General features: G+C 37.4%; 2 protein-coding genes, 1 long non-coding RNA gene and 3 other non-coding genes across 10 annotated transcripts in view; 1 reads left to right on the forward strand and 5 right to left on the reverse strand.

Annotated features, from left to right (window-relative positions):
- The first annotated feature begins 11,905 nt into the window (after nt 1-11,905).
- LOC142625001 (uncharacterized) lies at nt 11,906-14,131 on the forward strand. Its single transcript, XM_075798715.1, has 3 exons — nt 11,906-12,208; nt 12,680-13,151; nt 13,347-14,131. The coding sequence occupies exons 1-3, from the start codon at nt 11,906-11,908 to the stop codon at nt 14,129-14,131; spliced, it is 1,560 nt and encodes a 519-aa protein (XP_075654830.1).
- Nucleotides 14,132-33,234: 19,103 nt separating this feature from the next.
- On the reverse strand, nt 33,235-34,980 carry LOC142625002 (uncharacterized). The gene is made up of 2 exons (XM_075798716.1): nt 34,394-34,980; nt 33,235-33,421 (listed from the first exon to the last, which is right to left on the reverse strand). The coding sequence occupies exons 1-2, from the start codon at nt 34,978-34,980 to the stop codon at nt 33,235-33,237; spliced, it is 774 nt and encodes a 257-aa protein (XP_075654831.1).
- A 4,917-nt stretch (nt 34,981-39,897) lies between these two features.
- On the reverse strand, nt 39,898-40,009 carry LOC142626537 (small nucleolar RNA Z152/R70/R12). Its single transcript, XR_012842533.1, has one exon. It is a non-coding gene; the product is annotated as a small nucleolar RNA Z152/R70/R12 (small nucleolar RNA).
- An 88-nt stretch (nt 40,010-40,097) lies between these two features.
- LOC142626536 (small nucleolar RNA R11/Z151) lies at nt 40,098-40,183 on the reverse strand. The gene has a single exon (XR_012842532.1). It is a non-coding gene; the product is annotated as a small nucleolar RNA R11/Z151 (small nucleolar RNA).
- Nucleotides 40,184-40,264: 81 nt separating this feature from the next.
- LOC142626535 (small nucleolar RNA Z157/R69/R10) lies at nt 40,265-40,362 on the reverse strand. The gene has a single exon (XR_012842531.1). It is a non-coding gene; the product is annotated as a small nucleolar RNA Z157/R69/R10 (small nucleolar RNA).
- A 26,889-nt stretch (nt 40,363-67,251) lies between these two features.
- Nucleotides 67,252-72,089, reverse strand: part of LOC142623723 (uncharacterized) — a 12,419-nt gene continuing 7,581 nt past the window's right edge. For 2 of the 5 annotated variants that reach the window (XR_012842199.1, XR_012842196.1), the window contains 3 exons: nt 71,962-72,021; nt 68,873-69,149; nt 67,252-67,668 (listed from right to left, as the gene is read on the reverse strand). This is a non-coding gene — a long non-coding RNA (uncharacterized LOC142623723). Of the gene's footprint in view, nt 67,669-68,872; nt 69,150-69,204; nt 69,252-71,961; nt 72,022-72,089 lie in introns of all 5 variants that reach the window. The other 3 variants (XR_012842200.1, XR_012842198.1, XR_012842197.1) reach the window with 3 other exon arrangements.

Genomic DNA, 72,089 nt, shown 5'->3' on the forward strand with positions numbered 1-72,089 from the left:
TCCTAGGCAAGTCCTGAGCCGAGGACGTTGCTAACGTAGCCAAGGAATCGGCATGAGTGTTCCCACTCCTAGGGATGTCAGCTAAGACAAAGGAGTCAAACTCTGCTTGCTGACGCTTAACCTGGGCCAGATATTCTTGCATTCTTGGGTCTCTAGCCTCCATGGTACCCCTGACCTGGCCGACAACTAACTGAGAGTCCGAGAACACATGGACTTCTTTTCCACCCATCTTACGTACCATCTGCATGCCTACCAAGACTGCTTCATATTCAGCCTCATTGTTAGTAGCCGAGAACGCCAATCTCAAAGATTTTTCGAAGACAATTCTCTCAGAGGACATTAGAACAAGTCCAACACCAAATCCTCTCTGATTAGCCGCCCCATCCACATACACTTTCCAAATCGGAGGCATGGCAGCTGTAATCACACCAACTGATTTTTCATCCATGTGTACTTATTTTAGAGTTTCTTCTAGCAATGGTTCGGTAAACTCTGCCACCAAGTCAGCGAGGACCTGGCCCTTCACCGAGGTGCGAAGTTTGTATTTAACATCAAAAACTCCTAATATGGTTCCCCACTTTGCTACCCTACCAGTGTAGTCGGCGCTGCGTAACACTGCCTTTAGAGGCAATTAGGTTAGAACAACCACAGTATGAGACTGGAAATAATGAGGAAGTTTCCGCGTGGCATGAACTATGGCCAGAAGCGCTTTCTCCAAGAGCAAGTAGCGCACCTCGGCTTCACTCGAAGACTTACTAACATAGTAGACCGGTCTTTGCATCCCACTTTCATTCCTGATAAGGACCAGGCTGACCGCGTGTACGGCCACTGCCAGATAAGCAAATAAGACCTCGTCCGGCTCGGGGCGAGACAAAATGGGTGGCCGAGAAAGATATTGTTTAAGCTGCTGGAAAGCTAACACACAGTCCTCGGTCCATTGAAACCCTTTCCACTTATTCAACAACTGGAAGAAGGGACGGCATAGGTCAGCTGACCGAGAGATAAACCTATTCAACGCGGCGATCATCCCAGTCAATTTCTGGATTTCCTTTGGGTTGCGAGGAGGCTTCAAGTCCTGAATAGCCTTCACCTGTGCTGGGTTTACCTCTATGCCTCTATGAGTGATCATGTACCCCAAAAACTTTCCAGACCCAACGCCGAAAGAACACTTTGAGGCATTAAGGCGCAGCTTGTACTTTCTTAACACCTGAAAGGTGTCAGCCAGGTCTTTCACGTGTGAAGGTATCGTTTTGCTCTTTACCACCATATCGTCTACATACACCTCAATAGTCTTCCCAAACTGTTGTTCGAACATCCTGGTCATCATTCTTTGGTAAGTAGCCCCAGCATTTTTCAGACCAAATGGTATGACCTTATAATGATAATTCCCCGTCGGAGTAATGAAGGCAGTCTTCTCTTGGTCCCCCAATGCCAAAGGAATCTGGTGGTAACCTTGGAAAGCGTCCAAAAAACTCATCCAAGGATGTCCGACAGTGGCATCCACCAGTTGGTTAATACGCGGCATTGGGAACGAATCTTTGGGACAGGCCTTGTTCAGATCAGTAAAGTCCACACATACCCTCCACGTTCCATTCTTCTTTTTAACAACAACTGTATGGGCCAACCACTCGGGGTAGAAAACTTCTTTGATAGCCCCAGCCCTCTTGAGTTTAAGCACCTCTTCCTTCACAGCCTCGGAATGTTCTCTGGAAGAGCGCCGAGGTGGCTGCCTTCTCGAAATAATAGCTGGGTTAACATTTAAATGATGACAAATGAAGCTCGAATCAACGCTTGGAGCTTCATAAGGATCCCACGCAAAAACATCAATATTGTCCTTCAGAAATTCTAACAATTCGATCTTCTCTTGGTGGGGCAAAAGTATGCCGACCTGGAAGAACCTCTCTGGATTATCAGCTACTGGAAACTTCTCTAACTCCTCACAATGTCTCCTCTCCTGTCACCATCCCAGATGATCCAGGAGTTGTTAACTGCTATAAGTCTTTGGTGATTAAAGCCGAAGACTCGGCTTCTGTCTGGTGCAGTACTGCAGCCGATATGCACTGCCTGGCTACCGATTGGCTGCCGAGGATTTCCTCAACACATTCCCCCGAGGGGAATTTAACTTTAACATGTAAGGTAGAGGAGACGGCTCCAAGCGCGTGCAGCCAAGGCCTGGTGAGGATTGCTGTATATGGAGAGTACGCGTCAACCACAATGAAATCCACCTCAACCGTTTCTGAGCCAAATTGAACGGGTAAATGGATCTGTCCCTTCGGCACAACGGCTCTCCCCTCAAAGCTTATAAGCGACGAATCATAAGGAGTAAGATCTTCCAACTTCAACCTTAACTCCTTAAATAGATCAGGGTACATGATATCTGCACCGCTGCCCTGATCTATCATCACCCTTCTCACATCATAGTTCCCTATCCTGAGGGTGACCACAAGAGCATCGTCATGGGGCTGGATAGTCCCTACCTTATCCTCCTCGGAGAAACCTAAGACGGGCAAAGTGCCCTTCAACCTCTTCCGCCTGCTACCCACATCCTCGACCTGAGGATGGGAAACCGCCATCACCCTAGTGGGACCTGAGCCGGTCCTACCAGGTGCAGCGAAGATAACATTGATTGTTCCCAATGCCGGCCGGGACGAATTGTTCCTCTGATTGTTTGAACTTGACTGGCTGCCCTGACCAGTAGGTTGACACAAGTGCTGCTTCAGTTTTCCTTCACTGACAAGCTGCTCCAGATGGTTCCAAAGGGTCCGACAGTTCTCGGTAGTGTGGCCTACATCCTGATGGTACTGGCAAAAGAGGTTCTGATTCCTCTTCGCAGGGTCCCCTGACATCTTACCAGGCCATTTAAAGAAGGGTTCTTTACGAACTTTCTCCAGCAGCTGATGTACTGGTTCCCGGAATATAGTGTTCACGGCCTGAGGTGCTGCCGAGGCGGACTGTCCGACGTAATCTCTCTTTGGCCTGTTATTGTTGTATCTGTCTGACCTGAAATCCCTCCTCTCCTGCGGGATAACCTTCTCCTTTCCCTTTCCTTGCTGTTGGTCTTCCTCCACTCTCTTATACTCGTCAATACGGTCCATGAGGCGACGTACACTGCGAACAGGCTTTTTAGTCAAAGACTTTCTCAGGTCGTGATCAGTAGGAAGGCCTACCTTAAAGGTATTAAGTGCCACCTCATCAAAGTCGCCATCTATTTCATTAAACATCTCCCAGTAACGGTCGGAGTATGCTTTCAACGTCTCCCTTTCCCTCATGGTCATGGACAACAGCGAGTCCAATGGCCGAGGTACTCTGCTACACGTAATGAACCGCGAAGCGAATGCTCTAGTAAGCTCCCCAAACGAACTTATAGACCCCGACTTAAGGCCGTTGAACCACCTCATAGCAACAGGTCCCAGGCTAGAGGGGAAAACTTTACACATCAGGGTCTCGTTGTGAGAGTGCACCGCCATCCTCTGGTTAAAGTGACTCACATGCTCCACCGGATCAGTCCGGCCATTATAGATGGTGAAAGTGGGTTGGGTAAACCTTCTGAGAAGCCTTCCTTTCTCAATCCTCCGTGTAAATGGAGATTTGGAGAGTTGGTGCAACGCCCTACTCATAGCATCGTTGTCTAAGCCTTTAGAATGAGGCTTCTTAAGTCTGCGAGTTGGCTGGTGGTCCTCCTTACCGGAGGATGTTGCACTGGTGGGAGAGCGCGACCTTGAGCCGTAGCCACCTCCCCTATCCTCCTCCGAGAAAGAATTACACGAGGACGGTGAAAACCTACGCTTAGCACGGCGTAACCTTCTCTTCAAACGATTGATTTCCTTCTGCATGGATTTAGAACCCTCATCGTGGGTGGCGCTACCCCCCTCATGAATATGGCTAGTGCCTGGGCATTCTGTATGGACACTTCCCTCACGATCCCTTCGATGTTCAAGACGTTCGAAATGATCTTCAGGCTGTGATTCCTATGACTCTGCATGGTGAGCACTTAAGCCTGCCATAGTATCCCTACCTCTTCTAGACTAGATTTCCCACAGAGGGCGCCAATTGTAGGTGTACAATTGCACTTGGCCCCAAGAACAGTTACAGGCTCAGGCCCAATGAGCCTTAAACAATATGAATTTGTAGAGTGTGGGCTTGAAACCCAGGTTAGAAGTGTCTAAGGATTAAATGACAAGCCAAAGATTGCAAACACTTGAAAACAACAAGGAATATTGTAAATCAACCTGCTCGGACGTAAGCCGAGAGCTGTTCTTATATTCTCTCTTTCTCTTTTTTCTTTTTCTTTTTAGATTACAAAGAAAAGGAGCCCCCTCCATTTCTGTTCTAGGTTGCTCCTTAAATACTCCTCTTTTTGATACTTTGTACACGTGTTGCCCCAACTCCCCCTTAGCCTAGATATTTCTTTTCTCAGTGCCTTTGAATAGTAACCAGAAGTTTCCCTTCCACTGTTCAGGTGTCACTTCCCCATTAATGCGGCCAGGGTGGTAGGTGCAGGGTCTTTAATGTGGAGGTGGCAGCCTTTATCTTTGGTATTTCTCTAACATCGGTGCTTCTAGGACATTCAAGGGTTCACCCCCTTTAACTATTAGCCTTGACCGTGTCATTCCTTAACCTTTACCATGAAGTCCCGGGTTCTCCGGTGTCCGTCCGAAGGGAAATTCACCCTCGGCTGGATTCTCGGATCCTCGGCATATGGGCCGATCCGTAGTACTAACAAATTCTAAACCCAAGAGCAGGTCGGCCTTCCTTAGCATGGCCCAAAGGCCCACATCTCCATCAGGGTCTTTTTACTCCCCACAGTATCAATAAGAACAAAATTATTTTTGTTTAGAATTTTTTAAATGATAGGGTTTTTTATTTTAAATAAATTGGTTAATTGTGCTTAATTTTTGTTTTTAAGTTTTACTATTGGTAATTTTTGTTGTTGAGCTTTTTTTTTCGCTTGTATATTTTGTTTTAGATTTTAGATCTATAAATTTTTTTTATAGTCACTAAAATGAGGAAAATACTAGTGTTACAAACATTTTTTATAATTTATTCATGTAATAAGTGGTTACTAGTAAGTAAAAAAAAAAAGATTTGAGTGGTGGGTCCATGTGCAAAGCAATAATTTGTAAAAATGTTGTAAAAAGGTTTGTGAGTATAGTATTACTCTTAAAAGAATTAATGATATTATTTATGGGAAAAACTGTAATTTTATAGAACAAAATTACTAAAATTAGTACACATATATATAATAAATTTTTTTTTAAAAATTTTGGGGGGCCATTGCCCCCCCCCCCCCCCCCTAATCCAAAGCTAGCAACATCCCTCTCTGTGTGTGTGTGTGTGGGTGTAGATAGATAGATAGATAGATAGATACATGTAATAATGTATATAGATATATACATGCAGTATTATATATAGATACATGTATATAGTTATATTGATATACATAGATCCATCCACATATATATACATATATATATAGATATATACATACATACATATATATATATATGTATGTATGTATGTACATACATATATATGCACTTATACATAGATATATCTATCATGGCTTGTAACAAAATATTACTAAACTGAGTATAGTGGCTCATGTGAACTCATTGGTTGTCCATAGGTGTGATTCAATCATGGGAAACTCCGATTCAAATAATGATGAAAGTGATGTCGAACTCAAGATTACCAAAGCCTACGTTCATCTTTGTATTAAGTATGTTCAAAATACTACATGAAACATCCTATGTGCACTAGTATCTTGAGTGGTAAGTCGTACATTAAAGAAGTACTAAAAGGAAATCCCCAAGTTTGTTATGACATGTTTCACATGGAAGTTCACATTTTCAAGTACTTGTGTAATGAGTTAAAGAGGTTACTCCTATTAGAAGAGGATGCTGGCATTGTGTCAGTAGAGGAGTTAGTTGGGATGTTCTTATACGTTGTTGGGTATAATACTGACTTCAAGCTAACTAACCGCTTTCAATATTCTTTTGAAACCATTCAAAGGCGGTTCTAGCATGTATTGTGAGCTATCCATTCACTGGAATGCCTCATCATTCTACCTAACACTGATGCAGCCAAGCTTCCGCGTTCTCTTCATAGAAATAATAAATATTATTCATAGTGTAAGGTATGATATTACACTGGTAACTTGTTATTAATTCAATGATTGTCTAAATTGGTCAATTTGTTCACATTACCCAATAGAATGTTGGTATAATGCTATAAATATAGAAGATAATGTTTTTTTTTTTGAAATGTGAATTCAATATCTTCTTCATTTTATTCATTGTTATTTATGAAATATTGCTTGTACAATAGGCAGTTCCTAACACACCCTGCAATGCTTTATGTTCAGAGCTAATGAGATTATTTGATTGTTTTGATTCCTATTCATAATGAACATTACTATTTTGTTAACAAAGATGAATGTGGGCCATTGATGGAACGCGTATCAGTGCTTTTGTGCTAACTAGTGGGACCAACACCTTCAAAGATAGAAGGAGTGAGATCTCTCAAAACATGATGTGTGCATGCAATTTTGACATGCGGTTTACGTATGTGCATGCTGGATGAAAAGGGAATGCAAATGATTCAAGAGTTATGCAGGAGACACTTGGACATACCGAGTATCAGTTCCCTTCCACCCATAGGTAATTTATTAATCTCTTTGACAATGGTTTAGGACTTGGGAGTATCACTTGGAAAGTATTTAATAAGAAATTCCTCTAGTTACTTCAATTTGACACGTCATCATCAATGCAGCAGAAAACCCTGTACCATTTATTTTCTAAAATGCCACCCAAAAAAAAAAAACTCATATTTGTTTAGCTTATGAAGATTTGAATGTGTGATATTATTAATTTGTTATTATTACTTAATTGATTGTTGTAATTATACGTTTATTGCTATATTTATGGCTATAATTGTATTTAAATTTTAGATATATGAGTATTGATAACTTGTTGATAAATTAAATGTTGGACACCACACAAATCGAACCCACTCAATAACTTAAATGTTGTTAGTCCAACTCTTTATGCTTAGTTGTCTAAGTAGATGTTTATATTGGAAGGATATGCATTTTTGACCGCCAGTCAGTGCATTGCTCCTTATGCCATCCTCGATTATAATTTTTTTTTTTTTTTTGTGTGTAATATATCTCTCTCATTTTAGCAAAAATAATAGGTAAAGTGAAATGGGTGTCCTGGCCATTTTGTTTTTTTTGCTCAAAGTAAACAACAAAAAAGAAAAGAAGAAGAGAGAAATAAAGAGAATAAGAAAAGTGCCTCAAAGGTGATTACATGATTAAGCTATATGGTACTGCTGGAATATTTGGTATTTGTTGGCGTTAATTATCATATTAGAGGTTCCTAGAGTGAAATCGATTTGGCGGAAAGACATAAGGATTTGATATAGTGAGCTGATTTTGAATCTTAACCCCATAATGAGAAAGGCTGATTAATATATGAGAAGCCAAATGAAGAATTTGAGTCTCTTTGTTTGCGGTGATATGGCTGAAACATTAGTTAAAAAGAGCTATACAAATGCTAGTTTTTGAAATGTACTCACAGACACAGTAACATCTTCTCCTTAATTTTTTTCAGCAAACGTGTATGGTTGAACATAATTCTGTTATGACATATATTATCTATCACTCTCTTCCACTAAACAAAACAAAATTGATTTTGCTGGCCATTGACTGCAGCTTTAAATTTTTGGTCCTAATGCAATTATTTTCTGCTACTTTGTAATAATCTATTCAAAGTCTTTTAGTGTAAGTTTGTGTCACAACATATTATTGATTAATCTGCACCAGTCAAATATGAGTCTTTTGGGTAAATATTGGTAAAAATGAAGTTTTTTGGGGTTATAGTCACTGTTCAAAGTTATTTGGGGAAATGAGGAGAGAGAGTGAATTTCGGCAACAGTGTTGCCGAAATTCGAAGAAAAGTATGAGAGAGAAAATCCAATTTGAGGAGAGAGAAATTTTGAGAATTTCGGCAACAAGAAGAGCCGAAATTCCTTCGCCCACTCGCCCGCTTCACTGAGTGCCCATGCGTGAGTGCTCAAAAGGAAAAAAATAAAAAAGGTTTGCGGCAATCCCATTGCCAAAAATGGAGGGAAAAGAAAAAAAAAATTTGAATTATGGCAATGGGATTGCCGAAATAGGGGGGAAAGAGAAAAAAAAAAAAAAAAAAAAAAAGAATTGTGGCAATGGAATTGCCGAAATAGGGGGAAGAAGGAAGGAAAAAAAAAAAAGAAGAAGAAAGGAAATGTGGCAATGGTATTGCCAAAATAGGGGGAGAGAGGGAAAAAAAAAAAAAAAAAAAAAGGAAATGTGGCAATGGTATTGCCGAAATAGGGGGAAAGAGAAAAAAAAATGTGGCAATGGTAGTGCCGAAATAGTGGGAAAAAAAAAAGGGAAATTTGGCAATGGTATTGCCGAAATAGGGGGAGAAAAAAAAATGTGGCAATGGTAGTGCTGAAATAGTGGGAGAGAAAAAAAAATGTGGCAATGGTAGTGCCGAAATAGTGGGAGAGAGAAAAAAAAAAAGGAAATGTGGCAATGGTATTGCCGAAATAGGGGGAGAGAGAAAAAATAAAAAAAAGGAAATGTGGCAATGGTATTGCCGAAATAGGGGGAGAGAGAAAAAAAAAAAAAAAAAAAAATGGAAATGTGGAAATGGTAGTGCCGAAATAGTGGGAAAAAAAAAAAAAAAAAAAGGAAATGTGGCAATGGTATTGCCGAAATAGGGGGAGAAAAAAAAATGTGGCAATGGTAGTGCCGAAATAGGGGGAGAAAAAAAATGTGGCAATGGTAGTGCCGAAATAGTGGGAGAGAAAAAAAAAAGGAATTGCCGGAGGGGAAAACGACAAACTTAAGTACGCTGAGTGTTTGATTCTTGTCTTGTCCATCTGTTTGAAACAAACTCAAGTACCGTTTGATTATTATTCAAAGTACTTAAATTCTAAAACGTACATGAAAGAAAGTTATAGAAGAGAAAAAATGATTGATGTGTACCATAAATAAAAAATAAAATAAAAACTGAGATTTTTGTAGAGATTCTTTGTAGTGACATTGCCGAAATAAAAGGAAAAAAAAAACGTAAACAACATTTTTATTTTTACAATAAAATATAGGTGGTTAGTTGTTGTTGGTTCAAATTTGAACCTAACGCTAAGATACTTTTTTGCCCTAACAATAACAACTAGTAACAATCTGACACTTATAATTTGTTGTGAAAATATTCACATCTTCCTCTCATTCTTATTTTCTTCCTGAAATGATTCTATTCATCCTTCCCAATAAAACTATATCACGCCTAAAATTTGGTTTCAGAGATTCTTTTTACTTTTTATTCCTCCTCCCTGTAACAAGTCTCCTCATCTTTTTGGCTTTTTGTTTTTTTATGAACTGTGTTGTGACAAGTCTCCTCATCTTTTTGGCTTTTTGTTTTTTTATGAACTGTGTTGTATTTCGTAAATTTTTATTAGTACAATTTAAAGTACATAGATATTCTTATTCAGATTCTTATCCATGCATGGGAGAAATTTATGGAAGAAAAAATGATTGATGTGCACGGTGTAAACAACAAAAAAACTAAAAAACTAAGGATTTTGCAGAGATTCTTTGCAGTGGCATTGTCGAAATAAAAGAAAAAAAAAACGTACACAACATTTTTATTTTTACAATATTTTTACAATAAATCATAGGTAGTTAGTTGTTGTTGGTTCAAATTTGAATCCAACGCTAAGATACTTTTTTGCCCTAACAATAACAACTAGTAACAACCTGACACTTATAATTTGTTGTGAAAATATTCACCTCTTCCTCTCATTCTTATTTTCTGCCTGAAATGATTCCATTCATCCTTCCCAATAAAACCATATCACGCATAAAATTTGGTTTCAGAGATTCTTTTTACTTTTTATTCCTCCTCCCTGTAACAAGTCTCCTCATCTTTTTGGTTTTTTGTTTTTTTATGAACTGTGTTGTGACAAGTCTCCTCATCTTTTTGGCTTTTTGTTTTTTTATGAACTGTGTTGTATTTGGTAAATTTTTATTAGTACAATTTAAAGTACATAGATATTCTTATTCAGATTCTTATCCATGCATGGGAGAAATTTATGGAAGAAAAAATGATTGATGTGCACGGTGTAAACAACAAAAAAACAGAGACACTTTGAGATTTTTTGCAGAGATGGTCCTTGCTGTATTTGGTCAATTTCTATTAGTACAGTTTAAAATTTAAGAATTTAACTTATACGAAACTTGCATCTTATTTAAACAGCACCAATATTACTTTAGTTTTCACGTTTCTTATTTTCCACTCTTTTCCCCCAAAAATTATATCAGCCTTCTTCTTCACTCTTATTCCCCTCATAATTCTATCAACCATTTTCAATTCATGCGTGCCATACATTCTACAAACAATTATAAGGAACAACACTTGCAAATACCTATCTGTGGTTATCATTTTACAAGGTGAGTTACATCTCTTTAAGTAGTTACTTTTCTTTTTATAATATTCATGTTGATATGTTTTAGGAGCATAGCTAAGCATGAAAATTTTATTTTTGTTAAATTATTTGTTCATGAAATCTTGTTTTTGTATTATGTGTTTTGCAACAAGAACTGATTTGTATGATATGTTTTAAATTATGGGTCTTGCCTAAAATTTCATATAGCAAAAATAAATTTTAAAATTGACATAAATTTTTCTTAAAAAAATTCTTACTTTGTTAGCCTAAAATATACATGTATGCTATAAGAAAACCCCCAAAAAAATAAGGTTAGTATATGCCCCTAAATCAAAAATCTAAGTTTTAGTTATAATAATAATAACAAAAATTATACGATATTATAAATATTTATCTATTATCGTAATGATGCATGAGAAATATAATCTGTCTTATTTTAGAAGAAGCAAAATGAAGAGTAACATAAAATAATTTACATAACCATAACAGATCATTCTAAATAATTTTAACTACTATGATAGACAATAATAAATTATCAGTGAACCAATCCTCTTTAATAGAATTCTTTTAACTCTAGCTATTTAAACATTGAATATTTTTAATAGATTACCTTCTTGTATTGCATTTTAATGGTTGTGCAGTGTTAATATATTAATACTACTTTTATGTTTTAGTGTGAATGGCAGAAAAGTTGTTCATTTTTCTCATCCATTCCGGTGGAATAATTAAACATGGCGAAAATGGGGTTTATTACCAAGGGCCACCTCCTTCTATGCTTTCATTAAGCAGGGGTGTGACATTTGAAGATCTATGTGATAGAGTAGCATCCACGCTTCATATAAACAGAGAAGATTCAAAACTTACTATTTCGTATAAATTTCCTTTTCAATGTCATCCACATCCTGTGAATTACCAACAAGTTTTGGTAGAAGATGATAATGGTGTCAATGTAATATTCGATATGTTAGACTGCCAATATGGTTTTGTAGGTGCAGAGTTGTACGTGGGTGTGGAGCCCATAAGAAGCCACCGAGATGTTTTTCCCATTCGATATGGCAACAAAGGACCGAGTGCACCGTTTAGTTATTCATATGGCGGGCACTTTCATGATCCGTATGCCACTCATACTAGTCATTATTCTAAAGATGTGGCTCGTTCCCCAATCAACATTGGTGGTGCTGACTATCATGCTTCATATACCCATGTTGCAACTGAGGACCAACATGCTCCTTATCGGCCAATGAACAACAATGATATTGACTTTGATAACCCAATTGAGCATGTTGCACCAGAGTTTGAAGTTTAGTATGACCAAACTACCACTTAGAGAGCTGCTAATGATCCTAATGATACACACCGCATAGCTGCTACTACTGAAAATGTGGTTCATACATTATTAGAAAGGATGTGGGCCATGGATAGTGATGACCAACTTGGTAACGAAAAGGTCCTTGATGATGTTGGAGATGAACAGGAGCTTCCCAATGAACCTAATCATGAAAGCAGTCCAGCAATGGCATTCCATCAACCTTCATCACTGAACTTTTCACAGAACACATGGGATAATATGATTGATCCAACCCCACCATTTGAAAAGCCCATTCAGAGTACTTGGGAGCCTACCCAAAAGTTTTCTATGGGATTGCTTTTTGCTGATAAGGATGAACTACAAGCTGCTGTTAAACAATATCACATCAAGAGGAACCAAACATTTAGGGTCCGTTTGGATAGAACTTATTGCTGAAAACTGAAAACTGAAAACTGAAAATACTGTAGCAAAATAATTTTTTAATGTGTAAAAAAACACTATTCACTCTTTTTTTACTGTTCATATGCCTTAGTGCACTGTTCATGTCCCATGAACAGTGCACTAAGCGCTGGTCTTAAAAAAAAAAAAAAAAAACGTGGAGGGCTGGACGCAGACCCGCTATCCAAACCCTCTCTTAGTGTAAAAGAGTCAGATCCAGCATATTGGTCTGTACGTTGCAAAAATTGTTCTTGGCATCTTCGAGCATGCTTCCGGGCTACGCATATGTTCTTTGAGGTTAGGAAATACAATGGTCCACACACATGTACGGAGTCCACGCTCACACAAGATCACGAGCAATTAGACATTCATATTATTGAGAAAGAGTTTAGGGATATTGTCAAAGATGATTAAAACATAAGGATTTCTTCGCTTCAACAGAGTCTTTACAATAAGTACGAATACCGGCCTTCTTATTTTAAGGTGTGGGAGGCGAAACAGAAGGCAATTGGTAGAGCATTTGGTGATTGGGACAAATCTTACCAATTATTGCCAAAATGGTTGAAATCTTTGACTGATTCAAACCTGGGTAGCAGGGTTATTTGGAGAACGGTACCTGCTACTGTGCCAGGCTGTGCTATATTCAAAAGAGTGTTCTGGGCTTTTGGTCCATCAATTGAAGGTTTTCAACATTGTAGGCCAGTGATTAGTATAGATGGAACTTTCCTATATGGTAAGTACAGAGGTAAGTTATTGATTGCATCAACTTGGAATGGTGACAATAGACTTTTTCCACTTGCCTTTGCCACTGTGGAGGAGGAATCTGACGATAGCTGGTATTGGTTTTTGCGTTGTATTCAGAATAATGTCACTAATCAAGATCAGTTATGTGTCATATCTGATCGCCACCTTGGTATAATGTCAGCAATACGGGTTATATGTGAATCGACACGTTGGCATCATCATTTTTGCCTTCACCATGTGGCTAGCAATTTCAATCAAAAAATTGGGAATAAAAACTTGAAGGCTATGGTAATGTGGATAGGCATGGAGAATCAGCTACGAAAGTATCAAATAACAAGGGATAGAATTACTTAATTAAATGCAGATGGTGATAAGTATTTAAGGGAATTACCAGTGCAGAAGTGGACATTGGCACACGATGGTGGACGTCGTTATGGGGCAATGACCACAAATTTGTCTGAAAGCTTCAACGGTGTTCTAAAGAGTGCTAGAAATCTGCCCATAACTGCGTTAGTCGAGCTTACATACTACCGTTGTGTAGCCTACTTTGCCGATCAGTATACTAAGGCACGCGCAGAGATTACAGCTAGTGAACGCATTTCAGCCTATGCAAAGAATAAATTCAATAAATGGGAAAGAAAGGCACCAAAGCATTCAGTTATTGTGTTTAGTCATGAGGATGGTCTATTTGAAGTCAGAACACCAATAAACCCTAACTCTGCATATAGGGGTAATCATCGTCATGAGGTAAATTTAAGGGAGAGCACTTGTAGTTGTCAAAAATGGCAGGTTTATAAGATTCCGTGCTCACATGTCATTGCTGTGTGTAAATATCAAGGCATCTCTGCAATGCGATATATCGACCGTTGTTACTGTTTGGAAGAACAAGTTGCTTGCTATGCACCTAGATTTCGCATGGTTCCAGACAGTGTGCATTGGAATGAGCCTGATTTCCCGGTCTTGTATCCTAATGTGAGGTTGCGCCGTGCAAAAGGTCGACCAAGATCAACTCGGCTTCTAAATGAAATGGATTTAGGGACAGAGCATCAACCAAGGCCATTGTGCAGCCTCTATAGGCAAAAAGGCCATAACAGAAGAACATGCCCCACTCGAACTGTGGCTGGCTCCACTAGTGGCCAAACTGAATGACCCAACATAAGTATTCAATCTACTTTAGTAGATTGGTTGGACTATTTTTTTTTTTTTTTTAGGAGTTAGACCATATTGTTAGTTTGTATTATTTGATAGAACAAGTTGGTACTAATTCCATATGCTACAATGTTTTCTATCACTGCAAGTTTGATTGGGGTATATGTTTATTTATTTATTTTTTTTGTGTGTGTGCATGTGTGTGTGTATATATATATATATTGTGTATTATAGTTTAGGGGTTCAATAACACCTTAAAATATATACTTTTTTGGAGTGCTTGGGTCCTTTACCATGTCTGAAAGCTTCAAATAAGGAAATAAATCAAAGGGCCACAATCTAAAGAGGAAAAATCATATTTGAGCACTAATCAGTATTTTAGACACATCTCTCTCCTCAAAAATCCAATTGACTTAAGACTAGATTCACTAGAACCGTGACTTAAATATCTACAACTTTTATGTTTTAGTTTTTTGAAATTCACATTTTTTGAAGGCCGAAATTAACTCACAAATTACTACTGTAAATTTGGACGAAAATTAGATGGTGAAAGTTTTATTTTTCGTTGACACTTTTACAAGGGTTTGGAAGAGAGGTTGTGGATTGGAAAATTATATTAAATAGATGTATGATTAAATTAATTGGGCACTAATTTCAAATACCAAATATGTGTACACATTTCTTATTTTTGCAAAGGCCTTACAGTTAGTAGTATAATGTGATATATATACTATCTAGGCATAATATTTTTTGCTACAATGATGCATAAACAACGATAATACTTTAATATATTTTGTTTAATTGATTAGTGATTTCCACGATGGGGTACATGAAGTTTTTGTTGTGTTCCACGATGTGGAGGATGCCTATTTACTCGTTGAGGGTACCTTCGTGCTTGCATAGGACTATTCCCCATACGCCTTGGCTGTGTTCTAATATCAAAATCTGTTTGATAATTACCACCTTCATCACTTTCATTATCTAATGACACCTCCATCTCTTCTGCATCTTTTGCATCTTCCCCACTATCCTCATTTGAGGCATCTTCCTCGTGTCACATTACGTAAGCCTCTTCCTCAGAATTCGGAGCACATGCCCATGTATTTGGTGGTGTGCAGAAATCACCAACATGAGGGGATGGTTGGGAAGGTTGTTCATAACTAAACTGAGCATCTTGGCCATAATTGTATTGCCCAGAATAGTATGGAGGTGGTGATGGATGATAAGAGGGAGGGGTTGAACTAGGCTGGGGATAGTGGTCATAACTAAACAAACCCTCTAATCCTTGTCCTATGGAAGTGGATAATCCAATCTGTTGATATAAAGACATACAATACTCGTTGACATTAATTGGATTATACTCGTTAAGGGTGGTAGGCTCATTATGGGCAGATGTGGATGGCCCAGCTTGGGTAGAGGTGGATGGTCCAGCTTGGGTAGACTTGGATGGTCCAGCTTCATCATTTCTACGTTGTCTACCATGTCTTCCTTGGTGCCTTTGTCATCGCCCAAAGTGTGTCACCCTCTCAGTAGGGACGGAGGAAATATCTGCTTCCATTAATAACTTCACTCGAGTAAGGCCTTCTACTATTGCCGGAAGGACTTGTTGTGCAGTCAGGTCAACCCTCCCTTGGTTTGCAACAGCTGAAGTTAACATCTTATTAATTTCCGTTTGCTGCCACAAAAAAAGAAAATAAATTATTAGTGCAGTATTATTGAAAATGCTAAAATAATAATTTGTTATCAATATTAGTGCAGTATTAAAAATCCTAAAATAATAACCTGGTACATATGGGCAGCCGCCTCTGGTGTCGTAAATGAGTGGCCATGTTGGTGGTACCATGTTGTGTAGTCCACATCTAGATGAAAATTTTCATCTCCAACTATATTTTGAGCTCGCTGGTTCCAAAGTTGGTAGTAATGTGCATGATGCTTACACCAATCAACACCAGCCTTTCCTCGTCAACTTTACACAATGTATGCATTTATCCAAATTGTCGCAGGCCACTTTGGACATCTTTGCAACAATCCAAATTGTCGCATGACTCTCTCTGGATGGTAAAACTCAACAATTTGGAAACATAGCAATGGCGCTGTTGTAAGCCATATATGTTGTCCTACAAGACACCATGGATGCAGATAATTATCGTATGGTGTCCAAATAACCTGCGATTTCAATTACAATAACTATGTTATAATCGATCAAGACAATAATATAACTAGTAAATTAACCATTGATGCATTGTAACAACATATATTACCTGATCCTTATTATGTGTATCATGATTAGAACGGTACGCAGGTAGAACATGCGTTGGTGTGTGAGTATAAGTTCTCCTAGTATCCCACCTATACACAATTAATGATTGCCACTGATTTTAGGGTTTGGAAGTATCAATGATAAACGCTACAGTATACAATTTTGTATAGAAATAAAAAGTAAATATTATACCTGCAACCGTATGGGTCGTCACCATTTAAATTTATTGGAATTATTGGAATTGGGGTCAGATATGGAAGATGCTCCCATGCCCATAATTGTAATATGAAAATAGGACCTGCAACCTCCGTGGTTTTTTTAATAGAAGCAATACACAACTCTTTATAAAGGAAAGCAAGCGTGGCACTACCCCAGCTATATTGCCCAGCTACACCAAAGTCCGCTAACAGCCTGAGAAAGTAGCAATGCAATTTATTTTGGCTCTTATTTCCAAATAGTAAAGACAAGACCTGGAACATGTATGCCCTAGCATACTGTTGGATTGTTATAGCATTGGCACCCTCTGGTAGGTTCAAGAATGTATTCCTAACCCATGTTACTTTAAGGCTACCATATGTCAATGCAGTTTCAGGTAGTGTCACTCCAAGTAAATTCTGACAAACTGGTCCCCATTCCATATTAGTGGGTCCGCACACCGCATTGCCATCAATAGGCAATCCTGTAATGATTGCTATATCTTGTAGAGCGATCGACATTTCACAATTTGGTAGGTGAAATGTATGAGTTTCAGATTGCCACTGCTCCACCAAAGAAGTGATAAGACTCCAGTCAATATCTATATGTGGTAGGCGGGTAACACGGTATAGTCTACATTGATGCAAATATGGGGTGATACGCTCGCCTAACTGCCGGGGGGGGGGGGGTGCAAACCGTTGGGGTCGCACTCGTAACGTGGAAACCTGATTTTTTTTTAAAAATGTACAATGTTATATTGCTAATGTTGAAATTATTTTCATGTAAATTGAATAATTGTAGATATTATTAGGATATTAATAAATTTGGTTCTTGCAACATACATTGCCTTCCATTGCATCATTAGAGATGTGATATTGTTGTTGGGTTGGCAGAGAATGATCGAATGACCCAGACTCCATTTCAAATATATCCTACATTAAATGCTACAATGAGTTAAACCATATCTGAAGATGCGTTTTCACTGTATCTTTAATATACTGTACTACTGAGATTAAAAAATTACAATATCTGAAAGTACATTTTCTACAAATCATCTATATAAAAAATTACAAACTAAGCAAATAATTTCCAATTAAATTAGGGGCTGAGAAGCTTACTACAATTGTGATACGAAGTGAAGGAATGTAAGAATTATAGAATGATGCTTGCAAGAAAAGAAAGAAAGAAAAAAAAAAACATAATCAGATAATCATAAATATCTTCTAAGAACAAAAGAACAACAATAAAATATAATAACATTAATATAACCATACATAAAACATATAATTTTTCCACGAAACACAAATGTAGGATTTATTGTACTAAATAAAAAAAAATGCACATACATATCTTTATTATAAATCAACAAACATATTATGCAATATATTTTTTTCCAAGTAATGATGTAATAACTGATAATAACAAAGTAAAATTGACTATAAAAAGATTACAATAATACAATTTATTACAATTTTTGTGGTCATATACTACTAATAATAATAACAATAAATAATATTAAATAATTTCAAAATTAACAAAACATATACGTAAATTTAATTAGATAGAGAGTTGAGATACTTACGATAATTGTGATACCAACTGAAAGAGTGAGAATTATAGAGTGATACTTGCAAAAAAGAAAAAGAAAAACACAATTAGATAATAATAAATAAACACAAAATAACAACAATACTAAAAATATTTGTAGTACTAACCATAAAAAATTTATTAATATAAAATTTGAATAAAAACAACAACGACAACAACAACAACAACAACAATCATAATCGCTGAAGCAAAAAGTAAAAAAACTTACATTAACCCAAAACTTACAATTGTGTATGCTGAAGCAAAACTGAAGAAAAACTGAATAATCGGATAGAAGTGTTTTGTGAGAAAACTTCAAGCAGAGATGTAGAAATGTTTTATGAGAAGGAAGGCTTGCCTTTTATTACAAAGATGTGGAATAAAAGACAAAAAAAATTCATTTGTCACGGAGACTAACTGAGTTTCAGTCTTTTTGTTACATCAATCATATTTCTCTTGCAGAAATTATTCTTCAAGTCTTGTTTGATTCTTAGCAAAGAATCTCAGCAATGTTTTATTCAAGTACGAGTCACATCAAAATATTTTTTTTTATATAACTTTCACGTGTTAGAATCTATGTACTTGAAATTGAAGATGTAGATAAGAATCCTTCTATTTCGGCAATGTCATTGCCACAATTGATTTTCCTCTTTTTTTTTTAATAATTTTTTTCACATTTTCAGCAATAGTATTGCCACAATACCCACAATTTTTTTTCCCCTTTCCCCCTATTTCGGCAATCCCATTGCCATAATTCTTTTTTTTTTCCTCTTTCCCCCTATTTCGGCAATACCATTGCCACAATTCCTTTTTTTTTTTTTTTTTTTTCTCTCCCACTATTTCGGCACTACCATTGCCACATTTTTTTTTCCTCCCACTATTTCAGCACTACCATTGCCACATTTCTTTTTTTTCCCCCTATTTCGGCAATACCATTGCCACATTTCCCTTTTTTTTTTTTTTCTCTCCCACTATTTCGGCACTACCATTGCCACATTTCTTTTTTTTTTTTCTCTCTCTCCCCCTATTTCGGCAATACCATTGCCACATTTCCTTTCTTTTTCTTTTTTTTTTTCCTTCCTTCTTCCCCCTATTTCGGCAATTCCATTGCCACAATTTTTTTTTTTTTTTTTTTCTCTTTCCCCCTATTTCGGCAATCCCATTGCCATAATTCAATTTTTTTTTTCTTTTCCCTCCATTTTCGGCAATGGGATTGCCGCAAACCTTTTTTATTTTTTTCCCTTTTGAGCACTCACGCATGGGCACTCAGTGAAGCGGGCAGGCTGGGCAAAAGGAATTTCGGCAATACTGTTGCCGAAATTCTCAAAATTTCTCTCTCCTCAAATTGGATTTTCTCTCTCATACTTTTCTTCGAATTTCGGCAACACTGTTGCCGAAATTCACTCTCTCTCCTCATTTCCCCAAATAACTTTGAACAGTGACTATAATCCCAAAAAACTTCATTTTTATCAATATTTACCCAAAAGACTCAGTCAAATATACCATTTAAAAAGTAAAATTTAGAAAGTAATTTACGTAAGAATCAACGTTATCGTTATTAATGTTCTTACTTGTAAAAGATGTTGCTTCAATAATTACTTTTTTTTTTCAATGTCCAAACTAGTCTAGCTGTATTGTAGGTTCAAAAACCCAAAATGTAGAGTTATAGCTTCTAAATCCCAAAATAAATGTGCGTCAGAGTCTGAAATATGTAGAGAGAGGATATGATCATAAAAGCCCAATCTATGATAAGAAGTAAGAACATATGGATCTTTAAGCTCAATCCAGGAATTAAAGATGCGATTCATAAAAATATTTCGTAAGGTAAAGCAATTTTGATTTGTCAGTCAAGCCACCAGTTTAATGTAGAGAAGAGATGAGCACAAGGATGAAGGAACACTCCGTGAAGTGAAGATATTAGGGCGCGAGGCCAAATTTGCCTTATAAAAATATAAACGAAACCAAACCAATACACGTATATTGAAACTCTTATTTTATATTTTAACGATAAGTATTTAGGCATCGAAGTTTTTATTAAAAATTTCGTACACTACATACCTGTTTGTTTTGTATGTGATGGATACAAATGACAGGTAAGTATGTAAGAGAGCGAAGTTTTGGTGAAAAAATTGATATCTTTAACAAAGTTGATATTTTTATCGAATAATGTACATGATACCACATTCAATATTTTATATTGTGCTTTTTTTTTTTGTCAAGTCTCAAATCTGGCCATGAAGTGTGCCGTATGTTATTCTATGTGTGTTATGCTTATACCATAACTCATTCATGTGGCGAGTTGTAAGTGATCGAAAGGTGATGGTGAGCGATCGAAAGGTAATGGTGAGCGAGTTGTGGTATAACTTGCCACGTGGACGAGTTGTGGTATAACATTTCTTCTCTTTTTTTTTTTGTCCTTTTTTTCTGTTGAATTTGTTGTACTATGCTTGTATAGTATAAACGAAAAGGTCACACACACACACACATACACATATATATATAGAAACTTCGACGTAAGAAAGCCCAAACCAACATATCATAACATACGTTCCGGTAAAATTTCTACATAACAAGAACAATGGGCATGTCTATACTTGTTAGACTTGTTAGTAGTTAACCATGTGAATAGAAGATTTTCCATCACATCTTAAAGTTTAAAGCCTTCTTAAAAAAAATAAAAAAAGGTAGTGCATGTATATGTTCATAAGCAGAGACAAGTATGAAGAACGGGGGCTACAATAAGACTAAGTACATTAACATCTACATATCCAAGTTAGTCCGACTAGTAGCCATAGTGTAGATGTACGTAGCAATAACCGGTATGCAAATTATTATTTTCCTTTTTGAGAATCGGTATACAAATATTGTAAATAACAAGAAACGAGTATAAAACATTTTTGTGGAAGTCTATGGTAATGTTTTTCTCTTTATCTCAATCTCTAAAATAGAGAGCTAATTAATGTCTAGCCCATAATAGCATAATATTAAAAGGCGTAAATTATGACTTGATCTTATAAATTTTAGAAGGGTTATGCTAACGAATGCTCTTATGGTACTGGTTAACAATCTAATTAGAAAGTTTTGACACCACTTTTACGGAAGATGGAAAAAGCGGTTTAAATATTAATTGTTTTTTTTTTTCTTATAAAAACTTTCTTTAAATAAATTATTAACCATTACTCTAAGGGCATTCATTAACAATTCTCACTTTTATATCTAAAAGGAGCGTTCCACCATATAGGGAAACATCTCCAAGAACTTGCTCTCCTGTGGTATATTTTACTCACTCACTTCGCTTAAGTCTTTTTTTTTTTTAGAATTGGTATACAAATATTTTTAGGGTCATGTTAACAAGTGCTCTTAAGATAATTTTTTATAAATCATTATAGAAAAGTTTTAACACAACTTTTGTGGGAAATATAAAAAGTTGTTAGCAACATTAATTGCTTTTATCATTTTCTCATAAAAACATTTTAAAAAATAGTTCATAAACCAATGCTATAGGACATTCATTAATATTTCTCATATATTTAATAACATAAAACAAGTATACAAATATTTGTGGAAGTCTGCGCTAATGATTTTCTGGTCATCTCAATCTCTAAAATAAAGCTTAATGTCTGGCCAATAAGAGTATTTGCTTTCATTTTAAAAAAAATTATCTCATTTTACCATCTCAAATGTTATTTTATCTATTATATCATACCATTTTACAATACACTCAACATCCCAACTTTTATTTTATCATACAACACATTAAAATAATATATCTACATAATAAAATAATATAACCCAATACCCAAATAAAAACCCAAAACCCAATAAAATATTATTTTAAAAAAATACCATCTCAGTACTATCATAAAAGTAATGCAAGATTTATGGGGCTTGATGCTAAATTTTAGCATATTTGGAGTTTAAGCATGCCGGATACTAATACCTAATAATATAATAACAAAATGCGTAAATTATGACTTAATCCCATAAATTCTAGAACACCTTTATATCTAAAGAGTTCCACCATAGAGGGAAGCACCCGAGAACTCGCTCTCTTGCCATATCTTTCACTCACTCACTTGAGTCAAACCAAACCACCACTCCCCACCCACAACAAAAAATAGTAATAAATAAATAAACTCTATTAAAGGTTAATGATTTTTGTAATTCTATATATGTAGTATTTTTCCTTAGATTTTAAACTTGTGTCATTACAGTGATGTAATATGTTATCTAGTTGGGTGCATGATAAACAAGTGTAAGAACTGTCATTTAGGTTTGAAAAAATATTCATATAGTTGGAGATCTCCGAATAAAATGAATAGAGAATAAGAAGAAAATTACATTCCAATTTCTCTTTCCCTTGTTTTGAAAATAGCTGATGTCTTTTTTGTATAAAAAATGATATTTTATAGAAAAATGTTACATAAACCTAAAATTCTTTTGCCCTTCTATTATCAAGTATTAAGTCTACTGTCACGACAATTTTCCCAAATTAGTCCACATCTACCAAAGTCGCAAAATGTAAATAATATATGATAAAATAATATAAGTGGCGAATCAATGAGAACCTAAAAGCCTATTGACGCAAATATTGTAAAATTGCTGTGATGTAGAATTACTCATTTTAAAGAAGGGTGGAGAAACTCTTGCTAGTTTTTGAACCTCAAATAGAATCTCAATTAGTAAAACTTAATTTGTAATGTGCTTTCTAAAAAGTAAATAGAATTATTTTTTAAATAAATATTATGATAGAGAAAATAACATAATTCATATTTTATTTATATTTAAATATGAAAAAAATATACCTCAGTTAAAATTATTTTCTTAGACTTTAAATTGTGTTGGACGTTAGACCTCAAATTGAATTGAGGAGGCCACTCTCAAATCTAACTACGGAGTGTGTCATTAGTTATTTTTTGTAGACATCAAACAACATTCCTTTTTCTTTTTTCTTTTTTTCTTTTCTCATTTTTTTCCCCTGGATGATTATGTTCTGCTAGTGTTTATGTTTATAAAACAAAGATCACATAAAAACTTCAACATTAGAAAGCCCAAACAAACATATCATACCACAGGTTTCAATGAAATTTATACATAACATGAACAAAGTGCATGTCCATGTTCATAAGCAAAGACATGTACGGAGTACATTAAGACATTAACATGAACACATCCAACTAGCTGCAGCAACTGATACATGCATAAACAGTAGTTGGAAGAGAGAGGATATTATCAATCACAGCTCTTATTATTACACATATTAAAACACAAACATGAGCCTAGCTAGCTAGGCGCACTCAGTTGGAGGTTGGAGGCTTGTGTGGTGGTTTGTGGTTGTCCTCCACAGCTGTAGGAGGCTTGTGTGGTGGTTTGTGGTTGTCCTCCACAGTAGTAGGAGGCTTGTGTGGTGGTTTGTGACTGTCCTCCTCTGCTGTAGGAGGCTTGTGTGGTGGTTTGTGGTGATCAGCAAGAGCGTGAGTGGTGAGAAGCACCACTGCGAGAAGCAACAAAAGCAAGTGTTTGGTAGACATTTTGGGCTCCTCAAAGACTTAGAATTATGGTGTAAGAACTTGAGAAATTTGATGGCCTTTTATAATGGGCTTGGGCCTATGTTTTCATGCCACATGGTGTACATCTAGAATTATAGATTTTCCTTGTGATTATTACACGTTGTTATGATAAGAGTCCAATTGGAACCCACTTAGGTTTTTTTTTTTTTTTTTTTTTTTTAAGTAAAGGAACCCACCGATAGATAAGTTGAAAAGTTGGAGTATTAGCTATGGTTGCTACTGGGACAGGTAATTGGCCAAAAGTTATTATCAACTTTGGACATCATTTTTTTGAGAATAACTCAAATTGAAAATTTGGATCCTCAACTGATAGAAAAAAGGCTACTTAATTTGAATTTGTCTATGTTGTTGTTTAAATTTTTTTATTTTTTTTCCTTAAATGAATGAATGAATGAATTTTATTAAACCCAGATAATACACAAAAAGGAATAATGCACAATAAATCGGCAGTACAAACTGCATAAAAACACCAAATCAAGATAGCTAGCGGTTGTAACCAATTTTGTAAATACAATTTGAGCCTTAGTAATTAAAGTACTTTTTTTTTTTTTTTTTTGTAAAATACAAATGGACAAGTATAGATGAATAATTCCCGCCTTATATAATATGATATCGCTTCCTTATTAGTTGTTTTAATTGCATTTTATTTACCAAAAAAAAAAAAGTCTATGAACACAAGCCTCCACACCTTAATTAATTTCCCCATATGCCTTCCTTATCCACTAGCAATTTCCAAGAGACTTTATTATGATTTATATAGAATGTTGAAGTAATAGCATAGCTAAAGAGTTTGAAAAAAAAAAAAAAAACCCGTTTCCATCCAAAAAAAAGTGTTATAACAAAAATTGCCAAAGAGGACCAAAACTCAAATAGAAAATGCTGGATAGAGTTCTGTTGCGCTAAGAATTGAGGACCTGAGGTCCCATCGGAAAGACAAAAAATTAATTGAAACATACAAGAAAACTTAGAACAAAACATGATTACAATTACATAGTTTAGCTAGGTCTACCTCCACAAGAAAAAACAAATATGAATGATTGAGACAAATCTGCCTTGCATACTTTTTAATTCCAAGTAGGGGCGAAACTACAGTAGGGTGGGGGGCATGGCCCCCAAATATTTTAAAACGCCTTGAGATATATAAATATATATATATATATATATATATATATTTATTTATTTATTTATTTATTTATTTATCCTATGAAAATAGTAGAATTTCCTTTCCGTGCAACAGTGGAAGCAATAATATAAATTTAGTAAAAATGCAAAACTGACCTTCTAACTTTCAATATTTTTCATTTTAATCTTTTAACTTTAAATTTTATCATTTTAATCCTCTAACTTTTAATTTTTGTCAATCTAAACTTCTATTAGAACTCAATTAAAATTACCGTTAACTTACTAAAAATGACCGTTTTACCTTGTTCCTCCTCAAACAGACATTTTAATTTCACTGACATTTTTGTATTATAAACAGACATTTTTGTATTATACTATCTTATTCCAAACCGTAATAGCTTACCATTGCTTCGAGACCCACTTACTCTCACTGACAGTACAAACACTCCCAGAAATACAGCAAGCTAAAACCACTCTCTCTTTACTTTCTCACATGCTCTGTTTCTCTCAGAACCAGAACCAGAACCAGAACCAGAGCATGGAGCGCCTAGCTTTCTCTTGCCTCTTCTTGTTCATTTCTCTCCTCGCAGTCGCAGATGCGGGTTCCATAGGAGTGAACTATGGTAGAATCGGCGACGGAGAAGGGAAAGGAGATTGGCGATGGGGAACGGAAAGGCGGCAGGGAATGGGTGAGGAGGATGATGGATGAACGGAACTGGGTCGACGGAGGTGGAGGACTGGCCGGATGGATGAGGAAGACGACGGGTCGCCGGAGGGAGGACAAGCGCGCGCACGCCCATCGTTGATGACTTGATGTGGTTCTCTCTCTGTCTCGGGTCTGATTGGGGTTTTTGGGAGAAACTTTTGTTTTTGAAACTGGGTTTTTGGGAGAGGAAGGTGATGACTTCTAAAGGGTATACACAAGCTCTGGATTTTTTCCAGTCGTCGTTCCCCTTTAATTTTTTATTTTTTTATTTTTACAGATTTTTCTTTTAATTCTGAATTGTAAAAAAAAAAAAAAAAAAATTCCTTTCTCGGTATGTTTAGCGGTAATTTTAACTGAGATCTAACATAAGTTTGGATTGACAAAAATTGAGAGTTAGAATATTAAAATGACAAAACTTAAAATTAGAGGACTTAAATAAAAAATGTTAAAAATTAAAAGTTTAGTTTTGCATTTTTTCCTATAAATTTTTCTGATTTTGGGTCATAAAAAGCGCATTCAAACAAATAAAAAAGATTAAACATCCACGAGAAATAATAATATATAACCTGTTAATTCTATGCCTATATTTGTGGGCAATGCTAACCAAAATATAAACCATTACTAATATTAACCGTAACGATATTAATCAATATTCATAATTTACAAAAACATCACTCACAAGCCTCGCAAATATATATAAACAAAACCTCACAAACACACAATCTCAAAATCCCAATATACCCAATAACTCTCTGGCACTCATAAACACAAAGAAACTCTAATCGACACTCTCTTATGAGCAATCTTTCAACCCAAAAAATATATCAAACTACACATCAAAAAAACTCACTCATACTCTTCTAAAAGCCTTCTCATTTTCCCATATAATAGCATTGCCATAGAGAAAGTGTGGTTTTTTTTTTTCTTCAAAGAGTTTCAAATCTATTGCATTTGCTCTTGATGATCGCTATTTATCATCAAACCAAAATATCAATCGATTTTTTATGTAGGCGAAGATTGGACCTCAAATCTCTTATTTATCCATAAGAAACTTTACCAGTTGAGCTAACGAAATTGTAATATAATAAAGTAATAAATAAAATGGTATTAGTAATGAGTTTATGTAAAAGTGATGTTATTTTAATTACAACTTATTAAATTAATTGAAAACATGTATGAAAAAAAGAAAAAAAAAAAAGCATTCACCTAACTTTGCTCATCACTAATAGGTTCTTCACTTCTTTGATTTGAAGTCATGATTATACTCATTACAAGTAAATAATAATAATAAAAAAATCTATTACATTAGTAGTGGGTAGAAAAAGACTACAGCTTCCAATCACGACTTCGGTTTGGACAAGTACAGTGACTAACTAATTCATTCCCTTGCACACAATTTTTCTTTTAAATGTTAAATAAATTCCATTGCTATGTATGTGGACGGAATCCAGGCTCTAGACTTAGGAGGATGTAGTACTAAAATATAGATTCAGATCCTCTAGAGTTCCTAGGGTACTCTACCAAGTAGAGTTCATTAAATCATAACCACTCTTTAATGATTTAATGGTCTAGATTTTGCTATGTCAGCATTTCATTAACAATCATCTTAATTGTTTTGTTTACAACATTATTTTATTATTTCAAGAATATTATTAATGAAATGCTGACATGACATAATCTAAACCATTAAATCATTAAAGAGTGGTTAGGATTTAATGAACTTTACTGGTAGAGTTCCCTAAGAACTCTAGAGGATCTGAATCCCTAAAATATGGCTAATACTAAAGCAATTAAATCCTAATTCATAAAGAGAAAACAACATAAAATATTAAAATATTTTCTACTTCCTTAACCCATCTGCATCACTATTCCCGTATTTTTTTTCTGTAAGAATAAGAATTTTCAATTCAAGAACATGTTCAAACTTCATACAGATAGTTGTTGCGGAGATAAAGGCAAATGTATCGCTCCCAAGCAACAACAAAGATAGCCAGTGATTTTGTATGAACGTGGCAAAGTTTTAAGGTTTGACACGGAACATTTGTTTAATAAGGCGGCAGTTCTCCATTTCTCACTTTAGATAGCGACCTTGATAGATAGATAGATGACATTACCTTATTATTAATACTTAATAGAGGCAATGTAACAACTACAACGCCATTTCTGTCCTTCAAATGTAATTTAATTTGGAGATTTAGCAAACATATAAAGTATTTCACTTGTAAAAACCAACAATATTAATTCCATATTCTTGTCTGTTAACATCGATCCTTTCCTCCTCCTCTTCGTTTGGGAATGCATGAATACATTTTACACATAAAAATATACATTTAGTTTTACTGTTTTAGAAACTTATCCCATCCTTTTCGCGTAAAGCTCAAACAAATCCATAAACAGGATAAGAGCATGACTCATGAGGGAATCAATGTCTTTCCACGTCCCCCAAGCTGCGCCACATGTGATCCTCAAGTTCCCACTGTCTATTGATACTATAAATTATAACATGAAGTCTACTTCAATTTGAGTTAGAGATCATTTGAGATGAGCCGAAATTTTCAATTTATTTTCAATTTTAGCTTATTTTTGCTACTAATTTTGGGTCTCATTACATTTTTAATACTATTCATAGTTCCTATTAAATAAATAAGTTGATTACAAACCGACACTTAACTACAATTTTTTTTTTTTTTTATCTATCGACAATATAATTGTTTATTTTGTAAACATATGTCATTATATACGCACAACATAATTATCATATTCATATTATCTTATTCATGATTTACAATTTGTATTAAACATTAACATTTTCATATTTTTATTGTAATTTTTGATTTTCTTTTTCTTTATCTGTCAAGATTTTTCTATAATTTTAATTAATAGATTTTATTACCATGCGTGTGTATGTACCTTAGCTTTTAAATAAACAAAATTATTCATTTTTTATGTCTCTATAAGAAAAAGCATCATAAAGTAAATATCATAAGTTAAAATTCTATTGTATCTAAAAAAATATAAGCTTAATAGATGTTAAAAATTAACTAGCTAAACATTTAATATTCTCTCTCTCTCTAGGCGTGCGCGCCATCCACATTTTGGGATAGGAAAAACCTGCATGGGTCGAGTATGTCAAGGTAGGTCAAGTGAGGCAAAACATTTTTGAAATCCCTAATTAATTAGATTTTTGTTTTAACAGGAATAACTTTCCCTCCTTAGAAGGCTCATCATCAACATTATGTTGAAATTTTATAACACCATCAATAAGTTAAATTGACCAAAACTTTTCATTAAAAGTTGATGACATGATACGATAAAATCAAATCTACTCATTTTATAATGCATTTGTCCAATATTCCCAAAACTCGTCACCATGCTAATACTTTTGAACTATAAGTTATAAGTTGTGTAACCGTTCCCAATAACTCAATCAAATATTATCTAACTTCCTCTTAATTAACAAAAAATTTGTATGGATTTTAAGAATCTTACTATGATCTTTCAAAAGAGTAATATTAGAAATACAACACATTTTACAAATTTTTTTATAATTTATTGTGATTAAAACAATATCATTTTTACTTGAATCTACAATTAATATTATTTTTATTAAATTCCAATCAAATAGGAGTCGTAAAAATATTGTCTCTAGACTTACTAATATAATATGAAAATTATAGCTCTACTAAGTTGAGAGGTGGCCAATACAACATGGGTGCAGCTGGGGCAGGTAGGTCGGTATTTGAAAAATGGGTCTTGGCCTTTCCCTCAAAATTCTTGCCGCAGCTGTCCTTTTCCATTTGATTTAGACATAACAATGAATTACGAAATATAAAATGGTACAAGCAGCCGCATCCTGATCGTGGGATTTGAGAACAGGAAACAAGCTCCCTTGTTCTATTTTAATACATATATTATGGACGATACAATTGTCCAACATGCAATAATGCCGATTTAAAAAGACGGGAAGACAAAGACAATCAAAGCGCAATTTTCTTAAGCACGACTACTTTATCTTCTGAGGCACCAAACGAATTTTAAAAGATTTGTTTTAAAGAAAAATTCACAATAACAGGAATTGTCTATAGATGAAGACCTATGCCTAACCTTTCCTGTCAATTTCTTTTTTATTTTTTTAATAATAATTCAATATTTTTGGGCTGGATGGATTTGAACTTGTAGTGTAAACTTAGACAACTAGTTGAGCTACATTTTTATCCTTTAGGCTTTAATAGAAAGATGATAATTTGCAAACAAATTATTTAATTTGTATATCATTCAGATATCATGATTTGAATTTATTTTTAAACTAAAAGCTTTAAATAATTTTTACAAATATAATAAAATGCTTAAATTAACATACTAGTTTGCAATATGATTAAATTTTTGCTGAAAACCTATTTGGATTATTTATTAATAGTTAGCAAAAGTTTTTTTTTTTTTTTTTGAGAATCAAGAAAATTACAGTTTTATAATGTAATATATATATATATAAAAGTCCTTTAGACACAACAACAATTTCACAACATTCTCAAATTATCCAAGCACTTTACACATGCTTTATTTTTGCCAAAAGCTTATTATTATTATTATAAGTCCATTAGACGCAACAACAATTCCACAACATTCTCAAATTATCCAAGCACTTTACACGTGTTTTATTTTTGCCAAAAGCTTATTCAGCTTATTTAATTTATTTACAATTTTTTAAAATTTATTTGGTACATGCCTTTTAAGTCTACAAAACTAATGCAAACACAGCATACCTTTGGTGCGATGGTCACTTCACAAGTATAAGTGCTTGTGGAGTGTAGGAGGCAAGGACCGAGGTTCAAGTCTCTAAGAGGAAGCTTCACACATGTATACACTTAGATTAGGCTAGAGTAGAATTCTATCTTGTATATATACAAAAAAAAAAAAAAACTAATGCAAATAAGCTCTCCCACTAGTACCAAATCAGATTCCAATTGCATATTCCTTGCATTGAACATCCAGATCATTGATTCATCAATGGACTTAGAAATATTCCAATATGCTTTGGAACAGAATCATTTTCATCCGTCTCTACTCTTTACCTATGATTGTGAAACTGGTAAACCAAATCAGTCCAATACTTGGCTTCAGAAGGGACCCTAGTTCCCACTTTTACAACTTCTTCCATTGTCAAACTCAATGCCTACACTGGACTAACCTAAGAAATGCATGTTCGACCAAGGCTTTCTATACAAACGTTGATACTTTGATAGTCCCCATTGGAACAAAAACGAATCATCTATGCCTAGATTTAATAATGTTTTTTTCTTTTTCATATTTGGTAGGTTAGAACGAATGATGCTTGATGATGCCGAAAAAATAACCAATAAGCTGCAAGCACTCCCAAACCGAAACAACACCTGCAAAAAGAAAATAAATGACCTAACAGAGAGCACCGGTGTGGTGCCAGCCAAAAACCCTCCGAAGGTCAAGTTAGAGTCTTTCTCACAACCCTAGAGTGCCAGAGTCAAGTTAATTATGCGTACCTTGATGCAAGGGTTTTTGGGGTATTTATGTTGGTGTAGGGTTATCACTCATGCCTTGGCCAGGAAACCCTTTCCTTTTAGGATAACACTTCTTTCGATTCTACATTTCTTATCGAGTTCTTTTCCATATAGGAGTCTTTTTATTATGGTCAAACGTGTAACGCAAGAACTCCTTGTATTCACGCTTGTGTGGAGATAAAGCAAAGCCATATCAAACTTATCGCGTGATGTAGGTTGATTCCTATTAGGAATCTATGACGCCTAATCAATACTTGACGGAGACCCAATGTTTCCACCGTCCACTACGTGTCTTTGTAGTATTGATCTGTCGACCCACCTCATGTCAACACTACTCCGTCGTGCTTTATTATGAGAGATCCGTCTCATACTTTTATCCTCTTCAGTTGCCCCCTCACTCCTTGAGTCTGTTGCTACGAACTAGACGGACTTATGGAGTGGCAATCTTCATTTTTACATGGCAACCTATTGAGACTTGACGGGCTAGGCTTATTTATGACGAAGGACACATGGCCTTCAATGATTAGATGTTCCCCCTAAGCGAGGTGTCCCTTCATATTTTGTGCCCTTCGTTCTATAAAAGCTTGCATTTTCTTCCTTCATTCTCACCTTCTTATAAAAAATTTGCAATCAGAGCACCGCCGTCATTTATATTGCGCATTTGTATCGTCCTGCTAATATATCTGTCATATCGTATTGCTCTACCCCAATTCGGTATGTGCTCTGAACTTTTTTTTTTTTTTTTGGGAATGTCAAGGGCAAAATTTTAACCGTCGTAACTTGTTTTGTTGAACTGTCGTAATTTGTTTGTGGACATATTTCCTCTTATAAGATTTAACTAGCTTATTCGCTTGCCTTTATCCGTCATGTATTTTTAATTTATTGCTCATATAATAGATAATCTAATCATGTCGTAGGGGTCCCGTCCAATTGTGAATTGTATGTGATTAAGACATCTTTTATCTATGATGTTCGTCCATCTCACAATTTGACTTGTACATTTCATCCTTGAGAGGATGATCCGTCCATTTTTTGGACACTTATCCTTTTGGATGACCCGTCCATTATGTGGATAGTACACTTTTATCCGTATTGGATTATCCGTCCACCATGTGGAATTATGTTTTCATCCTTGTAAATTGATCCGTCCACTATGTGGACTTGATAAGTTTTTATCCATTTTGGATAATCCGTCCACTTTGTGGACTTGGTTGAGATCCGTCCCCTATGTGGACTTGATAAATTTTCATTCATTTTAGATGATCCGTCCACTTTGTGGACTTAGTAGAAATCCGTCCACTTTGTGGACTTAGTAGAAATCCGTCCACTATGTGGACCTGATAAATTTGCATCCATTTTGGATGATCCATCCACTTTGTGGACTTAGTAGAGCTTTGTCCACTATGTGGACCTGATAAATTTTCATCCATTTTGGATGATCCGTCCACTTTTGTGGACTTAGTAGAGATCCGTCCACTACGTGGACTTGATAAATTTTCATCCATTTTGGATAATCTGTCCCCTTTGTGGACTTAGTAGAGATTTGTCCACTATGTGGACTTGATACGTTTTTATCCATTATGGATGATCCGTCCACTTTGTGGACTTAGTAGAGATCCGTCTACTATGTGGACTTGATAAATTTTCATCCATTTTAGATGATTTGTCCACTTTGTGGACTTAGTAGATTTTGAGCAAAACACATTTCATACGTTCTGAATAAAACTCCTTTTATTATAATTTCACTGGGTAGACTATATTGTTCATAGAAAGTAAAAATTTTGATTTTAGTAAGTAGAAACTATGACTATCTAAAAAATAAACTGGAAAAGAGGAGAGAAATGTTGCTTTTTTCTTTGCCCTTTGCCTACTGGTAGTATTTTTTTCAAGTGCTTTGTGTTCCATGGATGGCTCAGCGTTCTTCCATCTAGCGTCTCTAAGTAGTACGTTCCCTTCCTATGCCATGAAATGATCCGGTATGGCCCTTCCCAGTTAGGGCCCAACTTTCCTTGGGAGGCATCCTTTGTAGTGCCAAGTACTTTTCTTAAGACCAGATCTCCCACCTGGATATCCCTGTGCCTAACCTTGGAGTTGTAATGCTTTGCCATCATGTCTTGGTATCGCGCTAATCACTGTGCAGCTGCTGCCCTGACTTCGTTTACGAGGTCAAGTTGTAAACGCAAAGCTTCGTCATTCTTGCTCTCATCGTAGTTTTCCACAGGGTAGCTTGTTAATCCTACCCTTGTCGGTATGAGGGCCTTACTACCATATGCCAATCGAAACGGTGATTCCCCTATCGGTGTTCTCGTTGTTGTCCTGTATGACCATAAAACACTTGGTAATTCGTCTGGCCATATATCCTTTGCCCCCTCGAACCGGGTCTTGATAATCTTCAGCAAGGACCAGTTCATGACTTCAACTTATCCGTTGGCCTGCGGGTGGGCGGGCGATGAGCAGTGATTTTTGATCCTCAGCTGAGAACAAAAGTCTTTAAATGTATTGTTGTTGAATTATTTCCCGTTGTCTGAAACGAGCACCCTCGGAATTCCATACCTGCAAATAATACTTCTCCACACAAAATTACGGATGTTCTTCTCTGTGATAGTAGCTAGAGCCTCTGCTTCCACCCATTTGGTGAAGTATTCAATACCAACCACCAAGAACTTCAGCTGTCTCACCGCTGTTGGGAATGGACCCATGATGTCTAACCCCCATTGTGCAAACGGCCATGGGGCCGTCATAGGGGTAAGTTCTTCCGTTGGTTGCCTTATGAAATTGTCAAATTGTTGACACTTGGCGCAAGCTTTAACATATGTGTGGGCATCCTTCTGCATTGTTGGCCAGTAGTATCCTACTAGGAGTAGCTTGTGCAATAGAGACCTTGATCCAGAATGGTTTCTGCAAACTCCTTCATGGACCTCCCTCATCATTCCTCACGGCTGAGGCACCTTAGAGATGGTCGAGAGAATCCTTTTTTGTATAAGACGTCTTTAATCAAAACGAATCGGGCAGCTTTAACCTTTAACTTCCTTGTCATCGGGTAGCTTTCCTTCCTTGAGATATGCCACTATTGGAGTCGTCCAACAACTCTCATTGTTTACCTCCTGCATGCTAACGTTGTCCAATAATGATGAGAGCTGGACAAAGGACAATACCTGTTTAGGGATGATCATGGGTTCGACCGAAGCTGCCCTTGCGAGACAGTCGGCTTCTTGATTCTCCTCCCTTGGGATTTGAATCACCTTGATTTGGAGGTTATTCGTTCGACCCTTCACTTCCTCAAGATACCTTTTCATCCTTTCATTCTTACAGTAATAGCTCCCGTTAACCTGACTAGTCACGACTTGAGAATCGGAGTAGATGACCACATTCTTAGCTCCTGCCGCTATCGCAAGGTCCAGTCCTGCTACCAAGGCCTCGTATTCTGTCTCGTTGTTGGTAGTAGGGAAGTCTAGACGAGTCATACATTCGATTTTGTCTCCTTCCGGGGTGTGGAGCACAATTCCAACACCTCCATCATACTTATTGGAAGATCCGTTTGTATGAACTCTCCATATGGGCATCTCCTCTACCCCCTGATCCTTTGTGGTAGTGAATTCAGCGACGAAGTCTGCCAATATCTGTCCTTTCACTACTGCCCGTGGTTGATATCGGATATCGAACTCACTCAGCTCGATTATCCATAGCGCCATCCGTCCAGCAGCTTTGGGACTACCCATTGCTCTCCCTAAAGGTTTATCTGTTAGTACGTTTATGGTATGCGCTTGAAAGTATGGTTTGAGCTTCCGAGCTGCGGTCACGATAGCAAATGCGAGTTTTTTCATCTTAGGATACCTTTCTTCTGCTCCTCTCAGTGCCTGGCTTATAAAGTACATGGGATTTTATACCTTTCCTTCTTCTCTAATGAGAGTTGCACTGACAGTGGCTGAGGAGACGGCAAGATACAGGAACAATTCTTCCTCCGGCATAGATGGGCTAAGCAATGGCGGAACGGAGAGATACATCTTTAACTCTTCAAATGCCTTTTGGCACTCGTTTGTCCATTCGAATGCTTTCTTCACTATGCGGAAGAACAGGAGGCATTTGTCCGTTGCTCTTGATACAAACCTGTTCAAAGCTGCTATCTTCCTGGTCAAGCTTTGTACTTCCTTTACCGTCCTTGGAGGGGATAGTTCCATGATCGCCTTTACCTTTTTTGGGTTGACTTCAATGCCCCTCTGTGATACCATAAATCCCAGGAATTTTCCTGCGGTTACTCCGAACGCGCATTTGTTCGGATTTAGCTTCATTTTGTATGACCAAAGAGTATTGAAGGTCTCTTGGAGGTCCCTCAAGTGATCAGATACCTGCACGCTTTTTACCAATATATCATCTACATAAACTGCACGTTTCTGCCAAGTTGGTGCACGAACATCTTGTTCATCAGTCTCTGATATGTGGCTCCTGCGTTTTTAAGCCCAAAGGACATTACCTTGTAGCAAAAAAGCCCCTGACTCATGACGACCGAGGTTTTCTCTTGATCAGCCTCATCCAATTTGATTTGGTTATAGCCGGAGAAGGTATCTATGAAGCTCAAAAGTTCATGTCTTGCGGTGGAGTCCACCAAGGTGTCAATACGCGGGAGTGGGTAACTATCCTTAGGGCAGGCCCTATTCAGATTTGTGAAATCGACACACATTCTCCACTTCCCGTTGGCCTTCTTGACCATTACTACATTTGCCAACCAATCAACGTAGTATACTTCGCGTATGAAGTTTGCTTCTTGTAGCTTCCGTACTTTCTCTACGATGGCTCGGTCTTGTTCGGGGGCGAACACTTGTTTCTTCTGTCGGACAAGGGAGAAAGAGGGTGACACGTTCAAACTGTGAACTATGACTGTTGGTTCCATCCCCGGCATATCCTCGTGACTCCATGCAAAAACATCTTAATTTTCTTTGAGGAATAATGCGAGAGCCTGTCGGACTGTATGGTTGGCCAAGGTGCCGATTCTCATGGTTCGGTCGGGCCTAAAATCATCCAATTGTACTTCTTCTAATTCTTCCACTGTTTCTGCCACCGTCCTCTGTTCCTCGATGCTCATTGCTTGTAGGTGGTCATCTATTTCCATCATGGCAATGTAACATTCCCGTGCAGGCACCTGATTTCCACGCAGCTCTCCAACTCCGTGTTCGGTGGAGAATTTGACCATTAGATGGTAGGTAGAGGTAACTGCCTTCCATGCATTGAGAGTTAGCCTTCCTAAGATGGCGTTATAAGCAGAAGAGCATTCGACCACAAGAAAAGCTACATCCTTGGTTATTTGCTGTGGGTAATCCCCCACCATCATAGACAACGTGACGACGCCCAAAGGGTAGACCCTTGTCCTTCCGAAGCCAACAAAGGGTGCATTTGTTGGGACCAATCGTTCTCTACCAATCTCCATTTGCTGGAACGCGGGGTAGTAGAGGATATCCGCTGAGCTTCCGTTGTCCACCAAGACTTGATGCATGTTGTAGTCCCCTGCCCATATGCTGACGACGAGCGCATCGTCATGGGGGTGGTGAAGGCGTTGTGCATCTTCTTCTAAAAACCCTATGCTGGGGTTATCTCGTTGTGTCACTTTCAGTGAGGAACCTGTCGACTAGACGCTTTGAACCATCCGCAAGTATGTCTTTCTGGCCTTTTTGGACAACCCTACCGAAGTAGTGCCCCCTACAATCATCCGCATATCCCCTATAGGTGGTTTGGGACGCTTGTTCTCCCGTCGAGGATTTTGTTCCTAGAGTTGATCTGTTTTTTCCTTCCTCACGAACCTCTGTAACCTTCCTTGCCTAAAGAGGGCTTCAATTTGTTGTTTTAAATCATAACAGTCCGTTGTATCATGGCCATGATCGCCATGAAAACGGCAGTGTCTGTCTCTTGGCCTGTTGTTCGGATCTCCTTTCAGCTTGTCAGGAAACGTCAGGGTTCCTTCATCTTTGATCTACATTAACACTTGGTCGATTGGGGCTGTGAGGGAGGTGAAGTTCATGAATCTTCCCATAGGCAGTTTGGGTCGTCGATCTTCCCGTCGTTCTTTGGTTCTAGCCATTTTTCGTCCCTTGTCCGATTGTGTATCTTCCTGCCTTTCCCTTTTTCTAGGTTTTTCCTCTTGAGCCAGCAAGGCATCCTCTGCGTTCATATACTTTGTTTCCCTGTAAAACACTTCGGACATGGTCTTTGGGTCATTCTTGTACAGAGAAAACAGGAACTTACCCTTTCGCAGCCCATTCGTGAATGCTACTACAAGTATCTTGTCATCTGCCTCGTCTATCGAAAGGGCTTCCTGTTAAAGCGGGCTATGTATGATTTTAAAGTCTCGTCTTCTCGTTGCCTAATGTTCATCAGACACGCAGTAGACTTCTTATGCCGATGACTCCCGATAAAGTGTGATATGAACTGTGCGCCTAGTTCCTTAAAAGTGCTGATGGAATTAGGTGTCAGCCTATTGTACTAGTCCCTTGTAGGCCCTTTCAACGTGGTGGGAAAAGCCCTATACATGATCTCATCTGGTATGCCCTGTAGATGCATTTAGGTCTTGAAGGACTCCAAGTGATCTAATGGGTCCTTGGATCCATCGTAATTCTCCACCTGAGGCATGCGAAACTTTGGAGGAAGGGGGCATGAACTCACGAGCGCTGTGAAAGGCAAGTCTGTTCATAATCACATCCATACGTTCCCTCATCTCCTGCATCTCAGCTGCTATGTGAGTTGGTAATGTGTCCGAGATGGACGGCTGGTTGGTCTCTTGCCGCTCCGGTCTAGTAGGAGCGTTGCTACCCTTAGGCCCTTCCGCGTTCCTCCCCTCCAGACTAGCACCTTTCTGGTCTTCCTCTGGTGTGCTTTGGTGTGCATTCCTTTGCCGCAGTTGCTCTTCCAAATCATGATTCTGCTTGGTTAGGCGCTCAACCGCCGTCGCGAGTGTTTGGAATTGCCTTTCTAGAGCTGTGGCGTACGGTTCGTCACCTTGATTGTTGGTTGTTGCCATCGATCGAGTGAGTACCATGCAACTTTTTGTCTCAAGAATAGAGCAAAGGCTAAATAATCTAATTTTTCACAGACAGCGCCAACTGATAATGCCAAAAAAATCACCAGTAAGCTGCAAGCACTCCCAAACCGAAACAACACCTGCAAAAAGAAAATAGAGGACCTAACAGAAAGCACCGGTGTGGTGCCGGCCAAAAACCCTCCAAAGGTCAAGTTAGAGTCTTTCTCACAACCCTAGAGTGTTCGAGTCGAGTTAATTATGTGTACCTTGATGCAAGGGTTTTTGGGGTATTTATGTTGGTGTAGGGTTATCACTCATGCCTTGGCCAAGAAACCCTTTCCTTTTAGGATAACATTTCTTTCGATTCTACATTCCTTATCAAGTTCTTTTCCATATAGGAGTCTTTTTATTATGGTCAAACATGTAACGCAAGAACTCCTTGTATTCATGCTTGTGTGGAGATAAAGCAAAGCCATATCAAACTTATCGCATGATGTAGGTTGATTCCCATTAGGAATCTATGACGCCTAATCAGTACTCGACGGAGACCCAATGTTTCCACCGTCCACTATGTGTCCTTGTAGTATTGATCCATCGACCCATCTCATGTCAACACTACTCCGTCGTGCTTTACGAGGAGAGATCCGTCTCATACTTTTATCCTCTTCAATACTACTCACACACATTGTGTACAACAGTTGCACATATCTCGTCCTCCAAGTTTAATTTGAAAAAAACCATGTACTGACTTGACATTTTGATCTGACATCGAATGCAATTGGCATTAATCAGTTGGAAATATTGCTTGAGGGATTTGGATACCATGCAAATATTAAAAGGTGCAAATAACATGTAGTTTAATTGTGAGGTGTAATAGTTTGAAAAGGTTAAAAAGATAAAAGTTAAAAGGTTTAAAAATTACTCCAAGAGCACACATTGATTCACTATTGCATAGTGCAAAGCTCCTAAAAATTGCACTAAATTTGGATCTATGCTAGTGAGTTCCAGTTAACTCAACTAGTAAAGTCTATGATTGTTGAATAAGAGATTTAGGGTTCAATCCCTGCCTACACCAAAAAACCGATTGATATCTTGATCTGATAATAAAGAACTATGGATAATTACAGATTACCCACCTGTGGTTTAGCCCGAATTTAACTTACCCACCCATGGTTTTATTTTTGACACTTTACCCACTTGTGGTTCATTCCGTCTATGTTCTATAACCCACCTCTAATTTTTCCATTACTCTGATTACTCGTTTCATCAAAAAATCAAACAAGAAATTAGATCAAACACTCTTCTCCCACACACTCTCTACGCTTGCTCACCCACTTGGGATCTTAGATGCTACAATGCCACCCACTTAATTTATTAGATAGAGAATCATCTAGGTTTTTATCATGCAAGGAAACTAAATTTCCTAATCTAAAAGCGAAACCTTTCCAGACAATTCCAATAATGCACCTGCTCAAAAAAAAATCTAGAAACACCAAAATTGAAGTAACAACGTGGAATTTCCCAAATCACAAACCCCTTTACAATAAACCCCACAATAATCAAAAACCCCAAACGGAAAAGGAAATTGCATTTCCTAATCTAAAAAAACACAAACACTTTTACATCAAACCCCAGAAAATTCAAACCCTAAAAAAAATAATCAAGAAAAACCCAAACAGAATATTCCCCCCATAATCAAGAAAAACCCAAACAAATTCGATTAAAAACACACACACATATATATAGTACACAATTGCATAAATTGAGCAATGAATTTGTTGGGACTAGAGCTCAATGGAAGGAGAAGTCGTTTTAATAAAATGAGCTCATGGCGAGGCCTTTTGGGTCTCGTCCGCTGCCCAAAACACTATCCAAGTGTTTAATCTCATCATAGCAACCAAGTCCTACAAACCAAATTTAACAATTAAAAGGAAAAAAAAAAGTGAAACTATATAATATTTAAAAGACAACATACATATTATTAGGGGGCTTCAGTATGTGTAACATTTAGATCATCGAGATAAATCTCTCACCGAAATCCGCTAAGATAATGAAGTTATCATCATTAGCCCAATCCAAAAAATCATGCATCTTTTATACACAAATATAATAAAAAAAATTAAAAACCAAAAAATAAAAAGAAATAGAGGAGGTAATGTGCTCAGATAGCCAAGGGTTTGTAATCAGAATATGGGAAGAAGAACCCGGATCAGAAACTCTAGTCCACAAAAAGCCTCATCACCGCACACTTCAAACAAACACAGACAGAGACAGAAAATTAGAGGTGGCTTACCATCACATCTGAATCCAAGTTCTTCAACCTAAACAGAAACAACAAGTGAAGAGATCAATCTTGTTTGTGGGAGAGGAATATTTGATCTGGTTTCTTGTTTGATTTTTTGATGAAACGTGTTAGAGTAACGGAAAAGTTATAGGTGGGTTACGAAGCATAGACGGAATGAACTATGGATGGATAAAGTGTCAAAAATAAAACCACGGGTAGGTAAGTTAAATTCAGGCTAAACCACAGGTGGGTAATCTACAATTATCCCAAAGAACCATTATCAAGAACGGACGTCATAGGTTGAAACTCAAAAAAAAAAATAGATCTATGCCGAAATGTGTTATTTATTGGTCAGTCTGCCAAATAAAATGGATGTGACACTGGTATTTCCAAGCTAAACTTAGTAGGCAGCCGGCGTTGTTTTTACATAGCTTATTTCCCTACCGCATAAGCTAAGAAAAGTTGAAAAACCTTTCTTTCTTTCTCTTTATTTTGCCATTACCCTCAACCAAAGCCAATATAACATTTTTATTTGCTGGGCGAACAAATAGAGGTATTGAAGATGTCCCCAAAGTGTCAGTGCTAAGATTAAACAGCCAGCTTTCACTTGCATATCTCCTTGCAGACTTGCAGTGTGAAGACAGCATTTAAGAAGCCTAAAATATTTTGGTAAGCAAGTTACAGGTTGAGCTCATTCTATTAAAGACATTGCAAATTGCACTATTTAAGTTTAATTGAAATTTATTTCAGTTTTTTAACTTTATTTTCATTCAAATGAGCATTCTAAGTTTCAAATTTATTCAATTCAAGTATTCCATCCAATTTCGTTAATAAATTTTCATTCAAAAAAAAAATTTCTCTGATGAAAAAAATCTATAAAACCAATAAAAAAATATTTTATATATTTTTTGTGTGAATTTTATTTTCAAATTTTTTTATATTTGTTATACTTAAAAACAAATTTTTAATAGAATTGGACGAAAAGTCTGAATTGAATAAATTTAAAACTTAATGAGTCAACTGGACGAAAGTAAAGTTAGAAGACTGAATAAAATTCCAACCAAGGATACAATTTGTATTTTAGCCAATAAAAAACAAACATAGCAAAAACGTGCCTGGGTGGATTTCAGCCAAAGACTAACTCCAGAGGATTTCTCCCCCTTGGCCACCTGTTGGTGTCATAGCTTGAGAAGTGAGAAGATTCGAGTATGTACACGATATTTCAATATAGGTTAAGATAATGACCTTAATAACATATATATAATTAATCTATCTTTACCACTATATCAATGAAGCTCCTTATGTACAGGTTTCATATCAAATTACCAAAACACCCACAATATTTAGTCCCAATTAATAGTAAATTGATAAAAACAATAGTTTCAAATAATGCCAACTCATCCACCAATTCCTTAAGAGAAACTACAGCCCAAAAATTCCTAATATCTACAAATAATCACCAACCCCATATCCACAAGTAATCACCGAAAAACTAAAGGGGGAGCAAGGATGAAATGAGCTAATTAAGGCCCATACAACTAATTTAAACAAGAAAGTGATGATTCTTTTGCTACAGGCTATCTTATCTTGACCTGTCAACAATCCAGTTAGGAGTTTTGATGCATTAACCCATTAACAATATTGTAGTATCTTACCTAACAATTAGCATTCCTGAAGGTATTGACTTCACAATCGCACGTTAGGGTTCATGATCTGGATTAAGAAATAGCATTTGGGTAATCTATCAATACACATATGTTACTTCTTTGTCTCAAATTAAGTCTCAAGTAACATTATATCACAAAGATTTTGGACAACGAAAGATTGATTTAAGATGCCAGTGGCCTCATGGCCTGATATCTAATTCTCATGGGGTTTAGTGCCAAGGGTAAAATCTCCTTCTTAAATACGAGAATCCATATGAATAATATTTTGATTAAATACGAGAATCCAACCCATGCACATAACATAAGATAGCCCTAAAGATCTACAATTTAAGATAGCAAATTAATAGAATCAAAAGAAGAGTGAAATTCTATGTCGCACAAACTTCACTTTTCAAAAATTTTATTTTTAAAAATTGGTCTCACAGCGTTATTCACACATTTAAAAATTATTTTACTACAGTATTTTTAGTTTTTAATTTTCAGCAATAAGTTCTATCCAAACGAACTCTATAACTGCAAAGAGGTTAGTGGTAACGTGCATGCATGGTGACAAAACACACTTTTTCGAAGTACATCTTTTTTAAAATTCGCCCTTATTAAGTACAATTATTTTTTCTTTAAATAATCTTATTTTTAAAAGTCCGAAAAATAAGTTGTACCACTTAGACACTCATTCGTTTCTCCACGTAAGATACCACAAAAATTGGAAGCTAGGTATCCAGGCTTCAAAGAGAAAGGATCTTTTAATATTTGGAAGTGGAAAGTTTACTGTTTGTAAAGCTTCAACTGGACATAGAACTCTAATTTCTGCCTCATATATCGAGGAATTTCACAAGGAAGAAGAAGAAAGTTAAAGCAACACCACAGGCGACACAAGTCTGTCCCAATATAACATTGGAAGAAATATTAGGCAGAGTCATGGCGTTAGCACTTTGTATTACTTAATAAAAAATAATAATTCAGTTAAAATTGATGTTTTAACCTAATAGATACCAAAATATTCAAATATTAACGAAGGTGATGCCTAGTACTAGTGGTATACACATGTTGTGCTTTAAGTCTGGCTACGGGGTGTGCTGTACTTATTCTATGTAGGCATCAATCAACATTCCTTTATCTTTCTTCCTTTCTTTTTACAGATGAATTTTTTATAGTAGTGTTAGTGTAGCATAAAACAAAGATCAAGTAAAAGTCCCAAACAAACATATCTTACCACAGGTTCCAACGAAATTTACACATAACAAAAACAAAGTGCATCACTATATTCATAATAAGTAAAGACAGGTACAGACACGAACAAATCCAACTAGTAGCAACTGGTACATGCATAAGCAGTAGTCGGATGGGAGAGGATATTATCTATCACAGCTCTTATTATTACACATACAATAATACCAACTAGAGCCTAGCTAGCTATAGGCTCGCTCAGTTGGACGTTGGAGGCTTGTGTTTTGGTGGTGGCTTGTAACCCTTGTGAGGCTTGCCATCTAAGTTTGGTTCCAGTGAGGACTCCTGTGCTGGAGGCCTGTGTGGAGGTTTTTTAGGGCCTATTGGTTGTCCCTTGTGTGGGGGTTTTCCGCATCAAGCTCGTCCAATGAGGTAGGTGGCTTGTGTTTTGGTGGTGGCTTGTATCCCTTGTGAGGTTTGCCATCCAAACTTGAATCCAGGGAAGTCTCCTCAGCTGAAGGAGGCTTGTGCGGTGGTTTGTGTGGTGGCTTATGGTGATCAGCCAGAGAGTGAGTAGTGAGAAGCACCACTGCGAGAAGCAACAATACCAAGTGTTTGGTAGACATTTTGGGCTCTTGAAAGACTTAGAATTATGAATATACAAACTTGAGAAATTTGCTGGCCTTTTATAATGGGCTTGGGCCTATGATTGCACGCCACATGGTTTGCATTTGAGGAATTATATATTTTCCTTATGATCACACGTTGTTGCGATAGTGTCCACTTGGAACCCACTCACGTTTTTTGTTTTTTTGAGACCCCACTAATAGTTGAAAAGTTGGACTACTAGCTAAAGGTTTGCAACCGAGACAACCAATTAATTGGTCAAAAGTTAGCATCAACTTTGCACATCATTTATCGGATATAGGGATAATTCAGATTGAAACTTTGGACCCTCAATAGACAGAAAAGAGACAACAACTCAACTTCAATTTGTCTATCTTTTGTCTAAATTGTAGTAACTCTTACAAAATACACACATGTTAAGTAGTCATTTGGTAAAAAATTTCAATTTTAACAAGGAAGTTTTCATTTAAATATAAACCTAAACAAGTGTCTATTTAAGGTATTAACATGTGTACATTTTTTCAAGAGTTACTACAACTTAATTTGCAGCCAATCTTTTTCATTTTATTAAACCAAATGATACATAGAAAAAATTAATACATTGAAACCAGTAGCACAAACGGCATACAAAAACCAAATCAACATAGCTAGCAGTTCTACCCAATTATAAAACACCCAAACATCCTATCTATGCTTCATGCCTCACCCCATTACCTACAAAGACATCCACACCAGCAACTGAGCTTTAGACTCGGATCCTTCATTGATGGCATAATTCTCTGACTCTCTGTCCCTAACAAAAAGTCTGGGATAAAAGGTTGTATTTTATCCCTTGAACCTCACATGAGTACAGATTACAGTGTAACCTCATTATATTATGAATACATTAAATTCACCAATTAAAAATATATTCAATTTGAACCTCACATGAGTACAGTGTAATTTTGTAAAGTACAATTAACAAGTCAAATTGAATTTTTTTTTTTTTTATAATTCAATTGTTGGGTGGGAAGAATTGAACTTTGGAGTTTTTGTAATAATTCAATAGTAGAGGAGAAATGAATTGAACTTAAGATATCTCCGTTTGAAATATTAGAATGTACCAACCAATTAAGTTATAAGGTTCTTAGCAACAACTAAAATTGATTTAAACTATACGTGTGTATAATACAATTAATACATCCGTATAAAAACTAAACCCTCTGCACCTTAATTTCTCCATATGCCTTCCTTACTAGCGATTTCCAATTGACTTTAGTATGATTTGTATAGAATATTGAAGTAACAGCATGGATCAAAAAGGTTATTAAATTAAATGAATAAACATTGCCAAAGAGGAGGAAAACCCAAATAGAAAATGCTGGCTAGAGTTCAGCTGCTATGAATTGAGGATCTGAGGTCACATTGGAAAAACAAAAAATCAATTGAAACAAACAAGAAAACTCATAGAACAAAGCAAGATTACAATTACATAGTTTAGTTAGGTCTACGTCCACAAGTAAACATAAATGAATGAGACCAGCACTACTCTCTCTCTCTCATATTAATAAATAAATTTAAAATGCGCCTTATATACTTGAGTAATTCCAAGATAAAGAAACGTGGTTAGCGTTGAAAAGTTTGTGTCGGGCGCAAAACCAAATCAGGATGATCTAGCAGCCGGACTCAATTCATCAAGCACCAACGACAAGTTCTTTATCTCAAATTAGGATTAAAATAATTTGAACAAATTTATAATTGCTTAATTTTTCTATAATTTTCTTCCTTTCCTAGTTGCCTAAGAAATGGTAAATAGTTCTTGACAGTTAAATAAATAAATAAATATATATATATATAGCATTGCTGGAGGGAAAATGAATATCTATATTGTCGCATGTTGTGATTGTAGTATAATAAAATAATTAATAACGTGGTGTTAGTAATGACTTTATGTATAAATGATGTTACTTTAATTACAACTTACTAAATGACGTTACTTCAACTATAACTTATTAACTTTATAATTAGTTACAAAAAAGTTTATGAAGGAAAAAAAGAGAAAAAAAGCGTTCACCTATACGCTAACGTTCATCAACGATGGGTTCTTCACTTCTTAGATCTGAAGTCACGATTAAACTCTATTATAGTCTAAAAAATATATTATACTAGTAGTAGTGGGCAGAAAAAGACACATTCCAATCTCGATATAGATAAGTACAACTATATCTATAAAAAAAAAATTGCCTTCTACCGACAGAATTTTTTACGGAAACAAAAAAGCCCTCTCAAAAAAACAATGGCTACTAATTTTGTTCATTCTTTTACATAACCGGCCATTTTTCTTCAAGCTTTGGATGAACTTCATTGTTATGTATATGGACGGAATCCGGGCTCTAGAATTAGGAGGATGTCATGTAATGTAAGTAATAATAGTAAAGATATATTTGAAAAGTTTATTTTGGTGGTTTGACACTGTATATATATTTGTGTTTAAGGCGGCAGTTCTCCATTTCTCACTTCGGATAGCGACCTTGATAGATGACATATTACTATACTTCCATGCATACCTGTCTTTCAATATGATTTGTAATACGAATCATATGTAAAAACCAACAACAATATATAGTCAGTAAAGTAAAATATGTACGTACCATATCATATATATTACATATATGTAGTAGTAGTGAACTTCAAGGCAGTACATTTTTGTCATCTCTAATTAGTTAGATACCTATTTTAAGGCTTCCCTTCTTTAATTAGGAGGTTCATCATAAATATTATTCGTTTATTTTAGAATAAATTGATTGAATTTTAACTACATTATCAATAAGTTAAATGGACGAAAACTTTTGCTTAAAACTTGATAATATGATAAAATCTAATCCACTCGTTTTATAATGTATTAGACCAATGTCCCTTAAACATGTCACCATGCTATTACTTTTGAATTATAAGTTGTGAAACCTTTCACAATAACTTAATAAAAAAATCATCTAATTTCTCTAAATTAACCAAAAACTGTATGGATTTTTAAGAACTTTACTATGATATGTGAAAAGAGTAATACTAAATGTTGTAAAATAGTTTATAACTATAGCATTACTCTTTTTCATAAGAATAATACTAGAAATACAAACTATTTTGCAAAAATTTTTACAAACTGCTGATAGGGTGAGTGATTATTAGTAAATGAAAAAGTAATATTAATAGTAGGCCTAGATGAAAATCAATAAAAAGTTGGCTACATCAGCAGTTTGTAAAAATGTTGTAAAATAGTTTATGGCTATAATATTACTCTTTTCATAATTTCTTTTCATAGATCCAATATTTATTAATATGGAAAAAATAACAAATATCCTAAGAGAATTTGTTAATAAAAAATTTTAAGAAAGTTTTTATAGGAAAAAATACAATTAATAATTTGATAGCTTTTTAATTTTCCATAAAAACGCTATAAAATATTTCCTAAAATGATTTATTAACAAGGGTTTTACTAACGTGTGCATATAGGTTATACATTTTAGAAAATTTTTAATGGAAAATGAAAAAGTTACTAATTTTTTTTACAGTTTTTTCAATTGCTCATAAAAATATTTTTAAAAATAGATTATTAATGTGTGCTCTAACCTCTAAGGGCACACATTAAACGAATCCTATTAATATTATAATTTACCCTAAGAGCATCCATTAACATGATCATTATTAATATCACCTTGTTTTTTTAGAAGATTATTAATATCACTTGTATTGCATATATTTCAACCAAAATAGGAGTTGTAAAACTATGGTCTCTATTATTACTCTGAAAAATATATCTACCAAATTGAAAAGTAAGGGTGGGCCAATACAAGAAAGGTGCAACCGGGTAAGGTAAGTTGGTTTTTTTTTTTTTTTTTTTTGGTAAACAGTAAGTTGATATTTGAAAAACGGGTCTTGGCCTTTTCCTTAAAATTCTTGCCGCGGCTATCCTTTTCCATTTGATTTCGACCTTGCTGTGATTAATTTAATGAATGAAAAAGAGAGAACGGACCTTTACTTTAACTTTTTTTTTTTTAAAAACAACTTTTTTTTTTATTAATATATAATCTATACATATGCACTATACAATTAAAAAAATTACAATTACACACATATAAATTCAAATTAATTTCTCTTTCTCTTTTATTTTTTTATGTTAATTTCTTTTGGATATACACATATACTCTTTCTTTTTTTTCTTTTTTTGTTTATTGATTTTTTATGATTTATTTATATTAGACCCTTCATCATTTGCATCTCATTAACTCACCTAGAACAAATAAATAAATAAATAGGACATATAGTACAAAATTAAAGAACAATTAAAATCCAATTTAAAACTTAATTGAATTTTTTCTCAGCTTTACATATTAATATAGATGTGTGTGTATATAATATATATATATATATATATATATATATATATATATATATATATATATATATATGTTAATAACTAGTGCACACACTATTGCACAGTATATATAAAGTTCACTGTGCAATAGATTATGCCCATTTGTGATTATACTCTAGTTATATAATATATTATAAATCCGGTTAAAAACACAAATGTGTGGGGCAAAAGGATCCTGGTGGGAATGTGGGCCTTTTGGGCCTTGTTAAAGAAGGCCGACCTGACCACAGGGTTAGAGATTGTTGGTGCTATGGGTGGCCTATACGCAGAGGATCCTAGGATCCGGCCGAGGATGGTTTTCCCCTCGGGTGACATCAAAGAACACGAGAGACTTCATGGTAAAGATTAGGGAATGATACGGTAAAGACCAACGGTTAAAGGGAGAGAACCCTTGAATGTCCTAGAAGCGCCGATGTTGGAAGAATATCAAAGGTAAAGGCTGCTACCTCCACATTAAAGACCACGCACCTACCACAGCCGCATTAATGAGGAAGTGACACTTAAACGGTGGAAGGGAAACTTCGAGATTCTTGTTCAAAGGCACTAAGAAAAGAAATATCTAGGCTAAGGGAGAAATTGGGGCGACACGTGGATAAAGTATTAAAAAGAGGAGTATTTAAGGAGGGACCGGGAACGAGAAACGGGGACGGAACTTTTGTAACCTAAAAGAAGAAGGAAAAGAGAGAGATATAATATAGGAACGGCTTTCGGCTTACGTCCGAGGAGGTCTATTTACATTACTCCTTTTTGTCTCTACAGTACTTGGAATCTTTAGTTTGTCATTTCATCCCTATACACTTCTAACTTTGGGTTTCAAGCCCACACTCTACAAATTCTTATTGTTTAAGGCTCATTAGGGTCCGAGCCCATAACTATTCTTGGGTCCGAGGTGCAATTGTGCACTTACAATTAGCGCGTCTGTGGGGATCTAGTCTAGAAGTAGTAGGGATATTATGGCGAGCTTAGGCTCTCATCATGCGAGTCACAAGGGTCACAACCGAAGATCATTTCGAACGTCTTGAACAACGTAGGGATCGTGAGGGAAGCGTCCATACGGAATATCCGGGGGCTAGCCATACTCGTGGAGGGGTAGCACTACCCACGATGAGGGCTCTAAATCCATGCGAAGGAAATCAATCGTTTGAAGAGGAAGTTACGCCGTGCTAAACGTAAGGTTTCCCGTCCTCATCTAGTTCTTCCTCGAGAGAAGGATGGGGGACATGGCTACGGTTCAAGGTCATATTCCCCCACCGGGTGCAACATCCTGCGGTGAGGAGAACGACCGGCCAATCCGCGGACGTAAGAAGCTTCGTCCTAGGGGTTTAGGCAACGATACCATGAGTAGGGCGTTGCACCAACTCTCTAAATCTCCGTTTTCACGAAGGATTGAGAGGGGAGGCTCCGGGAGGTTCACCCAGCCCACGTTTACCATCTATAATGGCGGGCCCTGATCCGGTGGAGCACGTGAGTCACTTCAACCAAAGGATGGCGGTGCACTCTCATAACGAGACTTTGATGTGTAAAGTCTTCCCCTCCGGCTTGGGACTGTGGCTATGAGATGGTTCAACGGTCTCAGTCGGGGTGCATGTAGGCTCGTTTGGGGAACTAACTAGGGGCGTTTGCTTCTCGGTTCATTACTTGTAGCGAGTCCCTCGGCCCTTGGACTCGTTGCTATCCATGGTCATGAAGGAAGGGGAGACACGAGAAGCATACTCCGACGGATATTGGGAGATGTTTAATGAAATAGACGGCGACTTTGATGAGGTGGCGCTAAATACCTTTAAGGTAGGCCTCCCTGCGATCACGACCTAAGAAAGTCTTTGACGAAAAAGCCCGTCCGGCGTACGTCGTCTTATGGATCGTATTGATGAATATAAAAGGGTAGAGGAAGACCGACGGGGAAAAGGAAAGGAGAAGGTTATCCGCGGGGAGAGAAGGGATTTCGGGTCGGACGAGATATCACAACAACAAGCCGAGGAGGGATTACTTCGGACAATCGGCTCGGCGGCACCCGAGTGTAAATGCGTATTCGAGAACCGGTGCATCGGTTATTAGAAAAAGTTCGTAAAGAGCCCTTCTTCGGGTGGCCGGCAAAATGGCGGGTGACCTGCGAGAAGAAATCAAAACCTTTTACGTCGGTACCATCGGGATGTGGGCCACACTGCGAGAGCTTGTCGAACCCTGTGGAACCATCTAGAGCGGCTCGTCGGTGAGGGAAAGTTAAAGCGGCACTTGTGTCGGCCAGGGCAAGTCGGTCCAAGTTGGTTCGAGCAACCGCGGAATAGTTCATCTCGGCCGGCATTGGGGACAATTAATGTTATCTTCGCTTGCACACTTTGGTAGGGCAGGCTCGGGTCCTACTAGGGTTATGGCGGTTTCCCATTCGCGAGCCGAGGATGTGGGTAACGGCCGAAGAGATTAAAGAGCACTTTACTGTCTTGGGTTTCTCAGGGAGGATAAAGTAGGGACTATCCGGCCCGTGACGATGCTCTTGTGGTTACCCTCGGGAGAATAGGTAATTATGACGTGAAGAGGGTAATGATAGATCGAAGCGGCGGTGCGAGATATCATGTACCACGATCTATTTAAGGGGTTAAGGTTGGAGTTGGAAGATTTAACTCCTTATGACTCACCTCTTATTAGCTTTGAAGGGAGAGCCGTTTTGCCAAAAGGACGGTCCGTTTACCCGTTCAATCCGGCACGAAACGGTTGAAGTAGATTTCATTGTGGTTGACGCGTACTCTCCATATACTGACCATCCTCGCCGGGCCATGGCTGCACGCCACTGGAGCCGTTCCTCTACCTTGCACGTTAAGAGTTAAATTCCCCTCGGGGGAACATGTTGAGGAAATCCTCGGCGATCGGGTAGTGGCCGAGCAATGCATCTCCGCTTGCGGTACTTCGTCGGTCGGAAGTCGAGTTATCAACCTTGCCCATCCGGGAGTCATAGCAGTAACGGCTCCGGAGGCACTGGAGCGATGACGAGAAGATGAAATTTCATTTGCGAGGAGTTAGAGAAGTTTGTAATAACCGACGATCCGAGAGAGGTTCTTTCAAGTTGGCATACGATTGCCACACCAAGAAAAGATGGAGTTGTTGAAATTTACGAAGGATAATCTAGATGTCTTTGCATGGGACCCCTATGAGGCTCCGAGTGTGGATCCGAACTTTATTTGTCATCATCTAAACGTCGAATCCGGCCATTGTTCGAGGAGGCAGCCACCTCGGCGATCTTCCGAGAACATTCGAGGTTTGAAGGAAGAGGTTCTTAAACTCGAAAAGGCGGGGGCTATCAAAGAAGTTTTCTACACGAATGGTTGGCTCATCTTGTTGTCGTTAAGAAGAAGAACGGCAAGTGGAGAGTATGTGTAGACTTTCTTGATGCGAACAAGGCTGTCCTAAAGATTCATTCTCGATGCCACGGATTGATCAGGCGGTAGATGCTGCGCGTCGGACATCCTCGGATGAGTTTTCTGGACGCTTTTCGGGGGTTACCACCAAATCCTTGGCATTAGAGGATCGGGAAAAGGCTTTCATTACTCCAACGGGGAACTATCATTATAAAGTCATGCCATTTGGGTTAAAAAATGCGGGGCTACTTATCAAAGAATGATGACCCGAATGTTTGAACGACAGCGGGAAAACCATAGAAGTATACGTGGATGACATGGTGGTAAAGAGTAAGACGGTACCTTCGCACATCACAGATTTAATGAGCACCTTCCAAATGCGAGGAAGTATAAGTTGCGCCTTAACGCCTCCAAGTGTTCTTTTGGAGTGGGATACGGAAAGTTCTTAGGATATATGATCACTCATAGGGGCATAGAGGTGAACCCGGTGCGGGTTAGGGCTATTCAAAATTTGCGGCCGCCTCGGAACCCAAAGGAGATTCGAGAAATTGACGGAATGATTGCTTTGCGTTGAACGATTTATTTCTCGGTCGGCGATCGGTGCCGTCCTTTCTTTCGGTTGTTGAACAAGTGGAAAGGGTTCCGATGTGGACCGAGGATTGTGAGTCGGCTTTCCAACGGCTTAAGCAATATCTATCTCGGCCACCCATTTTATCTCGCCACGAGGTGGACGAGGGTTTTATTCGCTTATCTTGCCGTGGCTATTCATGCGGTGAGTCTAGTCCTTATAAGGAATGAAGATGGAGTGCGAGAGGCCGATCTACTATGTTAGTAAGTCCTTGAATGAAGCCGAGGTGCGATGTTGCCCTTAGAAAAAGCACTTTGTAGTCCACGCCACGCGCAAACTTCCTCATTATTTCCAATCTCATCTTGTGGTTGTTTTGACCCGAGTTGCCGCTCGAAGGCTGTGTGTTGCGTAGTGCGATTATTCGGCGAGTGGCAAAATGGGGAACCATTTTGGGAGCCTTTGATGTTAAGTACAAGCCTCGCACCTCGGTGAAAGGTCGGAGTCCTCGGCGATTTGGTGGCGAGTTTCTTTGAGCCATTGTTAGAAGAAACTTCAAAGGTAGCGCACATGGGTGAAAAATCGGTTGGTGTGATCACGGCCGTATCGCCCTCGGCTTGGAAAGTTTATGTGGATGGGGCTGCTAATCATAAAGGGTCTGGCGTTGGACTTGTTCTAATGTCCCACTGAAGGAATTGTCTTTGAAAAATCTTTGAGATTGGCTTTCTCGGCTACTAATAATGAGGCCGAGTATGAAGCCGATCTTGGTAGGCATGCGAATGGTACATAAGATGGGTGGCAAGGAAATCCATGTGTTCTCGGACTCTCAATTAGTGGTCGGCCAAGTCATGGGGACCATGGAGGCTAGAGATTCCGAGAATGCGGGGAATATTTGGCCCGGAGTCGAGCGTCGGCGGCGGGTCGACTCCTTTGCCTTAGTTCATGTCTCTAGGAGTGGAAATACTCATGCGATTCTTTGGCTACGTTGGCAACATCCTCGGCTCAAGGTCTACCAAGGGTTATTCTCGTTGAGGATTTGGTAGAACCTTCTCTTATAGCTGCTAACGCACCTCGCGTCCATCTAATAAGACACGGTCCTAGTTGGATGGATTCGATCATATCTTTTCTCAAAAATGACATCCTTCCGAAGACAAAGTTGAAAGCGGAAAAGGTACGTCGAAAGGCGCCGCGTTTACAGTTGTCCGAGGACCGAAGCTATACAAACGATCCTTTTCGGGACCGTATTTGTTGTGTGTACACCCCGAATCAACGAGAATCATTGCGGAGGAATTGCATGAAGGAATTTGTGGGAGTCATGCGGGGAAGGTCCTTAGCTCATAGAGCCCTTACTCGGGGGTTATTGGTGGCCCAATATGCGAGAGGGAGGCTCGGGACTATGCCGAGAAAGTGTGATCAATGTCGGAGGGTTCGCTCACAATATCCACCAACCTGGAGGGGTTCTTAACCCTCTGTCCCAGCCCTTGGCCTTTCGCACGATGGGGCTGGACATTGTCGGGCCATTCAGAGGCTGTGGCAACAAAAGATGGTTGCTCGTGGGAACGGAACTATTTCACTAAATGGGTTGAAGGCCGAGCCATTAGCCAATATCAGAGATGTTGATTCCAAGAAATTTATATGGAAAAACATTGTTACTAGATTTGGTATACCGCACACTCTTGTCTCGGACAACGGCGTTCAATTTGACGGAACGCCTTTAGGCAATATTGTGGTGACATGGGTATCATAAATAGATATTCTACCCCAGCTTATCCTCGAGGGAATGGGCGAGGCCGAGGCCGTTAACAAAGTCATAGTCAATGGGCTCGAAGAGGTTGGATGATGCGAAAGGCGGATGGGTAGAAGAGCTCCCTCGTGTTACCGTGGACATATCGGACCACACCACGCGGAGTCCACGGCTGGAGAGACACCATTTTCTATGACTTATGGAGCCGAGGCGGTGATACCACTAGAATGCGGTTTTCCTACTCTAAAGACAAGTTCTTTTAGCCCGAGAATAACCGGGGACTTTTGGAGAAAGATCTTGATTTACTTGAGGAACGGCGTGAGGCGGCTATGGTCCAATTGGCTTATTATCGGCCAAAAGCTAAAACGAGGATATGATGCCCACGTGAAGCTAAGGCCACTTGCACCTGGTGATCTTGTATTAAGGAAAGTTGTAGGCACTTCTAAGAACCCGGCATGGGGTAAACTAGGACCTAGCGGGAAGGCCCCTATCGCATTGTTTCAATAGCAGGCATAGGGTCGTATAGGCTAGTGACCTAGATGAACGAGTTGTACCACGTCCATGGAATGTAAATAACCTTAGAAGGTATTATTATTAATCGAATAAGCTTTTGTCAATTAATATTTTAAAGTTATGGCTAGCTCTTATATTTGGAGTTACAATTATTGAGAATCAAACGAAACTTGGTTAAGTGTAGTCCTCGGACCACAAACCTTGTGGAAATTGATGTCTTGTCATTTGTTAAACAGAACCTTAGTTATGCGGGTCTTCGGACCTCCTACTTTGGGAAATTTAACATTTGAAATTACAATTTTTGAGAATCGAAACGAAACTTGGTTAAGTGTAGTCCTCGGACCACAAACCTTGTGGAAATTGATGTCTTGTCATTTGTTAAAACGGAACCTTAGTTATGCGGGTCTTCGGACCTCCTACTTTGGGAAAATTAACATTTGAAGTTACAATTTTTGAGAATCAAACGAAACTTGGTTAAGTGTAGTCCTCGGACCACAAACCTTGTGGAAATTGATGTCTTGTCATTTGTTAAACGAGAACCTTAGTTATGCGGGTCTTCGGACCTCCTACTTTGGGAAATTTAACATTTGAAATTACAATTTTTGAGAATCAAACGAAACTTGGTTAAGTGTAGTCCTCGGACCACAAACCTTGTGAAAATTGATGTCTTGTCATTTGTTAAACGGAGAACCTTAGTTATGCGGGTCTTCGGACCTCACTACTTTGGGAAAATTAACATTTGAAGTTACAATTTTTGAGAATCAAACGAGAGAAACTTGGTTAAGTGTAGTCCTCGGACCACAAACCTTGTGGAAATTGATGTCTTGTCATTTGTTAAACGAACCTTAGTTATGCCGGGTCTTCGGACCTCCTACTTTGGGAAATTTAACATTTGAAATTACAATTTTTGAGAATCGAAACGAAACTTGGTTAAGTGTAGTCCTCGGACCACAAACCTTGTGGAAATTGATGTCTTGTCATTTGTTAAACGAGAACCTTAGTTATGCGGGTCTTCGGACCTCCTACTTTGGGAAATTTAACATTTGAAATTACAATTTTTGAGAATCAAACGAAACTTGGTTAAGTGTAGTCCTCGGACCACAAACCTTGTGGAAATTGATGTCTTGTCATTTGTTAAACGGGGCAACCTTAGTTATGCCGGGTCTTCGGACCTCCTACTTTGGGAAAATTAACATTTGAAGTTACAATTTTTGAGAATCAAACGAAACTTGGTTAAGTGTAGTCCTCGGACCACGAAACCTTGTGGAAATTGATGTCTTGTCATTTGTTAAACGCAGAACCTTAGTTATGCGGGTCTTCGGACCTCCTACTTTGGGAAATTTAACATTTGAAATTACAATTTTTGAGAATCAAAACGAAACTTGGTTAAGTGTAGTCCTCGGACCACAAACCTTGTGGAAATTGATGTCTTGTCATTTGTTAAAACGGAACCTTAGTTATGCGGGTCTTCGGACCTCTGCTTTGGGAAAATTAACATTTGAAGTTACAATTTTTGAGAATCAAACGAAACTTGGTTAAGTGTAGTCCTCGGACCACAAACCTTGTGGAAATTGATGTCTTGTCATTTGTTAAACGGAGAACCTTAGTTATGCCGGGTCTTCGGACCTCCTACTTTGGGAAAATTAACATTTGAAGTTACAATTTTTGAGAATCAAACAGAAACTTGGTTAAGTGTAGTCCTCGGACCACGAAACCTTGTGGAAATTGATGTCTTGTCATTTGTTAAACGAGAACCTTAGTTATGCGGGTCTTCGGACCTCCTACTTTGGGAAAATTAACATTTGAAGTTACAATTTTTGAGAATCAAACGAAACTTGGTTAAGTGTAGTCCTCGGACCACAAACCTTGAGGAAATTGATGTCTTACCATTTACGGTTACAATTTTGAAGAATTAAACGAAAGATTGCTTAAGATTTATCTTCGGACTATGACTTTGATTAAACTTAACACGATTATGCACTGGATGTTAATACCTTACTTGTTTATTAACTCGGATCTTACAACCTACTAAAAACGAGTGTTATGCATTATAAGGGCTTAATTGTTATATGAAGTCCTCTTTCCTTTTTTAATCGAGGTATTATTCAAAGGAATTAACCATGTCACCTTGTATTAAATCTTTAATAATATACGCATGATTATGTGAAAGTTATGACTATGCAATCCTTGGAGTTAGATTTTTATGCTGCGAGAAACTTCGATATGACTTAATGGGAAAACTTTTGTAATAAGTACATAAAGAATAAAGAAAAAAGCAGACACAATCCAAGTGAAAAGCAAAGCGAAATTGTTCTTCATTAATCAAGGTGAATATACATTACAATATATAATTCAAAAACAAAAAAAATGGAAAAAAAGAAGCCCAAAGCTAAGTCCTAAGGCATTGGAGGAGGATCTTGCGAGAAGTACTAGTGCCCTCGGTCTTTCTCAACTCATTTCAAAAGGAGTCATAACTTGCTTTCCTTTATCCGGCTTGTCTTTGGTGGAAGGACGTTGGGTTCCACTATACGGTTCAAGTCCCTCTCGCATCCACCCACTCCTTCCTTTTCTTTATTGGAACCGAAGGTTACGTAGGATCGGGGAATTTGCTGTGGGACCATCGGAGGAGGTAGGACGGGAAGAGTTGTCTCGGGGGTAGGAGTAGCAGCGGGAGCCTCTTCAATCTCCTGTATTTCTAGGGGAAGCCAAACGTTCTCGGACTTCCTCGAATCCGAAGGCGGGAACTCCCCGCTACGTTTAAAGCTCCCCCCATTACTTTTTGACGGTATTCGCGGCATAAAGCCGCGAACTCCTCTGTCATTTGCTCCTCGGTAGTGGCTACCCCTTCATCAAAACTTGCACGCTTCGCAGCTTGAAGAGAGGATTGGAAGGAGCTGGCTTCTTCTTTCATCGGCGCCGGCTTCTTCGGATCCGAGCACTCCTTTTGAGCTTGGGAGAGCTCTTCATCTCTTGCATGAAGGAGCTTGCTTGTCCTTCTATGAGGTCTTCATTGTCTTCAAGTTTGACTCGACCCCATTCTTCTCTCTCCTCGGCTCTGCTACCTCCGAGGTCGGCTTTTCGTTCTCGGCAAGGGCGTGCCCAAGGACTTCTCGGTCTCCACCCTAATTTCGAGCTCGGCCACCGGCTACTTTCCGAGCGTCTTCAATAAACTTTTCAGCTACAAAGACCTCACGAATAGCACTGTAAAAAAGCATGATGGAGTTAGGAATAACAAAAACTAATTTACTTATAAATATTGTTAAAAGGAGAAACACTTACCGGTTGCTAAGTCTCTTTTTAGAGAGAGGAATAGTTGTGGTTGGCCCGTCTTTTCCAAGGTCTCCATGTCCTTGGGCGGCGAGAAGAGGGCGTTCTAGGACCTCGGCCAGGTGGTGGGCGTGGCCTTGTTGAGCTGCCCTTATGCGGGCCCGACGGGGAGATAGGAGCGCCGTCCGGCCTTAGATCGGGGGACCAAGTGGCCGGCGCTCGGTGCACTACGGCCTCGTCCCCGATTTCCCCAAGTGGTGAACGGGCTCTGCCTTGCCTTTGTCCGGCTTACTGGCTGTGGGCCGGTGGGAGTTGTTGGCGTGGTTTCTTGGGGTCTTTAGTAATCGTCCCCTCATTATCTCCCTTCCTCTTCTTCTTGGGATCCTCGGTGGTAGTTTTGGCTCGGCTAGAGGAGGAGGAGGAGGAGGTAAGGGTGGGGGAACTTGGGACGTCCTGTTTTCTTCTTCTCTGCAACTTTGGCGACCACTATTAGTGAGAAGACCCTCCATTCGTCCCATGCCTTCTACGGATTCGTCCTCGGGAAGGGCAACTACAAACCTGCGATTCCGGAGGCCTCGGTGGCTTCTTCCTCCTCGTCGGAAAGTACCACGAACTGGTTTCCGCGAGGTCTCTCGGTGTCTTCAAGATGGACTTGGTCTATCTCGTCGTCAAGAGAGTGTGAAGAAGACACCACCGCTTCTGGAATGACGTTGTTTGTGAGTGTATGGCGAGGGCTGCTATCGGCCGGTTGTACAAAATAGTGTCGGGGAGCGTCGGGAGGTCACGGTCGTCCAAAAAATGGGGCCGAGCTACGTTTATCCTCTTCCGTCTTCGGTCGCCGGCAATAATGGCGTCCTCATCTCTGAAAGTCTTTGGAAAGGGGAGTGTATCCTAGAATGAGATGAGCAGCCGGAGTTGTGAGGTACGCACTAACGAATACCTCGGAGCGAAGTACTCGGTTTAGATCGGCAACGTTACGGTGACTTAGACGAGGACGCACGTGTTGTATACGCAAAAAAGACATCAAACAAACAAACACCGGTCGAGATTCACACAAATATTTAACGAATTTAAGTAAATACAAATACGCATTTCGTGTGTGTGTTAGGAGAAGTTATGTTGTGGGGAGATTAATCCTATGGTGTCGCACCTGGATCCCCCCCACCGGGCAGGGCGATGGAGGCCGGGATCGTGCCGGTTCCCGGACACGATCGGAGTAGTCGTCCTTCATGCCTTTGTTTGATTTGGGCGGACGGAGATTAGCCTAACGGTGCTAGACCGAGATTTCATATAATAGCCTACCTTAGAGAGTTTGTGGGACTCATATAGGAACACGACATCGTGCCATGTGAGGTTTAAACTCATCTTGCTCGTTTAGAGCATCTACACTTTACCTAAAACTCTAAAAACATTTGGAAGGCATTGGTCGGGGCACAACCGGTGGTTGCGAAGATACTCTCGTTACGGGTTTCATTGGTAGGGTCATCCACCCTCTATGAAGGCTATCATAGGAATGATAACCTCTCCCTCTTTCCTAGAACCGACCACGAGCATTGCGGGCGGTATTCTAACCCTGCGTCGGCGGGAATATGGTATTTGGCTCTAAAGCCTTCCATCCGTGACGGTATCAACTAGACACTTGAATCTTCCCATTACGGAGAGACGATAGACTAAACTTTAAAAGGGAGAGTGATTGTATTGGTAAGCAAGGAGGCGTATGTCAGGAGAAAAGGTCGAACTAGAGAGAGCAAGAACTTACAAGGTTGAAGGTACGGGTTTCCACGTTTTTCGCTGGTGAAGAATGATTGTTGTTGTTTTGATGGGATTGATCCACGATGACTTAAATGAAGGCGCGAGGTTCCCGAAGCGTCACGACGTGCGAAAAGGCGGCCTCGAAAATTATGTACGTCCCGCCTAAAATTTCGTGGAGTGAGGAGAACCGTTGGATGCCCATCTCACCGTTGAGCGTGGGAGACAAAGAGTAACTTACGATAATAAATGCGCGCGTTTTCGAAAATGAAACCGCCAAGTGTCATCTTACGGGACGCGAAACGATTTCCACACGTGTCGTCACTTATAAAGTGTGTAGAGCGGTTCTCGTCGGATCAAAACCCTATTTTTCTCCTCGGATGTCGAAAATTAGAGTTTTGAGGGGCTATTGTGTGGGGCAAAAGGATCTGGTGGGAATGTGGGCCTTTTGGGCCTTGTTAAGAAAGGCCGACACGACCACAGGGTTAGAGATTGTTGGTGCTATGGGTCGGCCTATACGCAGGGATCCTAGGATCAGTAGAGGATGGTTTTCCCCTCGGGTGACATCAAAGAACACGAGACTTCATGGTAAAGATTAGGGAATGATACGGTCAAGACCAACGGTTAAAGGAGAGAACCCTTGAATGTCCTAGAAGCGCCGATGTTGGAAGAATATCAAAGGTAAAGGCTGCTACCTCCACATTAAAGATCTGCACCTACCACCCTGGCCGCATTAATGAGGAAGTGACACTTAAACGGTGGAAGGGAAACTTCTGAATTCTTGTTCAAAGGCACTAAGAAAAGAAATATCTAGGCTAAGGGAGAAATTGGGGGGCAACACGTGGATAAAGTATTAAAAGAGGAGTATTTAAGGAGGGACGGGGAACGAGAAACAGGACGGAACTTTTGTAACCTAAAAGAAGAAGGAAAAAAGAGAGAGATATAATATAAGAAACATTTTCGCTTACGTCGAGGAGGTCTATTTACATTACTCCTTTTTGTCTCTAAAAGTACTTGGAATCTTTAGTTTGTCATTTCATCCCTATACACTTCTTGCAGGTTTGGCCCGCTCTACAAATTCTTATTGTTTAAGGCTCATTGGGTCTGAGCCCATAACTATTCTTGGGTCCAGGTGCAATTGTGCACTTACAACAAATATTACTATTTTCGTGTATGTTCTAATAAGTATTACTGTTTACTTTAAAAAAAATCATTGGTTCACTTTTTTACACTGAGCTCATAATTTAAAATAAACACCACTTATTTTAATATATGGAGGATGCAACTCCAACATCAAATAATGCATAATGAAAAAGATGTGAAGACAGACAATCAAAACGCTGTCTTGATAAGCATGACTACCTTAGTAAATTATCTTATGTGGTAGCAAGCGAATATTTTAGATTTTGTTAGGATATTTTCACAATAGCATGCTTGTCTAGAGGAAATAGTCTATCAAGATCAAGGCCGACACTTTTCTGTCACTTTTAAAAAATAAATAATAATTTGATATTTGGGAGTGAAGAGATTTGAACTTGATTCTCTTCATTGAAAACCCTAAGAAATATCAATCAATTTATCTATATTTGTTCCTTTAAGCTCTCATTGAGAATGATAATTTGCAAACATATTATTTTATATATTATTCCAATATTGATGGTTTAAATTTATTTTTAAAACCAGAAGCTTTAAAATAAGTTTTACAAATAAAGAAAAATGCTTAAATTAATATACTGGTGTACAATATGATTAATTTTTGCTATATATATATATATATAAAATAAAAAAACTAATTGGCTTATTTGTAAAAAGTTAGCAAAGTATAGGGTTTTTTTTTAATCAACTAAAGGACAGTTTTATCTAAAAAATATGTGATAAAAAAATAAGTTTTTTGAACACAAAAATTTCAAAAGATTCCTAAATTTGTCTACCCCATTACACTTTTTATTTTTGCCATAACCTTTTCCAGCTTATTTTATTTATTTACAATTTTTAAAACTTTATTAGGTACGTCCAATAAACTAATGCAAATAAGTCAATGTAGTACCAAATCATATTCCTTGCATTAAAAATCCTGATCATTTATTCATCGATGGACTTAGAAATATTCTCAAAGCATATTCCATGCTTTGGATCAGCTCCATTTTCATTCGTCTGCAGCTGTAAATGTGAAACCAGTAAACCAAATAAGTCTAGCACTTAGCTTCAGAAGGAACCCTGGTTCCCACTTTAGAGAACTTCCATTGTCAAACTCAATGCCTATACTGGACTAACCTAGGAAATTTCTAGTACCCCGAGCCAACACATAGCCCTCTTACGTCGAGTCTTCAACCAAGGCTATACTATATAAAGCTTGATACTTCGATAGTCGCTAATAAAAACGAATGTTCCATACTCTGCTACAGTGGCGTGGCCTGGAGACGAGATTAACTTGAGAAATGACATTTTCATCTATGTCTAGAAAGAATAATCTTTCTTCTTTTTCATTTTAGGTAGGTTAGAAAGAATGATGCTACTTGCACACATTGTGTACAAGAGTTGCACATATCTCATCCTCTAAGTTTAATTTGATAAACCAAGAACTGACTTGACATTGTGAACTACTAACAATTTACATGAATATCAGTTATGTGCACAGTGAAAGGAACGACATTAATCAGCTAGAAATAATGCTGGAGGGATTTGGATCCCATGCAATAACCGCATGGGGGTGTTGTGAGATGTAAAAGTTTGAAAGGTTAAAAAGTTAAAAGGTTAAAAAAATTTTCTAATCCAAAAGTTAAAATCAAAAGTGAATTTTTAATTTTCAATCTCATCCATTGATTCACTATTGACTATTGCATCATATATATATCTAAATACATGTCGAAGGGGGAGGAAATGGGTTTAGGAATGGCAACGGGTCGGGTTCGGGCCGGGTTTTTGCATACCCGGACCCGACCCGCGGGCCAAGCCCCGAAACCCGGACCCGGCCCGAATAATAATCGGGTTTTTTTCTTGGGGCCTAGACCCGCCCCGCCGGGCCCCGCGGGCCTCGCAGGCCCCGTTTAACTTATTGGGCCCAAATTTGGCCCAACAAAAAAAAAATTTGAAGCCCATTACATTTTTTTCCCTGAATTCAAGCCCATTCAAGTCATTTTGGTAGGGAAATTCTCTCCAGCAAAGCCGCATTTGACATACTACATACAACAACAACAAAATTTTAGTCCCAAAACTACAGTTTCGGCTATGAATCTCAATAGACTAATCAAAATCATTCACAAGTAACTAAAATTAAAAAACCCAAGTTACATGGATTAAAAAAAAAAAAAAAAAGGTACAAATCGAAATAGGCAAATCCATTGACAAATGAACCAATAATGTTATGTGTTTCCACAAAATTGTTTTGAGAAGCAAAACCTCGTTTAGCTCAGCGAGGCGAGACGACGAGGCGAGGCGAGGCCGCGAGGCGAGACGGCGACGCGAGGCAAGGCGAGGCGAGAGCTGCGGGCTGAGGCGAGGCCGCGAGGCGAGAGGGCTGTGCGCTGAGGCTAGAGGGCGGCTGGCGAGAGGGTAGGGCTGAGTGTGAGAGAGGCGAGAGGGCAGGGCTGATTGTGAGAGAGGCGGCTGGCTGAGTGGCTATGTGTGTGCAGTGAGTAGAGAGTAGAGACTTAGGGTTTACAAAACAAAATCAGAAAATATATATATATAAGGGGTATTTTAGTAATTTAATATACTTATATACCGGGTATTTAATCGAGTATTTATCCGGGTATTTATACGGGTCGGGTTTCGGGTCGGGTCTGGATTTTTTTGATAAAATCCGGACCCGCTTCGGATTTTTTTAAAAAAATCCATACCCGACCCTATTCTTTATCGGACCGGGTAAAACCCGGCCCATTAGGGTCAGGCTAGACCGGGTATCCGCAGGTCGGATTTAAATTGCCATCCCTAAATGGGTTATCTATTGGTCAATCTGCAATATAAAATGGTTTGTTAACAGTTATGTTTAAAGTGGTTGAATGTATGTTGCGATTGGTTAGGGTGGATGTGGTTTGTCTTGGTTTGTCCATCATGGAGTCAGCTTTAGCGTGCCCCCACCCACAACGGATGGGTAGCAATTACAAAGTACCAAAAAGAAAAAATAGATGCAACACTAGTATTGTGCCAAGCTAGCATTAATATTGATGGTGACAAAAATTTAGCAATTTAGTACCACAAAAAAACTATTTTATCATCTTATTTTACAAAACACCCAACATCAATGATTTTATTTTAACATTCAACACAATAAAATAATATAAACAATACAATAATATAAGCTACAGTGGAAGACCTTTTATATATATATATATATATATATATATATATATATATATATATATATATATTTTGTTTAATATAAGCTACAGTGCACACGCAAAGATGGTTGTGCATTGTAGCTCAACAGCCAAAAATTTTGGCTTTTCTTCCACCGATGCAGCCCATTTTTGTTATGTTTGGTCAGTAAATTTAGCATTTTAACACCAATACTAATGCTCAACTTAGGCAGAGTTGGCATTTTTTTTTTTACGTAGCTTATACCCTAGTCCCTATAACATAAGCTAAGAAAAGTTGAAAGACCCTTTTTTTTTATGTGCCATTACCCTCGACCAAAGAGTCAATGCGAAGATTAAACAGTCAGCTTGCTTGCATTTCCTTGCAGTGTACACCAAAGGCCATTATGGTATTGCCACTTCTTTTTGTGATGACCTTGATCCCATAGATGAGTAGCATACGGAAGATGGTGTTCTTGGTCAAAACAATGGAAGAGAGGGATTGCTTATTTCTTTTCTTGACCACTGATGGAGACGACGTTTAAGAAGCCTAAAATATTTTTCAAGCAAGTTACAATTCTTCATAATGAGCTCATTCTACTAGATAAGGATGAGCTGCATATGGGAGATGTTTGGTGTTTATCACTATCAGTCTACAAAAGTAGAAAGGGTACCAACATGGTGCATTAGATACAACAATCCTAAACCCTCTTTCACATGCCAACAGCCTTTAAATTCTACAAAATCATGACAACCCAAAACGATTCAACAATAAATTTTAAAGATAAGAAAATAATGGATAAGAACTTAGGAATTAGCACTTAGGCTTGCTTAGAATCAGGACCAAATGCAGAGAAAAACCACAAGGAATCAAGACCTAGTGCTAGCTGGATATAGGAAAAGCATCTTCAAAAAGAGTACAATAATTTAATTATATAGGAAAACTAAATCATAATTCCAATTGACATAAGAAACCCTAATTGCCTTATTACATGAGTAATCTTGCTTTTAAATATAAAAATACTATTAGTCTAATAAACTCATACAACCTAAACAATAAAAATTCAACTAACTTCCTAAAGTATATAACATTAAATTAAAATTAAAATATCCATATGTCTCCCACTCATCCACTCCTGGTTGGAGAAAACTCAGCTTCAAGTTTTGAAGTGCTAAAATATCAAAATCCCCTAGCACATAACACTTGCTTCAGCTTAGCTATCACCTTAGGGAAAACAGAAAAAAGAGAACTATTGCATTCCACTGCATCATTAAACTCTTTTGGAATCAAAAAATCATTGTGTGAAATTGAACCAATCAACCTTAGGAGGCACCAAGGTATTAACCTTTTTAAATTCGCTAAAGCTGAATTGCTGATAGGCCCACATGTTCTGAATTCATCATTGCTTGGGCCTAGAATTGCGGAAATTTCAAAGAACCTTATTGTGGTTCACGTGTGGGAACTGGACTTCCAATTATTTTTAAAAATCGGTCCTTGAGCTGGGGCCCCAACGAATTTTTTGGGCCCGGGTCAGGTAAGCTTCTTATAGGTTGGGCTAGTGTTGTTGATCTGGGTTGGGTCTTGAATATTTAGAGTCTAGTTTGTGTATCAAGGTTTAGAGCACTAGCATGGGGTTTACAACTCAAACCATCCAAAACCCACACCATCCGAGTTTGTAAACTTAAAAAAATTTACAACCTATAAATAGTAAGAGCACTAGCATCTGAGGTTGTAAAATAGTGTCTATTTTATATTCTCAAAGCCTACTTTATCTATATTATCATCTTATTTTGCATGTAAAAATAAAAACTGGGAAGTAGGGTGAATTATAAAATAGATTAGTAAAATAAATAAAGTGGTATTTGAAGATGCAAAATAGATTTTTTTTTTTTTTTTTTTTTTTGTGCATCCCCGGATGCTATTACTCTCATAAGGTTATGGGTCAAGGTGGGCTAAGGTTATTTTCTCATCATCAGGTTGGCTTGGCTGTATTCCTGCAAAAATGTTAGCTGAGCTGAAAATATTCATGGCTTCTGATATAAACGGAAGTAAATTTTTAAAAATAAAAACAAAAGAGGATTTATTTTTAAAAATAAAAATAAAAGAGGATTTATTTTTAATAACTAAACTTTTTTTTCCTAGAGAAATATACATACAACAGACAGTAGATAAATTGAATGTAAATGGGACTAACCCCATGCACTTGCAAGACTTAAAATAGACCAACTAAGAGTCTTGTAATTTAATTAACATCTCTCCACGTACAAAATATTTGGGGGTTAAGGTTCAAGTTACAAGGTTAGCAGTATATTGTAACTATCTTAAAGAGACTTAAAATACATCCGTCCAATGCATTTGGCTACTTGGCTGCCTGATATGCACCCAAGAGCATATACTCAAAATGGAATTGGCATAAACTGATATCCTGCCCCCGCCGCCCCCACCCCACCCCACCCCACCCCACCCCCTTCCCTTTTGTATTTTATTCTGTGATCAAGGATATTGATTCACAAAAGTTCCTATCACCTTTGGCATAATCTTAACCCTTGGCATAATCTTAAAATTTAGAAGTAAGCTGAAAACCACACATCTTTGCATATTATCCCTTTTTATTTAGCATATCTATTCTACTAAAGGCAGAGTAAGGTAGCAGCCTTCAAAAGATACTAGTGGTCAATACGATCAAATTTATGGAGCAGATATGTAATAGAACTGTGTTTGATATTGTATTGTATGATTAAGAATAAGTGTCCAGGCATAATGTTGTAAGAACTTATGTCAAATGAAGATGCACATATCAAAAGAGCAACTGGATCTATAACATTCTCTTGGAATGACTAGAATATTTTTAAAGATGATATCAAAGTGAGAAGATAAATTAACAAACCTAATAAAGAACTCCCCATGAGAGCTAAAGAAAATGAGGAGCCTTAATGGTGTGTGTCATGTGTGGTATGGAGAGTGACTACACCTATTCCCTTGCACTCTCTCATTCCATATTCAGTTGAAGCCACCACAAAAGGCACTATATATATATATATATATATATATATATATATATATATATATAAATGAGTATTAGAATTATTGGGTTTTAATGGTCAAACCAATACTTTAGCAAGTAGATGGTAGGGATCTTTCAATTGTGTTAGTCCAAAATGTAAGCCCGTCCCACTTAAGGCCGCCTATAAAATACACTAATAAAATCCATACTATTAACTAGTTGCTAACCTATGCGATGCACGAGATTCTTTAAAAAGAAAAAGAAAAAAACAATATTGCAATTATTATTTGCTGCACTAAATCAAAATGTCTTAAGACTCACTAATCAAATATTAAAACTAAATGGAGAAGACTCAAGCATAACATAAAATCTTCACTAATTCAAATATTAAACATTGTCAAACCTAGTACACAATGTGCTTGTGCCCAATAAAAAATTATAGAGACAAATAAGGGATAAAGAAATCCAGTATATCATCTCCATAAAAATACATACATGCCAAAAAGATTAATTCTACTACCATAGGTCCATTGGTAATGAAGTTATTTTCATAGTTACATATATATTGTGAATAAACAAATAAACAAATTGCAATAATGATCACAATCTTATTTTCATAATAAATAAGTAGAATATAGTTACCAATTTCAAATTCTTTTGCTATGACTCAAAAAGAGTAGAGAAAGAACATAATACAACAAATCTGCCTTATATAGAAGAGTACGTCATATATTATTCAACATAAAACATTGAGTTTTATAAATCTTCTTTGCTTGCTCACATTCCCAACCACGTCTCTTGTGCTAAGATACCATAGATATTGCTTTTTCAAAATCATAAATAGACTTTGCCAATAAAGCCTTCTACATGTCAAACCCTTTTGCTTTGCCTTGAAATAGTTCCTAGAAAACAGCTGCTTTACCTAAGTTAGGGGCTTTGAGAATAGAAGAAGAATTATAGTATCTGAGAAAGTGCGATAACCACAATATATTGGTGTTATTTTCATATATAACAGATAAAGAAATGTGGAAACACCATTACTAAACAAAGCAATTCTGTCAACTTCTCTCTTAACAGGCAATTCTGTCAACTTCTCTCTTTTCTTAAGGGGAAAAAAAATTGCTTTTTTCAACTACCATAGGCAAAAGGACCATAATCCAAAGCTCTACCCAAATACAATTTAGGATAGTTAAGGACAACCAATATGAGAATCAACTTCAAAATAATTAAATAAGAAATAAAGACCACCATAGCTCAATTTTTAAAGTAGCTTTCCTCATAGACACATGCATAAGAAATCACTATATCAAACACATAAAGAAACCCAGATGGGATTTCAAGAAAAATAAGACTACCCCAGATGTAAACTAACCTCAAATGTATCAAAATCACCATTATTGATAACAGTGAAACTCAACTCTCAGAACTAGGAGTCTGAAGCAAGCAACTTCGTTCAAACAAAAAGTACATCTCTCAATAATGTGGATCTTTGTTGAGGTGAGGAACGAACTATGTGCCTTCCTTATCTTGACGTTTGTCAAGAAAACCATATTGGGTGAAATGGGTCTGTATCAGATTTGTCAGTTTTGCAAAAAAGTTCAGCTAAATTTAGCTGAGGAATTAAATCATTTTTACCTTTAACATAAGCTTCTCAGCCAGTTTTAGGTGTGTGGATATAGTTAAGTATCTTTTTGAGGAAAGAGTGAGATAAGAGAACATAAATACATGTACATTTATGAAAATTAATAAAAGGTGAAAACTTTTTGTGTGTGCCCAAGTGCTGCCATTGCTATTCTGCTGAGATTCCAAGTAGTGTGCAATGGGCTTAGCTTTGATTGAAAGTTATGCTCATGCCCACCAAATCTTTCTAACCCAGGACTTTGATTTTGATGATGTTTTAAAAAAAGTTGAAGATTGAAGATATTAAGTAGACATTAAACATAAGTTATTCCCAAATAAAAAATTAAGCATAAGTTACTGTACTTAAATGGCGGCCAACACAATTCAAAGCATACCACATCAATGATTATGTTTGTTCAACATTAAAACAATGCTAGAATGGGGGGGTATAAAGCATTTGAACCAAAATAGACAGAAGATTGAAAGCAATCACCAACCTTATTAGATCTTAGAATAACTATCAGTCCACCAGTGAGCTTCTGATCAATGGCAATGTGATAAGGAGAGGACCTTGTAGCCTCCTTTAAGTCAAATGGATTGTCTATGCACGTGGCAGCTGTAAGCGGTGTATTCTCTCCAGCTTCTGCCAAGTACTTCGTCAACATGTTTGCACCATATTCCCAGTCAACGGCCATCAATGTAATCCATGGCCTTGCCTTATTGATGAACTATATAGCTGTGGAGATATCATCGCTGTCAGCAGCTGTAAATAATCTACAAAAAACAGAATAGTAAAGAAGCTCCTACTATCAGCACATTCAAAAGAAACCTGTATTAGACGATTCTCCTGTCCATGAACCTCCCATGCCCACACCACTGAATTTTAAAAAATATATTAAAAAACTGGTCAGTCCTAATTCACCCCACACATCTGGAATGCAATCCTTCATTGCTTGATGTGGTGCAATGAAAAACCATGTAAAGAAAAAGTCGGTAGTAAGAATGAATCTTAGCTTCCATGGTTATTCCAAAATTTTAAATACAAACCTTACCATAACTAACAAATAAAATTTGTACATAAACAGCAAAGCCAAGAAGGAGGACATTGGAAAAGAAGCTAGGGTCTGCAAACAAACAAAGAATCAAACAAAACCCCTTAAAAATCTAGATGCTGCTCTTAAAGAAGATTCTTATAAAATTTTTTTTTAAAAAAAAAAAGCAAGGTATACAAATGACATTTTTTTGGCATGGTGTATGCTTTTTATATTTGTATAGTTTTCTATGCTAATGATTTAGTGGATCTGTGTTGAAAGAAATTGCTGGATGTTAATGAATAGTAGTCGAATTCTGTGGTCCTTACCATGTTGTTAAAAGAAGCTCAAAATGGTAGAAAAGAAAAACGTTCACAAAGTGGACTTTTAGCCTCTATAACTCCTTTTCTTTTCTTTTCTTTTTTCTCTGGTTTTTTCTTCTTTTTTTTAGGTTCTAAATTGATGAATCGGAGAGAATATGGTATTATTTGAGTTCAATAGGTTCAATTATAGGCTTCCAAATATGTTCAAGTTATTTTGGATTTGAATTGTAATATGGAACTAATAAACTACTTCTACTACTACTTTGGGCTTGGCTTTTTCTCAAACACCTTCTATACGTAAAGCAGCAAATAGGTTTAAGTCCCAACCAAGTGAGCAAAAACAACCTTACCATGTGGCTGAGGACCATTCCAAGCAGTAGGAAGTAAGCAAAAGTAAACAAACCAAAATTGATGGCCTTTTTGAAAAAGAACCAAGATGCAAACTAACACCAAAGTTGACATTCATCAGGTATTAATGTGTGTGTGTATATATAAATATATATAAATATATTTTTAATCACAGACCACACATTATCAATTTATCATCAATAATAAGATCAAATTTAAAATCCCAAAATCAAGGCCTTCAAAGTAGAAAGGAACCTAAATACCTAACTTCCCATACAACAGTAGCTACTTCATTAATTGAGTCAAAGACAACAACCCTAAACTATCCAAACCCCAATTTCGGTTCAAAACTAAGATGGAAAAATAAATTTCCACCTTAAATCGCCAGAACCACAAAGAAAAAGAAAAAAAAAAAAAATTTTAATGCCAGCAAAAAAGGCCAACCATTCAGCCACAGCAACCCAAAACACCAAAGCAGATCACCCACAACCACAAAAAAAAAATTCCATGAACAATTGAAGAGCAAATCGGAATTCTTACCTCAACAAATATGGTGAAAAAATTCAAAAACCCAAACCAAACAAAACCCTAACTCACACACAGAGACAGAAATTTACAGAGTTATACCTCTTCGATATGAGCGAAGCAGCTGAGGAGATAATTAATTCTCTTAATCCTTTCAGGGTATTTGAGCTTCCAAAGCTTTTTCCAGCGAACATCAGTTTGTGGTTGGCGTATCAGTGAGTTGGGTTGCAAGATGGTAGGCAGATTTAACAGAGAATTCTCCATTGAGGTTCGGTAATCATATAAGCTTGTCTGGTCTCGGAGTGGGAGGATGGGGAGAGGAGATTTTGAGATTTGGGGTAAGGAAAAAAAGTAGAGAAGAGATGTGTTTTGAGTTTTTCATTTTCAAAGTTGGGGAGAATAGTTATAGGGTTTGGTTTTCAGAATTGGGGAGAAATTTTAGCTGAAATTTTCGGGTATGAATGAGAAGCAGAAGTGTTACACAATACGTTTTAGTATTTTAACCTTTTTTTTTTAGTTGAAAATAAATTTTTTTTTTTTAATAATGCTGACGTGTAAAATTGTGAAGAGGGCAAAAGCTTCGGTTTTATATATATATAGATTATATGGTACACCAATAGGGGCCTAATATTAACAAAATGTGTTGATCACTATTCATCTTTGGGTCTAATAGACACTCTGTAAAACACAATCCAAATAATCTGGGCTATAATCCAGGCTTTATTAAATACACAAAAATGACTATGCTAGCAGCCTAGCACACCATCAAAAAATGCCAATAATAATAATAATATCATATGTTCATAGCTGAAACACGACTGGTAGGATCTCATGGACTAACTCTATTTATAGAAGCTTTCTTCCCCTTGTCCATCAACCCTGTTGGTTTCGTAGACTCAGAAGATTTTATATTTCCATGATATTTTAATATTGGTTAAGATAATCACCTTAACAAGATATATCTTTACTACTATATAATGAAACTCCTTATGGACTGGTGTCTTATTAAATTACTAAAAAACCCATAATATTTAATCCCAATTAAAAGTACATTCATAAAAACAATAGTTACAAATAGTGCCAACTCATCCATCACTTTCTTATAGAAACTTAACTACTAACCAAAAATTGCTTTAGTTGAGTAACTACTTTAGTATCCACAAATAATCACCAAACAAATGAAGGGTAGAGGAGCAAGGATGAAATGAGCTAAGGCCCATACAACTAATTTAAACAAGAAAGTGGTGATTCTTTTGCTACAGACTATCTTATAGCCTTGAGCTGACATCAGTCCAGCTAGGAGTTTTGATGCATTAACCCATTAATTCATAATCCATTAACAATACTGTAGTATCTTACCTAACAATTTGCATTCCTGAAGGTATTGACTACACAGTCGGCCCACAGGGTGTTCATGACCTGGATGAAGAAATAGCATTTGAGTAATCTGTCAACACACATATGTTACTTTATTATCCTAGTTAAGT

The sequence above is a fragment of the Castanea sativa genome, chromosome 2 (genome assembly GCF_040712315.1).
Source record: "Castanea sativa cultivar Marrone di Chiusa Pesio chromosome 2, ASM4071231v1".
Classification (NCBI taxonomy): Eukaryota; Viridiplantae; Streptophyta; class Magnoliopsida; order Fagales; family Fagaceae; genus Castanea; species Castanea sativa.

Coding starts and splice junctions, on each gene's coding strand:
- LOC142625002 (XM_075798716.1), bottom strand. CDS start 34,980: ATGTACTTTATAAGCCAGGCACTGAGAGGAGCAGAAGAAAGGTATCCT. Junction 33,422..34,393: donor AAGAATGAAAGGATGAAAAG/GTATCTTGAGGA, acceptor ATGGTCATACAG/GACAACAACGAGAACACCGA.
- LOC142625001 (XM_075798715.1), top strand. CDS start 11,906: ATGGATAGTGATGACCAACTTGGTAACGAAAAGGTCCTTGATGATGTT. Junction 12,209..12,679: donor AGAGGAACCAAACATTTAGG/GTCCGTTTGGAT, acceptor TCGCTTCAACAG/AGTCTTTACAATAAGTACGA. Junction 13,152..13,346: donor CATATCTGATCGCCACCTTG/GTATAATGTCAG, acceptor AATTAAATGCAG/ATGGTGATAAGTATTTAAGG.